General features: G+C 31.7%; 5 protein-coding genes across 6 annotated transcripts; 4 read left to right on the top strand and 1 right to left on the bottom strand.

Annotated features, from left to right (window-relative positions):
- The first annotated feature begins 22,880 nt into the window (after positions 1-22,880).
- On the top strand, positions 22,881-23,483 carry LOC108486591 (zinc finger protein 11-like). Its single transcript, XM_017790725.2, has one exon. The coding sequence runs from the start codon at positions 22,881-22,883 to the stop codon at positions 23,481-23,483; it is 603 nt and encodes a 200-aa protein (XP_017646214.1).
- Positions 23,484-36,320: 12,837 nt separating this feature from the next.
- On the top strand, positions 36,321-37,222 carry LOC128295502 (zinc finger protein KNUCKLES-like). Its single transcript, XM_053031129.1, has one exon. It carries the CDS (start codon positions 36,622-36,624, stop codon positions 37,189-37,191), a length of 570 nt encoding a protein of 189 aa, XP_052887089.1. The 5' UTR covers positions 36,321-36,621; the 3' UTR covers positions 37,192-37,222.
- Positions 37,223-39,663: 2,441 nt separating this feature from the next.
- Positions 39,664-41,694, bottom strand: LOC108481636 (bet1-like SNARE 1-1). The gene is made up of 5 exons (XM_017784749.2): positions 41,463-41,694; positions 40,834-40,981; positions 40,203-40,259; positions 40,050-40,109; positions 39,664-39,893 (listed from the first exon to the last, which is right to left on the bottom strand). Exons 1-5 carry the CDS (start codon positions 41,474-41,476, stop codon positions 39,804-39,806), a joined length of 369 nt encoding a protein of 122 aa, XP_017640238.1. The 5' UTR covers positions 41,477-41,694; the 3' UTR covers positions 39,664-39,803.
- Positions 41,695-54,930: 13,236 nt separating this feature from the next.
- Positions 54,931-58,580, top strand: LOC108451839 (deoxyhypusine hydroxylase). Of its 2 annotated transcripts, XR_008286092.1 has the most exons (8): positions 55,033-55,337; positions 55,745-55,878; positions 55,981-56,216; positions 56,301-56,439; positions 56,545-56,671; positions 56,925-57,043; positions 57,139-57,296; positions 58,308-58,580. XR_008286092.1 is itself a non-coding variant. In XM_017749565.2 (7 exons), exons 1-7 carry the CDS (start codon positions 55,181-55,183, stop codon positions 57,169-57,171), a joined length of 945 nt encoding a protein of 314 aa, XP_017605054.1. In that variant the 5' UTR covers positions 54,931-55,180; the 3' UTR covers positions 57,172-57,761. The 2 variants fall into 2 exon arrangements, 1 of the variants encoding a protein (XP_017605054.1); XM_017749565.2 differs by lacking the exon at positions 58,308-58,580 and having other exon boundaries at positions 54,931-55,337; positions 57,139-57,761.
- A 934-nt stretch (positions 58,581-59,514) lies between these two features.
- On the top strand, positions 59,515-60,222 carry LOC108487165 (LOB domain-containing protein 16-like). Its single transcript, XM_017791434.2, has 2 exons — positions 59,515-59,814; positions 59,887-60,222. The coding sequence occupies exons 1-2, from the start codon at positions 59,515-59,517 to the stop codon at positions 60,220-60,222; spliced, it is 636 nt and encodes a 211-aa protein (XP_017646923.1).
- The last annotated feature ends 11,867 nt before the right edge of the window (positions 60,223-72,089 follow it).

Genomic DNA, 72,089 nt, shown 5'->3' with positions numbered 1-72,089 from the left:
ACACGTCACATAATAAAAATAAACCGATATTGTTTAATGTTACATAAGTGGTAAAATTGTAATGATGTTAAAATTTTAGATTGAATTTGTAATAGTTTTTAGTTGAGAGTTTCGTTTAATTTCACACCTTATAATTGGTTTTTTATTGATATGGGATGGGATTGCTTCAAGTTAAACTCAAGTTCTCATGCTTTGTAGTACAATGCTCGAGCTATTAGGTCAAAAGATTATAACGGGCTCTTGGCATACTTCATGAGATTATGAGGAGCAAGTAACTTATGTAAGAAGTATTATGTTGTCAAAAGTCATCGTGAGGAATAGCTTTTGTTAGCTATTAGAGGAGGAGAGAATCTCAAGTAGAGCCGCCTAAGGGTTAGACTAATGCTTTAAGCCTAAAGGTATGTTTGAAATATAAAAGGGCTTGAACAAATAGACAAAGCCCAAAAATTGAATTTGGATAAAATTTTAGACTTGAACAATTTTTTTAATGTTTGACTTAATCCAACTATACGTATTTTAAATATATATTTATGTATTATAGTTATAAAATTTAAGATATAAAACTAACTCAAACTCAAATTCTAAGCCAAACATTTTTAAACAACAATTTGGTTAAACTATATTTCTTCACTGTTTTAATTTGTTTTAACCTTAGAATGTTTTGCTTTGGTTTTCATTAGCTTTGCTTTCAATTTCCTAAAACCTAAACTAGACGTGCATCAAGAAAATTAGTTTGGTTATATTTTGAAATAACTTAACTGTTTGCTGGGAATCAAACAGTTTAGGTGAAATGGTGTCTAAGGTAATGGGCACTCTTTCAACCACCAAATGTAAAACAGTAAACACACATAATACAAAGAGTTGTTTACATAGGTTCACAGAATACAAAGAATCACGATCCAATTCAAAGTCCATGATCCAAGGGATTGTCTTAGGTAATTTCAAACTAATCCAATCACTAATAGAAAATTCCCAAGTAATACGATCTTCCATAGTGGACTAAATATCAACCATATAATTAGCATACCCCAAATAATTGGTTTAATAAATTTCTAGCACTTTAAATATGAAAACTGTCTCCATACAAATTTGTGCACATGTATGACTTGTATACTTTGATATTCATCATTCGTAAAGCAAATTATTACAATTTGTTAATTTTGTGAGTGCCTCTAGGATGAAGCTTGGTGTTGCCATGGTTTTTTGCTTTGAATAACTACAGCTTTGTATGTTGTTTTGGTGATTTTTTGGGTTGCATTTTCTGTATTGACTATTTTTGTTATCTAACGTTTTGGTTAGCTTCAATATTGTTGGGCTTTTATTTAAATTTATTTTGACTAACTAAAATAAAACTTTGATGGACGACAGATTAAAATGTTCTTAAAGTAGTAAGTGAATATGTTGTATGTCAAGTATGACACTTATGCATGGTGTAGCTTTGCTTATAGAGAGAGAATCATAACTCTTACCAAAAGTTAATAATATCCTCTTCTTAAAGGAGTTGAATGGTTGATGTAAATGAAAATTAAGTGAAGGTCATGTTGTAATGACTTAAGTCATTAACAAGTTGAATGATTATATACATCATGGAATATATATTAAAAATTTAAGAAAAAGGTCATCAAAGTTGGTGAATGAATATAACCTAAATGTTCATTGTAGAAGCAATTTATTTCTGCAAGTTGTAAAGAAGCAGTTATAACTGGAGCATATAACAATTGAAGAACAACAACACAAAAATAATAGGTCACACAGTTTGATAATCACCTATGCCTGTGGGGTCTTACTCAGAGAGTCAATCCACTATTTTCAACGATGTACAATGAATGATTTAAGTTCTCCCACTCACTAGTGTAGTAACCTCACACTTGTACTTAAGATCTAGACACTTTCCACTAAGTTTTCCCCTAGAAAACTTAGTTTGTAAAACCATGTGAATTACTTGTTTTACTTACAAAATGCATTCACTAAAATAGGTGCCCAATGAACAAATTTAATGCTAAAAAACTCTTTTTTTTTCTAACCTATCAAGTCTCGAGTATATAAGCATTTTTGGACTTACCAATATAGAAATCAATTACAATCATAATCCCCATCAAAATAGCCACCAAAAGAAGACTACTGGCATCCTAGTAAAGTCTAGGACAATTCTCTCCAAGATATTCCTTTAAAACTTTCGTGCTAATCTCCACAAAGCAAATGATTTGATTTGCATGATCTGGATCGATCCTATAACATCCAAAAAATTCTCTGAGTACGAAACAATAGAAAATAAATGATAAATCAGTCATAGTTGAGAAAGTCAGAATTTGGAAATTTTCAGTGTTATGAGACAGTGAGGACAAGTGATGAAGGTATTTGAAAAAAAAAATTATGTATTGAGAGAAACAAATCTGGGGTATCGACTAAATTTTAAGAGAGTGAAAATTATTGGGGCTAAAGTAAGGAAATTTTGGTAAGGAAATGATTAAATTGGATTAAGAAAAGAGGAGAAAGGGACTAGAGTAAGGAAATTTTGGTAAGGAAATGATTAAATTGAATTAAGAAAAGAGGAGAAAGGGACTAGAGGTGGAAATTACCATAAGGAGAAATGAATCATCCATGTCAAGGAAAAGTTAAAGGGTAAAATGGTAATTATTAGAGAAGATAATTAAGGAAAATAATGATTAAGGACTATTGAAAATATGTGAGATCTTGATATAGTGTCCTCGTGAGTCTAGTATGTAATGGATTGTACGTATGGATGCATATGATTCTGTGAAACAACTATGTTTGTGTGTCTGAGATGTATACTGTAATACGTGATCATGTGATGTGTGTGTGAAACATGTATTGAGCATGATTTGGTTAAGAAAATGAGTATAGCCTATTTTAATGTGTACCTATGTTAGATATATGAGGTGTGATTGATAATGATGGGGAGATAGGGTGTAATTGAGTGTTGAGAGGTTTTGATATGTGAGTTTTAACACCGCGACAGTTTTCAATGTATTTCATCAGAAGAGTAAAAACGAGTTATGATATGATAAATCTAAAGAAAGTCCATGGTCATGGCACATTCTGGAAAGGGCGGATGAGCCGCATTTATCGACTAGGGTTTCTGCGTGTCCTAGGGTGATGATGGGCAAAGCTTACGTGATTGTGAGTTTAGGCAAATCCATATTGCAAACACGACAATTCATTTGGGGTGTCTAGGTGGCATTCTATTTGGCATTTGTGTCGTATTCTGTATGTTGCCTTTGTGGCATACTCTGATAGCCTTTGTGGCGTATTCTGTCTGGCCCTTGTGGTATACTCTGATGAGTTTATATATGTTAAAGATATGATCTGTTCGAAGTTATTTGGTGTGAGAAGTTCTATGATAAAATAGAATAAGTCTTAAGGGAAGTTTTTTGAAAATAAGTATCAATTAGTATGTTCAAAGAAGGTTTTCATTGTAGCTGTCTGTCAATTTAGTATATGGGCGTATTCGATATAAGAGTCCTTCAGTTTGATTTATTTGTGCCATTAAGGTGGGATCCTGAGTTATCTAATATTCATTGTATCTGAATAGTATCATGTCTTGATCTGTGATTTGATGGAATTTGAGTTGTTCGTTATCATGGCAGCTCTCTTGACCTGTAGTAAGTTGTGTGGAAATCTTCTGAATGATCTAGAGTCAACCAAGCAGTTAGATGAATGATGATATGTTAGGAATGGTAAATGACGTATAAGAATGTGATTATATAACTAATTAGGTGAAGGAATCCGCCAAAGACAGATATGGGAAAATCCAACAAGATGATGAATTTATCAAGAAATGTTAAAAGTTATGTGGTGTTCAAAACTCACTAAGTTCATCTTAACTTACTAATGTCACAATTATATTTCAAGTATGGTTGTTTATGAGAGTTTGCTAAAAGGGACAACGCTAGGAATGCACCAGAGATACGGTGTATGGGGATACTATACATACAATGGATGTTTTGGAAAATTGGCCTTTAGTAAGATTACACCTTAAGAGTCTATCTTTTGTAAGCCTATGTATTGTAATAATTTGTAACAAGTCAGATGTAATATGTATTAATTTTTAAATACGTGCTTTTGTTATTTAATATGGAGTCTTTAAATAAAATAATAAGAAAGATATTTTAAGTAAGTTATAATTGTTAATTGTTTTACAAAATTTGTTAAATGGTTTACCTGATAACACTCAAGATCTGGGCCCAGTGAATCGGGTTAGGTTAAGGCGTCACATAAATAATAAATTGATTGTGTTTATTAAATATTATGTGATGGAGAAAAGAAAGAAAAATGAGAACTAAATTAAAAATGTATGAAAGGATTAAATTGCAATTATTATAAGTAAATGATTATGTGAAGTAAATATATATATATATATATATACATATGAATGATGTGTAGAATGATATAATAGTGTTATGGAAGTGTAGGATGAAAAATGAGAAAGACGAAGACTAATATGTTGAAAGTGTAAAAGTAATATGTGAAAGAAATGATAAGGAATAGTATTGATTTATGGACATTATATCATTGGTGAGATATGTTACATGTATTAAAAGAGATGAAAAATCTATTTGTTGAATTGATGTTCTAAAGACTAATTGTAAGATAAGTAAAATAATATGTGAATATGATTGATGTGTTTTCATGTTACTAACTAAAAATATAACAAAGGCAAGTTCACCCATCGATAAGTAGTATAGCTACGGTGAGTAAAGATATCATATTCACGAGGATTAAAAGTACTAGTAATTACTATTTGCCTAATATTTAGTCGACAAATTGGAGTAAGTGGTTTAAACTAAGATTTACTAAATTAATTTAACTAAAGAACTCAACAGAGAATAAATCAGGAAAATAATTGAATAACAATCAATGAGAGAAACAGTAACTAAGAAAGAATCCACCTATATTTATCTATTATTATGAATCGACTTAAACGATTTATTCACTTAGTATCTTAATCAGAGAAATCCTAAAACACAATTTTAATAAGCATTTAATAAATAAAGATAATATTATAAATTATATCACACGTGTATGCATGTGGAAACCTAAGATTTAAAACACATATGTTTGTTTAAAAGTAGCATATAATAAACAATAAAACGTATGGTTTAAAACTAATTATACAATTGGGAGATAATTAATTGAGCATATTTAAACAAAAAATATAAAATACATCAAAATGAAGCTTTGATTGAGTGGTAAATTTAAGGTTTTAGTAATTCAATTGGTCCGGTTTAAATCTCACCATATGTATATTTTAATTGTTTTCTAAAATGAAAAAAACTAAAATACCCTCGAATAATATATTATTTTTTAATTATGAAAATATATTTCTATAATTTTCTGTCAGAGTTGGTGACTCGATTGAGGGTGACACCAATCAATCATGGGCTTAATAAATTGCATAGATAATTATAATTATAATTATAATTAAAAATTGAAACTCAATGATAGCGGGCAAAACAATCTACTCTTTATTAAATTAAAGTTCATTATAATGTTATTTTTTTGTTAGATGGATACTAAGTTTATTTTTTTCAAAATGTCACACCGATACAAAAGAATTTCAACTGTATTAATAAATGAACTTTAAATTTTAAATTAAAAAATAAAAAGATTAAATTTCTGAATATAAAATATAAATATTAAATTCCATACGAACAAGCAAATTCTAACATTTAAATTTTTAGAGTTAAAAAATAAATAATCACCCTCGCCCGCACGCATCTTTGTTCTGTCGTTAACTGATTCCCAGTACGTATGAAATTCTTTTTAGCACATTTTAGAACAGGTTGGGTTTGACAGATGTTGATCAAACTATACTCAAGAGTAATAATTGATAAAAACAAATATTTGTCCATGTTCCCACTTTTTATGACTTTTTGTGATTGAAGCTGCCTTACGTGTTGCTGAGCTGTTCTTCCTCGTTTCAACCTTCAAACCATGGCCTAGTCAAAGTAGCATACTTTGAGGCTGAGTCAAACCACAGCCGTAGAATAAACAGAGAGCCTGAACCTCGGGTGAATTTCATCCAGTTCCAGGTATCTTCTATTTTCTGCTAATGCTCTACTCAGAAAATAAATTGCAGGCAATTAGTAGCATTAGTTTGATTAAGCTTTTGCGCTTCTAAAAGGGTATTTTTGAATATTTCCAAAGGTTTTTTCTTTTTTTTTATTTTGGTAGATTCTACAGTTTACACAATCTACAATTTGAGGAGTGGATGACATTTGCTGAGTTTCAATCTGATCTTTGAAGTATCAACACTTGCTCTCTTAGCATGTTGGTAGTTTTCAAATCCTTTTTAATGATTGCTATATTGTTTCTACTACTAGACCAATTAAGCATAGCAGCTAGGAAATGTGGAACTCCATGTTGGTTGTACCAAGTTGCTCTCACATGGGGGATATTGAGTGCCATGTCAAGGTTTACTAGCCCCAAAAAGAACTAAACGAAGCAGAAACTTTTGATTTTTTCTTATTAACATTTCATTTTATTTTTATACAAAACCTATAACATTTAAATAGAACGATAAAACGTTCCTCCCAATCGAGCCGAGGCGTATTTAGTAAATTCTTTATATATTTAAATAAATACAAAAGAATGAATAAAAATAAAAGAGAACATTAATCGGCCATCCGAAATGTTCCGATTAATTTCATCGCCATGTTACTACTAACAACTAAATCAATAAAGTAGTACTCAGTTGCTAGCTAGCTGCAACAAAAAATTCATTTGAGATTAGGCTGCCGCATTAAATGGAATCATTTGGTCCGATTGGTAGCCGTGGTGGAGCCATAACTCGGCCTGCAAAGGCCTTCTGGTTGATGCAAGGCGGGCCATTACTTCCAGGAATGTTGGTGCAGCCATTGTGTTCAGAAGGAGTAGGTTCTCCCTTTTGGACAGACTGTAGGACAAGATCATACCGATTTAGAACACGGCCGGAAGCCTCGTATAGATGAGTGCTTACAAGAAAAATAACAGCTGCGGTGACAAGAAAATGTAGATTGCTCATTTTGATGTATATGGTATCTAGCCCTGGAGTTTGAGGAAATTAGATTGTAAGGTAGGCCTATTTATATGTGTTTATCACAACTTGAATGACTAGAATACATGGCTCTTGACTCATGACCTGAAGAAAACCATGGCTTACAAATTGAATCAAAGGATTCAAAGTAAAAAAAAAAAAAGGATGCAGGTCAAGTAGGAGGCGTCGTCACGTAACTATAAAATCAGATAAATCTGTTTTAATTGGCATGTGGATTGGACTATGGACTTTGGGGTTTTCTTGGTCGGCTATGCTTTCTCTTCTGAAGCTTTTTAACGTTCCCGGACTGGTGGAAATATCAGCAAAGTGACGACCATCGTTCATTGGCTTACATATAAAGATAAAAATTATTAAATGGATACGATTATATTCATAGCTGCCTCATTTTATTAAGAAATATTAATTAAGCGAAGAGAAACTTGGTTGGGATGAAGATTCTGTTTGCATGGCCCATGGTATCTGTACCGTTACTTCCTCAGCAGGCACTTTTGAAGGTGAGGAATCTTAGGGGACACGTAACTACTAAGGTTTAATTCTTTGAATATGTCTGAAATTTGAGTCACATGTTTTCAAATTACACGAAAATATTTCTTTTCTGGGGAAAATGGAAATTCAGTCAGTCACCATGAGGAAAGAGACAGTGAAGCTTCAGGAAATGGGGGATAAAAACGTCTGACTGCTTCAACATTGTTTTAGTGTCTTTAGACCGAACCTTTTGACAAACGAGTTGACCTTAGGTTTTAAGGGAAAAGAAAGAAATACAAAGTATATGGGAAGACTTGGACAAAAGAAAAGACTGCAACCTTTTACTGCTAACCAAACTAATGATAAATAAGTATTAACTATAGTAACATCAAATAAATAATAGATTTGGATAAGTAGCAAGTGGCTACAACTTTACAGATATACAGTTTCGTGCTAAGCAATTGTCAAAGCATTATGAAGTAGAATGCTAAAGTTATTTATCCCCTAGCTTCACATAACCTAATGTTGATTAGATTGTTTAAGTAAAAGTTGTAATTGATTTGTATTTCATAGATTAAGGTTAGGTATTTATACAATAAGATTATTATATGGAATAAAATTCAATAAGAAGATATATATATATATATATATATATATGGTATGAAAGTGTTGATATACGGTATCAACGGAGGTCAAAATTAGAGGTTAAGATGAAAAGGGATAGTGTTCTGGTCTAGAAAATAGAGAATAAACCCTTCTCAAATGAAGTGCTTGAGGTTACTTAAACCATGAGTAGTTTGAATAGATAATTAGGTTGAATCTTGAGTCGGATTCTTATATATATTTTGTAGTCGTATAACAGGAGTACATTCTAGCCTAATCAAATAATTATAGGAAAAAATTTCCTGACACATACAAGGTTACATATCCTTGTCACTCCCCTTCGAGTTGAGTCGGGCAAAGGTTCAACTTGCAAATGCTTCACTTTCACCAAATCATGGAAACCGTCTTTTTATTTGTCGAGTCATGCACAAAGAAACAAAGTAAAAATACATAATTCAAGCATTAAAAAAATGAAGATGTTAGTGAATGTCAGTTGCATGCAACTACATTAGTTGTTACTTGTCTATTTTTTTGACATATTTCGACCAGATTAAGAATATTAGTTTTGGGCATCTTTTTAAGAAATATTTAGCAGCAATTTTCATTATCATAATTGATTAAGATGTTTACTCAAGCAAAGGCATTTTGAAGAGTTCTAATATGGTTCACTTAACTTGTTTAAAGAGATATTGCAATAGAATAAGTTAAAGTGAAGATCTCTTTTATCCCTTACCATAATAAGAAGTCTAATTAGGGTGTAATTTAAGTAATTTATCATACTAGTTCAGTTTCACAAGTCTAAAAAAAAGTATATATATATATATATATATATATATTAAAAACTACTATTTTAGGGATGAGTTCGAGAAAGCACTAAACTATTAATTAGAAGTGCAAATTGTATTGTAAAACAATTTATTTTATTGGTTTATAACTAAGCTTTCATAACAGAAAGAATGGGTGGACAAGTTAAATTTAGATAATTGCATAGGAGTGAAGTTGTAACAAGTTTCAGTGAGTTAAAGCTTGAATCATCTTTTGTATTGTTGAATTATAGTATACTACTCTCTAGGTAAGGCCCTACAAGCATAGAAAAAGGTTTTGAATTGTGCAAAAATTTATGTTTTCATTGTTTTTCTTTTCCCGTCTTAGTTATTTCTTTAAGTTGCTTCGATCTTTTTTTAAGTTGCAACTCACAATACAATTAGACCAACAACTCAACACTAACAATCAACATTAAAGCTAGACACTAGAAGAATTTGGTGAAGATACTACTATTGAATTGCTAAGGCATTGAGTAAAGCTTGATCTCTAGACCTCCTGTGCTCGATGGCTCCAACTATGCATACTTGAAAGCACACATAAGGGTGTTTATCAAGTCCATAAATGAGAAGGCGTACAGAGAAATACTTACTAGATGGGAACCACTAGTTGTTGTAGTAGATTGTGTTAACACTCTTGAACCAAGCACCACTTGGACCACTAAGGAGAATAAGGTTGCCAATTATAACTATTTGGCTTTAAATTTCATTTTTAATAAAGTGGACCCCGAAAATTTAGGAGAATATCCAAGTGCACCACTACTTAAAAGGAATGGACCATTTTAAGACTACACATGAAGGGACTTCAATTGTGAAGTAATTCAAACTCCATATGTTAACATCTAGGTTTAAGAATATCAAAATGTTAGAAAATGAAACATTATTTGATCTTTATGCAAAATTGTATGACATCTCTTACCAACCTTTTGCTTCTGATAAGGAGTATTTAAATTCAAAGTTGGTGCAAACTGTCCTTGAATCTCTTTTAAATTAATGATTTTTAATCACAGTGACTATCATAGAGAAGGCTAAAGATATCAATACGATGAGGATTTGGAAGAAACCAAAAGGGACAAAGTCAAGACAAAAAAGAACATTCTTTACAAGTTGCTTCTTTAGTTGTAACTAATGAAGAAACTAACATTAAGAATCTGTAAGAGCAGTTAGCCATTCTCACTAACAAATTCAACAAGGTATTAGAGTAGCTATTAAAAAAAACATAGCCTTTTAAGGAGGTCAAAATGTCAATAAAGGAATAGGGAAAGCAATAGTTGATAAGAGGAACCCTAAAGAGAAAAAGAAAGACATGCAATCTTACAAATATGAAAGGTATGACCATATACAAACTAAGTGTGTCGTAGTACCTATGAGTAATATTGAGTGATGATAAGTACCTAAGTAATTATGTTACCTTCAATTCCCAAGAAGAAATTAGAGTTACAATAGATTCTAATAGCAGTATGAGTGATGCTAAGTCAATAGAAAACTTCATGGACACTTACAAGACTATTCTTTATAATCGAGACAAGGTTTGTAAAATTAATATATATTTCACCGATTGGGAAAAATATGTAGAAATAGGTGTATCAAATGCTCTTGAGAAAGCTTAAAGAAAATGACTCCTTGTTGACTAAAAATGGAATCAAACTCAATGAAACTATAAAAGAATTGAATCCAACCTAGTCTATTTTAAAAATGATAGTTTCTAAGAGCAAAAAGTTGAATAAAGTCATTGTTGTTTGAAGAAAGGAACATGGTCACGGAGGTTTGGGTATGTAGACATGAGAGATGAAAAGTGATCCCTCAATAGTTTTTTTTTTTTAAAGCGAAGGGAATTGTTGAAAGCTCCAAGATGGTTAAAGTTATTCACACTTGTGAAAAACCCCAGAAGTACAAGGAAAGAATGGTGTATCATTATTGTGGTGTTCTAAGGAATATCATTCCCAAATGTTGTAAACCGCTAAAGGATCTTAGAATAAAAAAGTAAGTTGCATCACCAATTGCAACTCGAGTTATAACTAATAGAAAGTAGAATAAGTAACTTACCTGAAAGAATAAAAGGTCAAAAGTACTTTATGGTTGCTCACAGTTCTTGAAGGCCTCTACTAATCATATTTGGTATTTTGATAGTAGTTGTTGTAGGGAAAAGACTAGAAATAGAGTGTGCTTGAAGGAATTTTGAGCAAACCATGAAGGCAAAGTAACTTTTGAAGATGGCAAAAAGGTTTGGATACTTGGAAAAGGTGTGTTAAATTTAGAATGAGTTATAAAGCTTTAGAATGTTTTCCTTTTGGAAGGTATGAAAACCAAGCTGATCAACATAAGCCAACTTTGTGACCAATATAAATGATGAATTTTACCGAGGAGAACTGCCAGGTGATTGACAAATTAGATGAGTTGATCATGGAAGGAGGGAGATAGAACATTCAAAAATTGCTATTGTAATAACCCATTTTTAGTGAAATCGACACAGTGATTTCAAGACCACAAATTCGAAGTGTAAATAATTATTTTATTATTATTTTAACGTCTACAGTTTGTTAGCAGTGTCGTATAAAAATTTCGTTAAGAAATTTTGTCGTTTGTATGCTTAATTTGGTGAAGATGACTAAATCATAAAAAGTGCAAAAGTAAAGTTCTATTAGTTAAAGGTATTAAATAGCTATGAAATTTTAAAGTTAAAAGACATAGATGGTAATTAGACCATTATTATATTTAGTGGACAAAGATTGACATAAAATTGATGTTTTAAGTAGTTTAAGTTAAAGGTTAATAAAGTAAATTAATAAATAAAGGAAGTAAAAATAATGTAAAAGAAGATATCATCTTCTTTTTTTAGAAACACCACCGAAAATTCAAGAAAAAAACACCATTTTTAAGCTTTGAACGTTCGGCTACATTTCCTTGCTTGCATGCAAGTAGTTTTTGTTTTGTTTTTAATGATTTTTATGTTTTTGAAGTTGTTATAGCTTAATCTAGCTAGCCTAGGGACTAATTTGAAAATTTTTTAAAGGATTAGGTTTTTGCCATGAATGTGTTTGTGTTATTTTTGAACTTTAATAGAAGAAAATGAATCTTTGTTGTTAAATAAACAACTTTTGTAAAGTGAATTTTGATGAAATTATCATTTAGAGACTTATGTGTAAAAGTAGTAAAATCTTATGGAAATCTTAAATAAAAACTCTAAATGAAATGCCTCCGGTTGACCTGTAGCTCGATTAAGATGCGTTCACCATACTTATCTAATTTGAAACTTAAATTAGAGAATTTTACTTTTAACGGAACCCTAAAGGATACCTAAATAATTCTAGTAAACCCTCCATTCCTAAAATTAATTCTATTTTAGAATTCTAAAAAAAAAACCTAGAAATTACCAATGAATTAAGAGAAATATCAAAATACATCTACAACTTATTCGATCTTTTATTATTATTTAAAAGATTTAATTAATAACGTTGAACCTATCAAGATCTTACAAAAGTATTTTATGTCGATTTATGATTTATCTTATTTAAAATTCTTGATCTAAGATTTAAATTAGTCAAAATCCTAAAATGATAAATCTTAAATAACATTTATTAGCTTTCTCAAAAAGTTTCTAAAATAAAATACTTAGAAAGACCTACTCATAATTTACAATTTACTTACAAAAATCTTTAGTTTTAATCTTGAATAAAGTCCTAAAAATATTTACATATTAACTTAAGATTCTAATCATATACAATATTTAAACTAATTTAAAATCCTAAAAATATCTTACATATTATTTATAATTTTCTAAGGTAAATGGTAGGTAAAATCTTAAGGACTAACTTAAATGCAAATGTAAAAACCTTATGATTTCATTAAAATATAACACCTACTTAACTAACTTCATGCCAACAATTATAGGATGAAAAATGACCTAAAGTTTCCTCTTTTAAAATGAATAGTAATAAAATAGGAAAATTAATTAAATTGGCTAAAGTTAATGAAAAGTTAAAACTCTTTTAAAATGGCAATAATAAAAGAAAAATTAAATAAACGAAATAAATAAGACCTTAATACGGTGATGATGATAATAATAACAATAATACACCTTATTCATAATACAATAAAAGAATCAAAGTAACATAAATAAATAATATTACAATGTATGTAAGGGCAATGTGTAAAAAAAATATAAATAGACATGAAATAAATAAAACAAAATAATAATAATAAATAAAAATTATAAGTGTGAATAAATATAAAACATTAAAATAAAATACATAATTAACATTAAATATATAATGTATAAATGCAATTGAAATGGAAGATATAAGTGTAAATTATTTATTAAAGATAGAAACAAAATGACCTAGCTTGATTTTAAGATTAAAAGATTAAAAAATGTGGAAGACAGAGGACTGATGTAGCAATTAATTTGCTTTTAATTTTTAAATTTTGGATTAAATCGAATGTTTAAATAAATAAAATTGTTACGTGTGTAAATAGGTAAGAGAGCGAGGGCGGTGCTGCAAAAAAGGGGTATTTTTTGTAAATTTAAAAAGTATGGGGTAGGAATAAATTACCCATTTTTGGCACCTATAAATGAAAAAATTATTCATTCTTTCATTTTAACCTCATTGTTTTTTTTAAAAAAAATACATCTTCCTCTTTCTCTTCCAACTTCTATGTTGGCTATGGCTCCACAACCGTAGAGCCAACGACTCTCTTGCCTCCGGTGGTGGAGCCGCAGCGTATGGTGGCTGGAATTTTTTTTTTTTTGCAAAATCAAAGTTTTCTTTAAAAAAAATCATTACTTTCTTAAAAATCAAAACCTTATTTTGAAATAATTAAAAAAAAATCAAAACTTTGTTTTAAAATTTTAAACTTTCCTTTAAAATGACTTAAAAACATATTTTTATTTTTCAAAATTTAAATTTTCTCCTTTTAAAAAAATATTTTTCTTAAAGATTAACGATTTTATTTTGATGTAGTTGAAAAAATTAAAATTTGTTTTAAAATTTCCTTTAAAATGACAAAAAAAGATTTTTATTTTTCAAAATCTAAATTTTTTCCTTTTTTTAAAAAAATGCTATTTTTCTTAAAGATTAAAACTTTTACTTTGAAATAGTTGAAAAAATTAAAATTTTGTTTTAAAATTTAAACTTTCCTTTAAAATAACAAAAAATTATTTGTTAAAATCTAAACTTTCTCTTTTTTAAAAAATCAAAACTTTTCTCAAAATCAAGCTTTTTTTTTTTAAAGAAACCTTTATTTTAGTAAGGGGAGGGAAAAAAAGGGGATTTTTGGGGGCTCCTAGGGCGGAGGGCTGACGGTCCGATGACGTCCCCTTCATTGGAACCCAAAATTCGATCTCTCATGACATGCCTATGGCAAAAAAAAAAAAAAGATAGAAGAAAAGAAAAAAAAAAGAAATAGAATGCTTGTAGTTATTGTGGGTTTTTAAAGCTTTTTTTTTTAAGAACAAAAAATTAATGAAAAACCTCCTCCTTTTTTTTCTTTTCCTTTCATGTTTATATATTGTTTTTTTTAATCTTGTTTATTTGTAAAAATGATAATAATAGTATTTAATAGTAGTAATAGTAGTGATGATAATAATAATAATTTGGGCCTTTGACAGGCTCAAAAAGGAAAGAAGAAAAAAAAAAGGCCCAAAAAAGAAAGAAGAAAAAAAGAAAAGAAAAATAAAGGTCACAAATAGACCAAAATCGGGTGGGCTTCGAATAGTCCAAAAGAGAACAAAATTTAAATGGCCCCCAATCGAGTTCGGACAAAAACGGGTGTCTACAATGCTATTTATCATACCATGTTACGACGAAAATCCAACGATGCTACGACGACTATCGAGTCCCGTTTGAACCATAGGAATATATGGGATACAAATGACATGTCATTAGGGTTACCATGTTTTGGGTGCTGGTCTTGAACGCCCTACCAATGGCTGAGTTCTGGCATTTATTGCAGATACTCGCCAGCTTGTGTCAGTGGCATCATGTAGCTACATTTCGACCGTCGGCTTGTGTGAGTAGACCCATTTATGGCTCGAGTGAGCATTGATGTAAAGGAAATAGAAAGGAAATGGTTTTGGTCATATGTTTAGCACATTTTGTGTGAGCTTCCCGTGAATCCTGTATTATTCTAAGTGGTTCAATGGGCATGAAAAGGGAATGAATGGTAAGTGTTCCGGTAGTTAAGTTAAGAACTATAAAAGGGTAAGAATTGTTAATGATCAAAGTATGTATAACCATGTTTATGGAAAGTATGAATTCAAATGTACTATGTTCATGAAATCTATCTTACCATGTGATGATTTTGCTAAGTTATGTGTTTAATCACTAACTTGTGTTGTTGATTGATGCTTAAGCTTGTGCCAAGCTTATGTTGCATTGATTCATGTCTATTTTATAAGATTATGCATTGAAATGGTAAGTTATGTTCATGATTTACGAGCTTACTAAGCATTATATGCTTACGTAGTTATCTTTTCTGAGTTTTATAGATTATTGGAAGCTCGACCAATTTGAAAGCTCGTCGGAGACCTATCATACTATCTAGCGATTATATCGATAGATTTTGATGTTTTAGTCATGGTTATAATGGCATGTATAGGTGGACTTGTGTTTAATGATCTAGTTGATATGTTTGGCATGTATATATGGTAATATGGTTGGTGTGCTTTGGCACTTTGATGCTTTGATGGTTGGTGTCGATATGGATAAGTGAATGTATGTTTTGAATAAGCAATTTGGTAGGTTAAGATGTGATTTGGTATGTGGCAAGTTTGGTATGGAAATAGGTTAGATATGAATGGTTGATGAATGACTAAAATATGCATATGTTTAAGTAGATTTGATAGATTATGTTGGAGGTGCCTTATTGGCATATTGGTTGAATGAATTGTTTGTATGTTGAAATGGTCATATTGTGTATGTTTTGGCATGTTTTGGTGCCTTGATCATAGGTGCATATGGCTTGTAGGTACTTGTTGGAAATGGGTGAAAGAAATGGCTTGATTTTGGTCAATTTTTTGTCTACGTGGCCTAAGACACGGGCATGTGTCTCAGTCGTGTGTGACACACGGGCTTATGGCTTCGCCGTGTGACCCAAGTTAGAGAGTTACACGATCACGGATATGGGTTGGGGCACGGCCGTGTGTCCCTATTCCAAATGTTACACGGCTTGAGACATGGACGTGTGTCTTAATTGTGTAAGTCACACGGCCTGACCATACGACCGTGTGACCCCTGCAGTGTGAATTTTTCTAACTTTTTCCTCAATGTTTCAAATGTTTTTGATTTAGTCCCAAATCATTTTTAAAGTGTTTCTAAGGCCTCAAGGGCTTGAATAAAGGACGATATGCATGTGTTTAAATAGATTATGCTATGATTTGTGAAATGTTTGGAAATGAATGATTTTAAGTTACATTTTTATGGTAATATTTCGTAACCTTATTCCGACAACAGATACGAGTTAAGGGTGTTACAACTATAGGCTAGTAAAACCACTCACTTGCAATCTAGCTAGCTCTTTTGATCTTGAGCTACAACATGAGAGACTATTGGGAAAATTTCAGTTTGAAAACGATTTTCTTGCATAGTAGAAAATTAAAATTTTGAAAACCAACCCAGTTTGTGATATTTATAACAATAAATCTTAACCAAATACGTACATGGGTTTTTGGATAAATGGATCTTTGATGTTTTTGGATTTCAACCAAACGATCTTCTTCGTTATTTTCGTACCACGAACTGCTCCGAGTGTGGGCTCGAACCAATTAAATCAAACCACATAACTAGAAAAAGTTTTCTTTTTAGTGTAAAAACTGAAATTCTCTCTTCTTTGATAGAAATCAGTAAATATTTTATTCTTAAAAAATATATTTAAAAGTTGAGAATAAATTTTCTTTATTTTTCAACAAAATAACAATCTCCCAAAAGCAGTGTTAATAGCTCTACTGATGCCATCTATTTATATGAAGAGAATGTAGAACTCGTGTAAAGTTGTAAAGGTTTATTTTAAATAGAAAAATAACATCCTACTTAGAGTAGGAGAGGGTTGAACGACTCACCCTTGTATTTCTACTAGGGTTGCCACTGTTATATGAAGGGTTTTAGGCCTTTCTCACATCAGGTCCAATTATGAGTATTTCCTGAGCCTTTTTAACCTAGTACTATGTAATGTGATCCAACCCGATTCAATTTTTCTATTTTCCAAAATAAACTTTAATATTTACATATTAAATAATTTTCTCATCTCAATTTTACTCAAGTAAAATTTTAACGATTTTACCCTTAGTAAAATTTTGAGAAAATTCATTCATTATGTCACAACTCAACATGTCCACTATGATCGAATGGTTTATTTTTATTTTCGAACTTTAAAACAGTCCAAAAACATAAATTCATTCTTCCATTATTTTTTTAAGTAATCCTATATAGGATTGCAAATTTCCATGTCCATTTTCATTTCTATTTTTGGAAACTTACATTCATTTCCAAATGATTCCATTTATCCAGTTTAGAAAAAACCATAATCATTCCTGAATGTCTCCCATTCCTCTTTTTCTATTCAATTCGTTCATTTTTATTTAAACACACAATTCATTTATGTTTTCAACGAGCTAGCGTAAGGGTCGATTGGACATATGAAGTTGAAGCTAAAATGAATTATAGTTAAGTTTAGGCTTTTCATCTATTATTTATAAACTCATTTAGTCACGAAATCATTCCACTAAAGTATCGTGATTGAGCTTTCCCCAATGGCATACCATTACTAAAGCAGCTACTTAGTGCTCATCCAATGACCTTGTCATAAGTGTGTTACCCTTATAGGATATCCTTGATCTCTTTAGGATAATATTCGTTCTCCCAATATGATCCTATTTTATCTCATGGTAACCATTACATCTTCCTTCATGAAAAGTCAATCACTATCAAATGGTGATCAAGTCATCCATCACAAAGATGGACGACTTGTGGCTACGTTTACTTTTCATCAACCGTATAATGCCAGTGAGAGGATATCATTTACCCATGTTTTGGGCTATGAATTCTTTATCTATTTGAGCTTGGGCTTTTACTTATATAAAAGTATATGAGTCACGCATACATAGTCCGTCATCCACTCAGGATTTAGGTACGTCATACTATAATGTCACAAGTGAATAAATACATAAAGGGATTCAAGATTTATTCTGCTTGGGTCCTATCCAATGTACTGTCAGTCTAGTCAATCACATCTATGTCTCTATCTTTTGGGTGTCATCTGCTCTGATGTCCAAAACAAGGCATCTTCCCAATTAGACTTGATAGACAAGATATAAGTCTTTCAATCTGCTTGCTCGTTTTCGATTAGACTAAGGACATGTTTAGGTTCGTCTACTAATACAATTTGTCTTTCTATACTACGGTCCGACCACGTAATACCTCTTAGTATCAGTTTAAACAATAGAGAATCAATGAGCAATATTTGCTTCTAGTTTGCTTTGCACGCAAAAACCATTTAAGGACAATAATACAAAGTATATTAATTTAATTCATGAATAATTTTATTAATAAATTTGTTCAAAAAAATTACAAGTGTACTTAGATGAAAATACTACACTTAGGGTACCGGATCCAACAACTAGGCCATGTACACTTTAGAGGTTTGCAAATATTGGTAAGATATAATGTCGTTTGAGGATTATCAAAGTTTGGGGGAGCAATACATAATCTATCGTAATTTGGCATGTCAAATTCAACTCTCTCAAATACTTAATGAGCTTGTTCTCAAGCAATTTACGAGTCTTTAATTTTTTTTATTGATTTTTAGATTTTAGAACTAATAATATTTTTCTTGCATTTTATTTCTTTTGAGACCTAAATTGGAAAATTTGTGTCATTGGGAGTCTAATGGTTGATTTAAGCTTGTGTAGGGAAATGACTAGTGGTGAGTAAGGTGTGGTCAAATATTGGTCAGCAAAAAGGGCATATAAAGTTTGTTATTGATCATTTATGAAAGATTTGGGCATTTTTTGTTTCATTGATATTTCCTTTCATAGGTCCTAATCCTTGAGCACAACATCACCTAAGCTAGTTCTAGTATGGTTATTTTTGGCTTGGTGATTTTGGTTGGTTTCTTAGCTATTTTGGTTGCTATTAAATGTTGCATGATGTTATGTGTTTGACCTGCACGTCATTGTTTTTTTTTTTTATGAATATTACATTCTTGGTCTATTTTGGGATTCTTTACATAATTGTTGATATGGGTAAAGCTAATGGTATGATATCATGGACGGCGTTTCATCTTTGATAGTTGACCTGTCATCAAATGTAGTTGTTAATTCGGGTCAATTCTACACTTAAGGATCTTGTTTTCTAAGCAATTTAGGATTTTAATTTATGTTTTCAATAATTAGGATTATGATTAAAAGTTAATAAAAATAAGTGTTTTTAACACATTTTGTAGGTGTTGTGACCTAATAGGCCGACATGGGCCTTAGGTTGTGCTATTTAGTCCAATTGAGTGTGTAGGATGGAGATATAAAGGTCTAATTGAGTGGAAGCAAGGGTCGAGTGAGGCTCAAGCTTTCTAGGACGTCAAATCACAGAACGAATGACACAAGGAAGTATTTAGGTGTCATGTCACACCACTCAATGGGTGTGGCGCGACACTAGGCTGACGTGTTGCCCAAGTATTTCAGGTTTATTTTCGTCCTAGCAATCAAACTTATACAAAGACCTAGAACGTGCTGAGGACCTAATTTGGGCTACCAACACCTCTATAAATAAGATTACGGGTTGAATGTAATAAAGTCGTCCTAGACACCTTCAAAAACCCTCGTAGTTTAGAAGTAGTTGTAGTTATTTTCATTTTGGCTTTTCATAACTTGTTTTTCTTCTTCAATCAATTTGGATTCAAGAACTTGTTTATTTAATTAAAGTATTTAGTTTTTGTTTTTCCTTTGCATTCATTTTATTTTTGTATTCCAATTGAGATATTTGCTACTTCATTCCCTATTCAATATTGACTCTACGATTATTCAAATCTCTTTTCTTCTTCAAATCAATTGTGTTTTTTAATTGATTTGTTTAATCGAAGTTTAGATTATGAATAGCATGAGTGGCTAAATTCCTTAGGGGAGATTAACAAGTGGATGGGAATGTGATTAACGGAGGATTTAAGATTTCTTGAGAGCGATTAGTTGTTATAAATTATGTGTTCTTAAACTGTTAGGCTTGACAACCCTAATAAGTTATCATAGGCTAGACAAGGTCGGGAGATAAGTCGAACCAAGTAAATCGTAATTTATCATGGTTGAGAAATTGAGGTCGAGAGATAAGCGAGTATCAACCAAACAATTAGTTAATTAGATGCCGGGAGGTAATAATTAGTTAATCAGTTACTAATCCACTCTAAAACTCTAATTTGAAGTTAGTTACAAACCCTGAAGCAAGCTAATCTTTCTGATTGGTTTATCGATTTAGCTCGTTTGTTTATTTCTCGTTATTTATATCTTTTTATTTATTTATTTATTTTTATTCTAATTAATCTATTTTATGGTTAATCGTAATATAAGAAATAATTACTACTACTTAGATTTGTTATTGTAAAAATATTTTCATTATTTATTCCATCCTCCCTTGGGTAATATACTCGAAATACTTCTAGTATTTCGTTGTACAACTATATTACAATTTGACTTGTGAACTTGCGAACATCGCCGTTCTTAATTCTTATATTTTTTGGTGTTATATTTAAACTATAAATGATAGTGCGTTTATAGGCGGTCAATAGTGGAAGAAGGATATCTTGAATTTGTGTTTTGCTGCAACGATTTTGACTTGTGAAAAGGCTTTTAGTTTGCAAAAGTTCCAATTTAATGTTTAAACTATTGTTGGAATAGGTGCAACTTTGAGTTGGAACAAATAATATAAGATAATATTAAAAAAAAAAAAGAGTAAGGTAAGGAGAGAATCAATAAGCAATATTTGTTAATGTAATTCAGATTTACTAATTTTACTCTACAAAGCCTTGCTTAAAGAATGATTATATTCAACAATTGCACTGGATCACCTATTAGATTAAACCTAATATCTATTGTTACAACAACAGATAATGGCAACCCTAATGTTGAACACAATCGTTAAAATCATTCTCCCCAAAATATCCTCACATAAAAATAATAGAACTCTCCAAATAATACCTATAAGAGTGTCAAACAAAAAAAACAAGAAAACTCAACAAAATACTCGACTTAGACACTTAAGAACCATGCCTTCAATGTGCAGTATTACTGCCTATTTATGGGCATCTTTAAGAGTCTTTTGAGCCGAATTTCTATAAGACTTTGTCTTCAATTTAAAAGTTAATTTTATCAAATAAATTATCTTAACTATTTATCAAATAAGGCTGTTCATAATTCGACCTTCCAATAAGTTTAAACTCTCTTGAAAGATAAGGATAGAATTCTTCACCAACTCAAACTCTACTCCTTTCTTCTCCAAGTCAATAAAAAAGATAAGAATATCATAACATACTCTTGCATGAAATTCTCTTTCATTTGTTAGTAATATTTTAGAAATAAACCATATTAATTGAATAAGTCAAATATGTCAACCAAACACGAAAACTTTCATTGTTCCAAAAACTAGTTGTTTTATCTATTATTTTAACATGAAATAGAACAAGGTAATAGTACAGGCAACCAATGTTTCAACAACTTAGATGCAAGAAAGGAAAAAAGATTATCAAAGGCTATTTATTAATGCTATCTTTCTGAATGTTTGGAGTTGTATTTGTTTTGAGTTGTCTAATTTTTCATCTAGTGTGGGTTTTTTTTTTTATGTTTTTTATTTTGAGATCTTTGGTATTGGTTTGAACATATATTTTGAGGTGATCTCATGCTTTGCAATTATGGTGTTGTTTCATACACTTTTTTTTATTTAATAAAATTCACTTGATGAGGAAATATATATGTTGTATAACCTTTACGGATTTCCATATATGCCTAGCTAGTCACTAGTTGACCAGCCACCCGTGCACTCTACTCGTTATTAGACTACTTGTTTTTTAGTGGGAACACACTTACCATTAAGAGGGGACCATTGGGACATAACAACTTCGTATTACTTCAGCTAAGGGAATGTTAGAGCAATACTACAATTGAGGGCAATTGGCCTATTACCTAGTCGACCACACGAGTGGACCACCACTCGTATTTGTTTATGATGTGGCACCACCAAGCATAGGATAAGGCATGAGACCTTCCTCTATAAATACCTAAAAGAACAATGAAAGAATGAGTTTTACCCTCTCAACAACATTAAGCATTTACATACAACACTCAATTTCCCTCACCTTCGTAGCCACCTTACTTCTCTCCTACTGCCCTTATTTTCGGAATCTTTATCTATATAGGTGAATCGATCTTTATATCACCACCACCTTCTCCTCTTTATCTCCTCTTTTATTGTAGACTTCTATCAACATATATAAATACTTTTTTTTTAAAACAATTCAAAATTAATTATAGTATAGATAACTAAAGCTATATGCATTTTCAGTACACATCGCCATAAATTGCCATTTTGGGGGTTAAAATGGGTGGGTTGATATATCAGCCAAGTAATTAATATCCAGAAGTAGAACCAACATTTGCTGGTGAGCACATTTAATTTAATAGAATAAATATGATTTGTTTGTGGCGCATAGAATTTCAGTAGCGGCTATCTATAAAGCAGATATAATACTTGCCCAATTCGTCTCACCTGCTTTAACTTAACTGTATCTCTCGCAGATCGATCATCAGTACGTTCGCTTTCTTTTTCTCTGTAAATTTTGATTCACTTTCTGTCTTCTTCTTACGGCTTTTTTCTAATCAGTTAAACCAACATTTTTGGGGGTTTTACTTTTTAATCTTACTCTCTTTTCTTTTTAAATGTTTTTAGAATACAGAAGCAAGCATGGAAAGGAGTGATTGGAGTACAAGCAAGATGGGCAATTGGGAGTTTAACAGGTTGGACTTGGTGGAGTTGGAGGGTGAGCAGTACTCATGTTGTAAGTCACCATGGCCCGCAAAATATTATACTTGTACCTTTTGCAAGAGAGAATTCAGGTCAGCTCAAGCCCTTGGAGGTCATATGAATGTTCATAGGAAGGATAGAGCCAGGTTGAGATTGTTTTCTTCATGGGTTTTAGAATCCCAGAACCCTAATAAACCCAGCTCAAACCCTAATTACCCTAACCCTAACCCTATTAATTCTTCTTCTCCATCTGATGACTTCTCTGTCTATCCCCATCATTCCTTGCTTTCTCCACTCTTCCCCACTCCTTCGTCTTCAGTTCTAACCTATGGGGAAAACCCAAAAAAGCCTCTGAACCCTCAACTTGGAGATTTGTCACAGGAGAATACCATGACACCCTTCCCAGCTGGGGTTGAAAATTTGAAGGTGCATGCACCAAATTATAAGCTTGAGGTCGGTGGGGTTACTGGTTTAGACTTGGCTACAGGGTTCGGAGATACAAAGGAGGTTTTAGATCTAGATCTTCGACTGGGGCATCTTTAAGTGCAATGGTGGTATTGTGGCTCCAATTTATGTATCTTATTTCATCATCTGGGTTGCATTATTTACTTATCTTCTGTTCCTTTTTTTCTATTTTATCTCTACAACTGCAAGATTCTCTCTTTTCCTTCCCCATCGCTTTCTCATCCATCATCCACCAGGTGTCAAAGTTCAAGGCATATTATACTGATATTAAGACTAAAATTAATGTTTTAGCAAATATATATATAACCTTACTTTTTGATTTAAACAATCTGTCATCAGCTTTTCCACGAATATTTTTTATGCGTTAACTGTCAAGACCAGGATCATCATAACAGGTAGTTTACTTGGATTGAAAATCGTAATTTATTAATCGAAAGTGAAATTGTTTGTCTGGTATGGACAGATGAGATGTTTGTTCAATTAATGAATGTTCTTTTTGCATTCTTTCTGATGCAAAATCAGAAGAAAAAAAAACAAGTACGTCATTTTTCTTTAATGGCTCTCATTAATTAATTTTATACTCACTCCTTGATCTTGGGAAAAAGAAAGGAAAATCTTAAGAAAAGAAAAGAAACGATGAGAATTCCCATCAACCTTATCTAAGCATGCGTCCAACTGTAGCCCTTTACTGCTATACTGTTTGATAGTAAGGCACCCGGAGGAGAATCTACGTGCTATACTACCATTACCAACAATAGTCAACTCTATTGTTATAACACCGAGGATAATAATTACTTAAACTCTCTATATTATAACAATAATGATATCAATTAACTAAAATCAATTTAGTTTTTAACTTTAAATTGGTTTTTTAATCCAAAATTAAAACTGAAAATTACTACTTTCGACTTTTGCAAATTCCCTTTAGGGTGGAAATTATAAATTTGCTTTTCTTTCCATTTATAGTATTAATGGCTTAAAAGGTAATTAACTTTATATTAGTTAATTAAAAAGCATTTAAAATTTTGTTTTATATATCATAAAATTAATGTCGATTGAGTCTTAATTTAGTTGGTATTGATTTTGTTTTCGATGCAAGATGACATGGGTTCGACCATGAATCACGTTTTATCTTTTTATTTAAGAGTTAAAATGAATTATGAATAATTCTAAATATTGTATCAACTTAAAACTTTCAAATACTTTCACACTAATAATGTGATGCCATCAACTTTTAGATTAAAATAAACATTTTAAATTTACAAAATCTATTTGTTTTTTTATAGAAATACTAATCACTTAGAAAATCTAAACTACACTTTATTGAACTTTTTCCTATAACACTTTTCAAAATCACTTTTTAATTGTAATATCTATGTTAAACTATGTTTTCGTTGTCCAAATTACCTTAATAGGTAGCGCTGTTAGGAAAAAAGGTTTTCTTTTATAAACAAACTATAATATTTATATGTAAACTTATAGGAGATTGTCAAAATTGTATTTTAACTAGAGTCAGCGGAAAAAAAGTCTGTAATTCGACATCTGTCGTATTGATGATCAAATATCACATAGCATTACTGAAGAAGGCATGAATGATGGTTGTAAGAGTTGAAGTAGTAGCAGGCAGTGACCAGTAAATGTAGTCCATTGGCATGTGTCCATTGATTTCTAATTTAAAGAGGCATTTTGGTATGTGTGCATACATAGGGAGGGAAGTTGTGCTTCCCAACATCTGAAACTTTTGCATGTTCCCCACAAATGTCTTTGAGCATGTCAGATGGAACATGATGGCCTTTCTTAAACAAGAAACCCAACCTTCTTTTTCCCAACCCAGCAAACAACGACCAGAAACAACAACACTTACGAACTCTGCCCTGACCTCCATATCTGTCTCTCACTGTGTCCTGAGTGACCTAGCAATTAAGAAAGGGTGAGAATGAGTGGACTGTGGGAGAAGAAACAGAGAAAAGGTAATGAGAAAGGATCAAAATGGAGTCATTCCCCAAAGGTAAATAAATAATACTAACAAGGTTAAAAGAATAGACGTTTAGGGCGGGTCAAAGACTCAAGAACAGTGCCTACCCAAGTGCATGTTTAAGTGAAAAGATGAGTGATAGGAGAGGCATGCATGGAGGGATAAAAGGAAAAGCTAGTCGGCGCACGTCACCATTTTAAGGCTGGCAGTGCCACACGACTCGTCTCGTCTCTTCTCCTCCTTGTTCGCAAAGTCAAGTCCCCTTCCCCTTTTGCACTTTTGCTTTAAATCATGGCCCGTTTTCTATGCCATACTTAACAATCTTGGCTAAACTTATAGTAGCTAAAAACCTCCCTAAAATTTTTTCTAATTATATGGTTTCTAATGTTGTTAATAGGCTGCCCACATCACCCACAATAATAATGTATCTAAGATATTATGGTCTAATAATATTTTTTGACAGATTATATTATGAGATTTCCTCCAGTAAATTTTAATCTTGAATTTTCAACAACCATGAATATAAGCCCTAAAAATGTCGATTTTGTATTGAAAGCCCGTCAAACAAATGGGCTGGAATTGTGTAATGGACCTTTCAGTCCATGTCAACTCCATAAGCACACCCATCCAATTTTTCATTTTTAGAAACTTGCAAATAAATTTTCGTTTTTCTATTTATAAGTTTTAAGTTTGCAGATGACAACTTGATATTGTTGGATATCGGTGTTGGGTTATTAATTATTTAAGTTCTGAGTTTCATAATATGTAATTGTAATGTGTAAATTTCCAGTTTCATTATGTGTATATCATGTATGGATTTTGTTTAAAAATTTTCTGATTTTGTTTAGTTCTTTTCGATACTTTGTTCATTGTACTTTGTATTAATTTGATCTTATTGTCATGGGTACATGTCAAAGCCCGTGACTATTGCGCACAAAATGCCTTATAGAGGTCAACTTATTAAATGTGACTCATTTGACCCACATGAACTAGCCCAATTCATGGAACCCGTGGAGAAGCCCATCTACTTGAAGCCTTGGTGGCCTAGTGAAACACTTCAATAAAAACTAGAGTTACCAGGGTAAACTAGCATAAATTCTAAATGGATAATATTGTATAGAGTTTAAATTCCTTAAGACTCTTAATTGTAGATGGGAGCTAATCTTAGTCGTTGATGTAAATCAATTTGTACCATTGGATTTGAGGGGAGCTCAACTATAAATTGAAAGTCTCTCCCTCATTTGTAATCATCCATTGTATCCATTATTCTTTGAGTTAAAAAATATATTGAGAGCATTTATTCAAACACCTTGTATACATTTTTTTTTTGTGGCTATTATACTCTTTTGAGCTTCTTTTGTCTTTAAGATTGTTTTCGCTATATTTTGATGCCTTAAAAGAATTCTATGATAATCTTCACTTTGCGAGAGTTAGGTTGACTTAGGTGCATTCAAAGCGAAGGAACCGCCTAAGGTCGCACGAATTGCGAGACAAAAGGTCTAGCCCCATGGCAGTTGGTATCAAAGATAAGGTTCGAAGGCACCGTTGAGATGTCGAAAGGAGCAAATGAGCAGAATGCCTCGATAGAGACCCGTGCTAGGAAAGGTAGGAAACAAAGAAGATCAAGGGATATGTTGTCGACTTTAGAAAGTCGTGTGGTCCATCTCGAGGAATCCATAGGAGAAGTAAAGGAAACACTCGAGGTAGTGGAGGCATGCACTAATGAGTTAAATCGGATGAGAAAGCAGTTCAAGGAATATATGGAAAAGGCCTTTAGTTCCAATATGGACGTATTGGAAGCGCTCTTTGATACTACTATAGGTAAGCTGACAGAAAAGAATGATGCTCTTGGAGCTTAGATGACAGCTATGAAAGAAGAAAATAAAGCCACAGTAGCAACTTTGAATGCAAAAATCGAGAAGCTTGAGTGTAACACCCTTACCCGACCTGATAGCTGAATCCTAGTGTGGAATGTCACAAATGGACCTGATTTGAACTAAAGACCAAATTATAAACTTAATAAATTTAAGATGGACTTTATTAATAAAATATATATATATATATATATATATATATATCTTACAACAGAGTCCTTAAATTCAAATAAAAGTTTACTATCTCAAGTTTCTAAACTCTAAGGTAACTACTTACTTACAATATAATCAACCCCGAGGCAAAGCCTCTAAAGTACCCTCTTCCCATATGCATGAAACATTACTAACGTTGACTCTTAATCCAACACTGTCTAGCTTGGTCCCTCCTTGAGCTCTTCAATTTCCTAATTAGTCCTGCAACCATGGACCAAAATCCTAAAAGTTCAAAGAACTTAGTGAGTTTTTTTACTAGGTTGAATATATATAAATGCATATATCTAAACCTTATCTTGTTGAGGTTTTAACGAAAAATGAATAAATGTGTTACTCCTTTTTTACTTTGAAGTTCATGTTTTATCCAGAACGGGGGACTTCGAGCCAATTTTTGTATTTCCTTCTTGGCGGATTGATCGCTTAACAACCATTACTCGGTCAAGTTTTTGATCAGCTATCACTCTGTGGTGATTCCTAGACCTTCCGTCATACTTTGGATCTTCATATTCCTACGCATTATACCTTCCTAAATACATTCCCGTTACGTGGCATTTACTTTGCTAATTCTATTATCTCATAGTATACTAGGGTATTCACTAACAAACCCCAATGAGATTGCCAGTACAATCCGTTCCATTACGGTGGACTTAACCTCATTTCTTCCTACCTACTACTACCTTTCATTCGAGTTGAAATATCACTAGATTACTTTTTGTAATCCACCTTATTTGCTTTACCTTGCTTCTAAGGTGTACCATATATGTCTGCTTTGGACCGCTTGAGCCTCCAGTTTCCAACAGACTGCTATATGAACAATCATTTGAATTTACAATTTCTTTTACATGATAGTTCCCTATGAAATTAACTCTAAGACAACTATACTCGTGATATATTTTCCTCAAAGAGGAGTAGTATTGACAGACATATCTATCACTAGGATACTTTTTTGGGGCATCTATTTCTTTCCCATCCAAGTTTCATTTAATGGCCCTAGCGATCCATAATGGTGGATCCTTAACTGTGATCCTCAGATGCATCTTATCTCGTTTGTTTTTACACTAGGCATTACCAATGTGTCCTTTCCTGTATCTTATTCTAGTTGGGTTACCACTCATATGCCTTACGGCTTCTCTGATTATTATTTTGGCGGTCGTGAGAATTGTTTATCTAAAGAATTTAATTAAATAATTTTCTTGAAAAATTAATTTGAAAAATCTTAATGATTTTTGGAAAAAATAATTTTGATTAAATTAAATTAATCAAATTAATTAAAATAAATATGATATTTTTGTAAATTAATTTTCAAGTCAGACAATTGGCCTAATGGGTAATTGAACTTGAAAATTTGACCCGAAATCGGAAATTGAACGCGAAAACAAAAACCCGAGATTGATACCCAAAATTGGTTGAATCAAGCCTTGTGTATGAAACTGGGTCGATGGTTGAACTAGTGGTTTGATCAAACTGGTCAGGCCGTTACCGGCCCAGACTAAACTGGAAACAGCTGAACTGACTAGGCCCATCCAGGCAAAATGGTGACGGTTCAAGGTGCCAGAGAAAGCAACATCGATGACGGCACCACCAGGCACGGTGGCTACGACCATGGTCATACGACTGCCAGCGGGTGGTCGGCAACGATGGTTCTTTGGCACTAAAGCAATGGAAAAAGTTGACTCCTAATGGGACTCTATTGGGTAACTTGGTTTCAAATTAACTTTTTCAAAAATAATATTGTTTTAATGAATTTAATATTTATCTTGATAGTATATTATTAATATAATATGTCATTTTAAATATTAAATATTTATCTAGATAGAATTTTATTAATATGATAAATTATAATCCTAGTTAAATTCTCTCTAAACACTCCCTATATAAAGAGAGATTGGGTCATTATTATCATACACTTAAATTCAAGAAAAAGTTATGGAGAGAAAATTTTTTGAAGAAATTATTCTAAAAATTTTGTAGAGATATTTTTTATATTTATAACTTGACCCCAAAAGTTTAGTGAAATTTCAAAATTGCCATATTGGTAGTTTTGTAAAAAAAAAAATTGAGTCGAAGCAAGTCCACCAGTAGACGTGAGCTTGAGAATAGAGGAGAAGACCACTCGGTCGAAGCATTCATCCTAGACAAATAAAAAAGGTACGAATTTTGATTAAGTGTTTATTACTTTAGATTACACAACCAAGTTCTTATTTTGGAAAAAAAATTAAAACTATGGTTTTTCCCTTAAACCTATTTTCCGCTGTGTTTTCCAAACCCAATCTTCCAACAATGTCAAGTGCAATGGTCACTATTTGAGACACTGCTCCCAAAACTTGCCTCAACAATCTCCCTCTTTAGCATTTTTGACCAAAGACCATGTAACCAATTTTCTCAAGCAAGGAATATAACACTTAACATTTGCAATCAAGTTCCATCTCCTCCTTAAAATCATGTTATTCTCCCACTTTTTAGATAAAAATCCAAAGCATTTTCAAGCAATTGTAGCTAGAAAAACACCTACATATGTTGAGGTTTCATCAACAACACAAAATAATAACATGTAGGTAATATCATGTATAAATAGAATAAATAAAAACAACGAAAAGCATAAAAAAGAAGAAAATCCTCTTTAGTAAGACCATCAATAGACTCCCCCTTAGTAATAGCATATCAACACACACCCCCTCAATATGATGTTTCAGTAGGGGGTGCAATGGATGTTAACTCATCAACAACTTTATAGTTTGGAGTTGTAACTCGTGGAACAATAAGGTTTTTTACCATAAGATCTTAAGGGAGTAGAAGTATCTTCATACTGATTTTCAACAATTTTTGCATTTTTAGTTTATGGTTGTATCTTTGTTGAGTTTCAATTGATATTGTAATAGTTCATCATCTCAAGTCATTCAACATCTTATAATAATGTGACATGATATAACCAATTATACTACAATAATGGTAGATAATCCTCCTCTTCTTATGCTCCTCTATTCCATAAGATGGTCTCTCATTTTTCCTCCATATAGATTCTTGCCTTTAACCTAGAGCAATGTCAGGTGTAGTAGGGACTAGTTCTGCCACTACATGTGTCCACCTTTGATATTTTAACATTTTGAAGCATCTAGTTCTGTTATGATCAGGAACTCCACAATAATGACAAATAGCTTGATGATTAGAGATTCCATTCTCTCCATCATAAACTAAAACACGCTTCTTGGAGCATTCAATTTAATCAATAATATTTGTGGCTTTGACAAAAATTGGCCATTTCATCACAACTTTTCCCTTATTCTTAAAATAGTAAATACCACATTTTATTGGTTCTCTTTTGGTAATATAAAGAATCTTATATGATTTCTCGCTTCTTAATCTCATCTTTTTCAAGGTAGATTTGGTTGCTGCAAGCTCCTTTAGAGCAGTATTGAGGTAGGTTCTTTTTTTTTTGCTAAAGGGTAGTATTTTTCTTTAATGTTTTTCAACAACCTTTGATTTTCTATTTAAGCACAAAAATTCTCATCAGCAACCTTGGAAGTAATTTCACATACATGATTCTATTTTTCAAGCATAGTTTTTTATGTCTCTATAAAGTCTTTTGCTAATTTAAGATCTCCACCATTGACAGTTTCAAAGTTAGTTGCAATATTGGATGCAACACCTCCAATTTTAACAATAAGAGCAACATGCTTCTAATCCTCTTCATTGATCATTACACTTTTTTGGAAATATCACACATTATTTCTTTTGGAAATCTCCTTGACAGCTTTGTTAAAGTTTTGAGTAAGCAAAGCAATATGCTCATGGAGTTATTCAATGGCAATGTTACCAACAATTGCCACTGGTGTTGTAACTTGTAGGGTTTTGCTCTTCTCATCTTTTAATTTGCTCTTCCTTGACTCATCAAGATTCATTTCTAACTTTTGAAAAGATCCAACGAGCTCATAAATTTTTATTACATCAACATCTTTAGCCTCTTCAATTGCAGTTGCTTTGATGGAAAAACACTCAAGCAAATATCTAAGGACTTTTCTCACTACATGCAAGCATGAACATTCATTACCAAGTGCGAAAGTAAGATTTGATAGATTGCATAGCTTGGCATAAAACTCATCGAGAGTCTCATTTTCATGCATTCTCAATGTCTCAAATTTGGTGGTTAGCTTTTGTAGCTTTTATTACTTTACAGTGTTGGCTCCTTTATGAACTATTTCAAGAATGGTCCAAGCCTTATAAGAAAAAATAAAATAAAACTGGAGATGTGTTTGAATCCTTGAGGTTTACACTGTTGAAGATAACATATAAAGCCTTTGAGTTCAAATTAGATGTTATGTCTTCATTTGCTGTTTGGGTGGTTTCAGGTTTGATGGTTCACTATTTAATTTTTTTGTAAGTAGCTCCCAACCTAATAAAATATCCTTCCAAGCCTTCTCATCAGTTGACTTTATAAACTCTCTCATACATGTCTTCTAATAGGAATATTTTAATCCATCGAATATAGGGGAACATGAAATTGAAGAACATTCCATTAAAAGCAATTATCGACACCAGGAAACATCAATAGCTATGTTAAATGAAAAGCTCTGATACCAATTATAAAGACTGAGAACGTCATTTGCAAGGAAATTAAACAGTGCCAAAAGTAGTCCTATGAGCATTGCCAATTGCTTTAGGCATTAATGAAGAACAAAGATGAACACAACAATATATTTATTTAGTTCAATTTCCCTACAACTGGAGGCCTTTCCTAGAGAGATAATCATCTATCTTAACAACTTCTAAAATAAGTTATTACAAGTTCTAACACTCATTGATTAGCAAACTCATCTTTGCACCTAAGATCTAGATCTCTCTCTAAGTTTTCACACTTAATGCACTAAAAACAAAATGTTCCTCAATGAATAAATAAATTCTCTCAATATTTAGTACATCACATATACTAGTCTCCCCAATATATAATGATTCGACTTGCTAACACACTAAATCAACTACATTCAACTTTCCTATCAAAGTAGCAAGATAATCAACACAGAAAAGTCAATTTGCTTGATTCAATCCGAACCAATCTTTAAGATATGATTCCATAGCAGGTTTGGATATAATAGATAGGTTCACACAAGTCCAAAATATCAATAAAGATCACAACCCAAAGATTTTTTTTTTACAAAAAAAATTCCAAATCCAAATATGGGAAGTTATGAAGCTAAAAAGTTCCAGATAGTAGTAGGTACTGCTCTCGGCATTCCTTTTATAACTCCCTCAACAATAAAACCTCTATCAAGGTTGAACAAGCCTTTCATATTTGGAGTACGAATCCAGCTTCACTAAGTAAAATTTAATCCATCACGATCTACCCAAATCTTATCAAATTAATTACCTTTCATATAAGAATACAAAGGATTGAGATAAACCTTCATAAAGTTAGCCTATATTATCTTGGATTGCATATCTCAATATATAAGGTAAGTAGATTACATAAAAATCCTTGAAAATAACTTTGTTTATTTGGTCTCTCTAAAAAAAACACAAGATTGTCTATAGAAAATTCTCAAAAAGATGCAAGTAAATAACCAAGATTTTTTGGTCATATATGTATAAAAATAAGGCAAGTTATAAAACCTATGTTGTGCCAAGTGTAGTGGCCACTACTCGAGTCATTGCTCCCAAAAATTTCTTCAATAGCATCACCCTGTCAACTACGGTTCTCATGAATGTATCCACGGTATTTTTCTTGGCCACCTCACAAAAGGAAGGTGTATGTGTCAAGTCCCTCATTACATAGAACACACGTGGAGTCTCGATTGGTCCATGTCAATCTCGTCTCCGCTTATATTATGCTGCCTAAGTGGCCAACCATGACAAGACTAGCGCAAGCCACTTGTGAAGACTTAGGTCGAGAGATGGTCACCCTTACCTATAAATGCCTATCTTTGGCCTTAAAAGGGATCCTCTTCAACTTTCCATCTATATTCTATATACCTCTTACTTCTTTTGTCTCAACAACTCTCAACAACTTACCTTTGTGTGAACCACCAGCTTTCTCTCTATCAACAATTATATTTGACTTTGACTACAAAGATATGATAATATTTATTTTTCTCCCACCCTCCTCTCCCAAATAAAGTATTCTAGTTTATATCTAACATTGATGTTCCTGACAATGAGTGGATTTGTTCTTGTAGTTAAAATGAAGCATTAAACTCTGAAATTATCTATCTCAATATCATGTAAGTTTTACAGTCACGATTTTTTTTTTTGTAATATTTTCGTGAGTTTTACACAATTCAATATTGTAATTGATTAATAGCATTATAATAATTGAAAATGATACATTATCGGAGTCGAATTTAGTAGGAAAACATTATGTTATTGTGGTCCTGGTTTTCACCATTGTCTTCATATGCCATATTTTTTGTGTAGGTTAGAATTTGCTTGGCAAACTATGTCAAATTCAAGACATGTAAATACTTAAAACCCTCTTCTTTTTAACAAATCAAATTATCAATTTCCCCCTAAAGAAATCATTATTATTAATATATTATTATTCGTTAACATCCACTAAAATTAGAGATGAAGCTAAAAATTTTATATTGATGGAGTTTAAGAAAAAATTATAGAAATTTTGGATTTTTTTAACAATCTCATTATAGGTTCTGATCATATCTATTCTTTTTTACCCAATGCCTTTGACTACCTATAGCCCCTTCTTAACCCATAAATAGGAGGATAATGCGTTTTAACGTGCTCGAACCCACATCCTCCTGCATTGATAACAATGATCATGCCAATCGAGTTAAAACTCAATCGATAATAATTAATTTTTAAAATGGGTCAAAAATCTAATTTTTATTTAATTAAAAGCTAAAAACTTAAATTAAATTAATTTTTAGAATGTCCAAAAATAAAAATTTCCACTTAATCAAGGATATCAAGTCCCATTCGCACATTGTGTTAATAAAATGAGAACTCCAATATTCTTTATGATAAGAATTCTAATTTAACAATTCAATAAAAATTTTAATTTCTATAAACAAAAATTTTTATTATAATTCGGATCGTATATGCTCTTTTTGACATAATACCTCGAACTATCCATAACCCTCTCCAATTCATAAATAGAAAAATAATGCATTTCAACAACAATATCCATACAAATTAAACTAAGAATCAATCATACTATATACAAATTTAAAGTATAACAAATGTTTTATAATATATATATATATATACCCATTTTGAAAGTATATGAAATAATTACCTTTATAACTATGATATTTTGCACAGAAAAAATGCAGGCTTCACTTTTCCTCTCTCTTACGCTTTCACCACTTTTGTTTTCTATAAATGGTTGTAATATGGACATATGGTTCCATCAAAATGCATATTTGTTTAGTGATTAAAAAATGATAAAAATGGTTGAAATTTGATAGTGGTAGCCGCCATTTTAATTCCAAACAAAACACCTGCCCTGTTTACCATTTATAACCTACTCTTCTATTTAAAATTCTCGGCCTGCAAATTGAAATTTAAGATAATCACAAACGTTGTATTTAAGATTATTCGTCATTTATTTATTTTTTTGTATTTTTGGGTTTATAATTAGCAGAGTTGTTTGCTAATTCGTGCTCCCATTAATTAAGATCGTAAATGAAGGTGATTGTGATGGCAAAATAGATGATGTGTTCCCCATTAATTATGGTGCAAAAAGCTTATACTTAACGACAAATGCAAACTACAAAACTACATTATTTTACTTATATGAGGGGGAAATTTATATATATAATGCAGGAAGGTTCCTACATATTTCCTCACCACTGTCATAAGCATACGTTGGTTTTACATACATTTATTAGAAGTGAGTAAAACTCGATTTGATTTGAAAAAAATTGAATTTCGAGTTATTCGAATTATTCGAGTCAACTCGAATAAGTAATTCAAGTTTAGAGTTTAAATTAAATTGAATTTTACAATTCGAATAACTCGAATAATTTGAATAATAAATTGATGTAAATAATTTTTAGTCCCTATCAAATTTAAAATAAACAAATTGGTCTCTCCCAATAAAATTACAAAAATTCATTAATTAATAATTACATTTAAAACTAGAATATAATCATTAATTTAATTAAAAATTTTAAAAATTTTATTTATTTATATTTAATATTGTAATAATACTAATAAATTGAAACGATATATCAAATTTATCCGATGATATAATATTAACATTTGATTTAAGTTAAAGGGCCACAATTGATGACCATGGCATGGACTAGATGGAATTATGGAACATAATTTTCTTTGGTAATTAATAAAACAAATGGAAATTGTGTTTAATTCTGATCATGCATTAAATGTACATAATACATGCTTAATTAATCAAAGGTGTATTTTATGGGATTCAATGCCATTCAAGTAACGTATTTGACTCGTAATGATAGTATAGTTGGTAAAATAAAATGGAGATTAATCTTCATGAGTCGAATGATTATTATTTTTAATTCAATCTTATAAGTAAAGAAAATAATAAAAGTTTCAAAAATATTTCAATTTAGTCCCAATAAGATGTAATTATGGATTAAAATGTATTTGAAGAGGGTAAATCTATTTATATAAAAATAAAATATAGGAATAATCAATCGAGTTACATGTAATGATAAGATACATTGTTTTAAGAGAAAATTTTAAATTCGAAAATTAGAAATGCCATTCATACGAGAGGTAACTATAAATCACAAACACTGAAAGAGTTGATATCAATAATCATAAAATGAATATGGAGTATAGCTTAGTTAAATATATATATTAGAGTAAAAAAATATATTAAAAAAAGGAAAAGAGAGACGTGACAAAGTGAAAACTGGGTTAGGGAAAAATTTAGACGAAAGTAACAAGATAGAATTTCGACAAATAATAGAAAAGAAAAAGGATAAAATATGGAAGTATTGTCTGCTAAAGATGGATTTAGCACCATAGCCGGCTGACAGAAAAGCTCTCCCAGGAAACATCAAAGACTTTCCAGAACATCTTGAGACAATTGCAATTACTATTACCCAAAGGCCTATCGATGTCTTTTATTTGTCTCTTGTCTAACTACATGTATTTTTCCTCCATATAATACCCTCTCTTTCTCTTAATCTCTGCAGCCCCAGTACCCCACCCTAATTTCTTGATGAGATTTTGGGACTCTAAGTCAACACTTTCCATGGAATCCAGCCAGCTAGAAGACTCGAAGAGCTCGAGTGAAGAAACTGATCGATCGGAGCAAAGCAACGATGATACGGGCACTGGTCGGTCCTACGAGTGTGTGTTTTGCAAGAGAGGCTTCACCACAGCACAAGCTTTAGGAGGCCACATGAATATCCATAGGAAAGATAGGGCCAAGGGCAGCAGGCCTAGTTCAGTTCCTATTGTTTCAGATAAATTTGTTGATGTTGATGATCATGACAATTACAACCCAAGAATAAGCTCCTATCCCTATCCACCAATCCAAACCTATCACTCCATGGATCCTGACCAGCTACCTGTAAGTTATAAAGCTCTTTTCCCAGATTCAGGTTGGGGTTTTAGACCCCCACACAGTTATCATGAGTTGTTTGTACACAATTCACAGAATATGAATCCTTTTGGTCTTAGCTTGGGAATGGGTCCATCCCATGTATATGAAAACAACAAGGCATATGGAAGTAGTCAACAAGATGATGGATTAGACTTGGAACTTCGATTAGGTCATCATCCATAGTATTATTATTACATTTACATATAATTAAAAACCCTTTCTCTATATATTTTCAGTTGTTTGCATATATTAATTCTTTATCAAGCACTAAATAGCTGGGATATAGGAAAGGATATAGTTCTTCATGTGGGAAAAAAAGTTGAATGAGGTACATAAAGTTGCTTCACCCACATTGATAATCATACATCAAAGACCAAGGCAAGGCAAGGTACGGTAAGGACCTCTTTTTTCCCCAATAATATATACTTCTAAGAGCAAGGGAAGGCAAGATGAATCATAAGATCTTTCTTTTCTTCTTGATTCTCTTTTTCACAATATTGTTTTCTTGATCTAAAACTTGAGTTATTTGATGAATATATCATATTATTTACTTTTTCATAGTTGTATAGTTGTGCTTGAAATATTTGTTGTATAATATGGCTTGTGAGTCTAATGCAATGTAACCATTTAACACATATATTAAATAAGCTTCTTCTGTTATTATACTAATAACCAAACGTAGCATAAATTATTTATATCTTTTGTTATCAACCGGTATATTTACCCGAGGCTAACAAGTATTCTATACAATTAAGTCCTTTACTGAATACTATAACTTTAATGTAAATTACACTAAATCCTGTTGCAATTGATATATAGTGATCCCTTGTTCATGCATCTAGGTGTTCTTAGGATGTATATATTAAGTTTATTTCTGGCTTCAATGAATTAAAAACCCAGCTGATGGAAACATACTTTTTCATTTTCAAAATCTTTTACTGTATAATTACATGTATATATAAAGTTGCTTTAAAAAGCCTTAAAGGATTGGAAAGTGATAAAATGGGTAGTGTTATCAAAATTCTGAGTGGGGTTAGTAAATCAAATCCAGTGGACTGTAAAAGTAAAGACTTTTTTGGTTGCGTGAACTAAGGCATTTATCACAAATATTCCTAGACAAATTCTTTCAGACACTGCTTTCCCGTCACAAGCTTGTCATATTGTGAAGCTGGTATCCAACAAAAATCACCATTTCTTGTCACCTTACGATCAATACATACAATGAGAATGTCCGCTTAAGTTGTTTGGTTATGAAACAAGATTTTCGCTTTCAGTGATTTATCGGATGACTGCGTCTGTTTGGGCAGTGAACAAGAAGTTTCTAACAGCATGATATGATGTGATATAATTGGAAGTGCTTTGTGTGATAGAACAACGTCATTAGCTGACAACTGCAAGTCATTTCCGTTTCTATATCATTTACATGCATGTATCATGACAATGATAAAAGAAAATTCAGAAAAACTTTAACCTGATTCGTCTTGATACGGTGAATATCAATGGCTCAACACTGAATAGGACTGATAATAGAGTAGGGACGGAAATTGTTAAATTTACTACACTTTATAGTTGGCACATTCTGTTCTATCATCTGTCTCGTTTTATGGACGTTGGATGCATCCATTTCCACCCCATCTTGTTCCATTTCAATTGAATTTTTATTATTTATCTTTAATATTTTTATTTTTTTAGGTTAAGTAAATATTTAAACATAATTCTTTTAAAAAATTAACATAAAATATATAAATTTTTCTATAGTTAATTGTTATATTTTTACTCTTTTAATAATTCATATTTACAAAGATAAATTAATAACTTCATTTGGTGAAACGGGTCAAAACAGAGCAGGCGATTATCATAACCATTCCAAATCCATTATTCGAAAGAAAATAGCTACCCCACCCAGCATCTACTTTTTAAAAAAATTCACTCCATTTAAAATGGATCAATTTGTTAAAGTATATATATATATATATATATATATATATATATATATATATATATATATATATATATATATATATATATATATATATCATATTATCACTTAATAACAAATTAAGCATACACATTCTAACAATCCAAACTTAGTGCATGCAGCAGACTCAATCAAAGCATTAAGCCAGATTTGGTTTTGTTCATCTCTATCAAATTTGGGAACCCAAGTAGACATATGGGACTAAAACTATGGATAAAGTATACATGACTAAAATTAGAAAATAGAAATTTCCGGGAAGGTCCATTATATTTGTAGGAAGATCCTGTTTAATCATAAATACAAGTGGCTGCTTAACTTAATGGAATCTAGTATTTCGTATATAATATAATAGCCCAAAGCACAACCTTCCAGCATATATATGCAGTCCTGTAATGCACTTCTTTGTTGCAATTTCGCTGCTTCTTCCAATAGTTAAACTCTTGAAAAACCATGTTGTATAACTTAAAAAAATGTCAACCTTGGTGAACTTTTAGTCGCCAATCATTAGCCCAGATCCAAGTCAGAGTTTGGAACTTAAAAGACAGTTACAGACAGCCGGAAATTCGGATCTTAGGCCATAGACAGGAGAGGAAGAAGATATATGCAAATTATTTATGTTGGAGGATGCTAAAGAGACATTAGCTCCTAACTATAGTCCATGCCCACCAAGGCCTGTGTTTGATATACCAAGAAATCTTCATATAAACATACGAAAATATCTTACATGTCGGAAGCACATTTCAGTAACCATATATAAAAACGGTCTTACAAATTGTCACATAAAGTTCTCAGCTGTATCAAAAACACCGTAGACCAGTTACTTAGTAAGATAGTATATGATAAGGAAAACAACCACAAAAGATGCCACCAGTGTAAACATTCTTCTGCTTGATTTGGTCTCAAATACCTGAGAGACAGATTGAATTTCATTGTTATGGCATGAAACAGTTGATGTACTAGTTATTGACAACATCCATGCTCAAATATCAGTAAGAAATTAAAGCTGAAAGCAAAAGAAGTTGCACAAAAATCACAAAGGGAAAAATTTATCTAGTTTACATACCATCTTAAACTTGTCCATAGTTCCTGAGAGTATTCCCCTAGATGCATCCATATCATTTCCCTACATGCAAACCATGTGCCATATACTAACATCAGCTCTGACAAAACCAATAATATTCAGAAAAAGACAGTTTTACTGCTGCTGCATACTTACCATCCGATCCAGCATGCGATTGTGGCTATCGACCTCCTCATGTATATCACCTGACAGCTATTGAAGTGGCATTTTTGAGAAATGTTTGCATAAAATTCGTGTTTACAGAAAAAAACAGAAGTTTCAGGACATAAATGTATATATTCTGAGTTTCTGTCATCAGTTCCGTTACCTTGTAAGATATCATCATGTCATTTAACAAGCCACAGAATCAGGATTCAAGATTGAAATATACCCCTAACCATGACAAATCCTTAACACTTGAATAATAGGGAAAAAAAACCTTCACCCAAAATAAAACACAGATTTCTCCAGAAGACTGCTATACTTGTAGGAGCTTATCACCTTTAATGTTCTTTAAAAATAGACTTACAGGATCACCTCCCCCAAGCCCCTCCTTTGCTTTGTCAAGGATACAACAGGAAGGAATAGGAACTAAAGAATATAAAAGAAACGTTCTGTCGCAATGAATAAAAGGAGTCTAACATCCCAAGACAAGGCTAAAATGCTAAAAGAACTCTAATTCGTTAAGTGGCTATATATGGTATCAATAGAAACAAACAATGAAACAATTGAACTAGTAATGGCATAAGATAGACGGGCTCCATTCGGCAGCCACGATCAGACTTACTCTCTTCAGTAGATTGACTCTATCTTGCAATCCTTCCATTGCTCTTTCATTTTCATGTTCATCGATTTCATGTGAGTAAGAAGATGAGGCCCTTATGCCACCTTCCTCGATGCCATCAAAGAGTGCAACTCTGCTGTTACGCATGTCCCTGCATCCAAAGCGGACTTTTATACTAATTAGACAGCCAGAATAATTTCCTTCATATGAAGGATAGAATCCATAAACCAAGGTCATAACGAAAATTAACAATCAAAGTGCAGTCGTCTCGTTCTAGTTGTATGATTAGATAGGAAATTCCAGCTTTTAGAAAGATGGATGATTGAAAATTATGATCTATGAATGTAGCTATAATGGCAATACCTGCTTCAATCACAAGCCCTGAGAGTTGATAAACATAAACAAGAAACTGATCCTTTCTCAAATACAAAGCAAAATTTGATATAAATCGTGCGGAATATCAGAGTAATTGAAAAATCATATGGAATGGGGCAAGGTAAATAAGACAAGGATTTCAAAAACAAAAAACTGATCAGATGCGAATAAATCAGGAACAGATCTAAGCAAGCAATTTTAGACGACCAAAGCATTGATTACATTAAAAAAAATGGCAGAATAAAGATTGAACTGACCTTCGAGGATTCATGGTTCTTCAGAATAGGAGAATCAAATCCCTTTTTTCTGTGTTTGAAAAGGAAGATGGACTGGATTTCTTTCTTTCCCGGCTATACTAGCAAAAGAGTAAGATATAAATAAATAAATAAATAAGTATACTGATTTGATGATTTACATTTTACGTTGCTGAATACTAAATAGGATGGTAAAACCCAGCCAGATGGATTTTGGAAAGTGGATAGCTGCTTGTCTTATCTCCACTCCTTTTTACTTTTCTTATTTTTTAATTATAATAATAAAATAAAGTCCGAACAACAAAAATTAATAACTTAATTCAAATCTAAGTCACATCTAAAATGATAAACACTTTTAATCATTAGGCCATCAGATGATATTTTGACTCCTTTTATTATATGAAATAATCATTTTATTTTTATTAAAATGCAATAATATAATATGAAAAAATTCATATATTTTATATTTAAATGTTTTTAGAATTATGTTTAAATATTTATTTAACTTTTAAAAATTAAAAATATTAAAGATAAAGTAAAAATAAATAAATTGAAATGAAATGAGGCGAGGATGGATGGATGTATTGTATATTCATGAAAAGGGTAGTAGTGATAGATTTAATAATATTTGCCTCATCTAACTTTGTTGCCATCGTTAACACTTAAACCTCATATATGTATTTTCTTGGTAAATTACAAAAATAGTCTTTTTGTTTTGTTTCAGGTTACATTTTAGTCACTTATGTCTGAAACGTTATGTTTTAGTCACTTACGTTATCGTGTTATAACATTTTAGTCACTGAACCGTTAATTGTTGTTAACGGTGTAACAGTAAGCTGACATGGCACGTAAAATCATCATTTCAAACAAAAAATTTAGGTTAAATTCTAGAATTTGTCTCCATATTTTTTTGAGCAATTTAATTTTTTTCTTTTATGTTCTTTTAACTTTCTTTTTTTTTAAACATAATCTAGGTACTTATGCCTTTCTTAATTGACATAATCTTAAAATAACACCAGAAAAATATGTGTATCAAAGTAGACATCATTGTCAAATTTGGGGGCCAAAAATTACATTAGTCCTAAAACAAATTAATAAAGGATGAAACGTAAAGTTCATAATGTTATTATGCCTCAGTAGGCATCACAAATATATAAATAACTTACACGACAACATTGACAAAGTATACACTTCAAATTATGCACTTTTTAGAATTATTTTCTTCAAAGTTTATGGGCTTAAGCATCAAAGGTTGTCTTGGAAGATCAACTCTGATACCTTCTAATTTGTTTTTCTATCTTACAAATATCTTAAAGCACCAAATTCATCACCCAAATCATTTTCCTCAAAAATTGACCTCAATAATTGCTATTGTCTATAGGAATCCCTTTTAACAAAAGTCAAGGATTCTCTCACCAATCAAACTAGTCTAACCATCACAAATACTCAAAATCTTGAACCTAGATCATCACTCCAAACAACTACCTTTCAATCACCTTTAGTAACTTTGAGCACTAACCTTCCACTTGATTGACAGTTGTTCGAAATATTAAGGCAATTTCAATTTCTCATCTTTCTCGGTTCATTATGTTTATTCAAAAAATCTCAATAATGTCTTTCATTAATGACCAAGTCACGGTTACAATATCATAATTGTCGATTCATATCTTCAAGCTAATTTACTACTCGCAACAACTAAGCTCCCTTATTTGCATGTCCTAAGTGTTTCATTGTACACTTATAAGTATTACAAATGACCTGTCACATTCGCAGAGTACCACACTTCACGTTTATTTATTTTCAATTTTCTCTGCTCGGTATACATACATGTGGCACGCAGTCAAGTTGTTGGTGCCATTGTCAAGAAGATTTTAATGTGTGTGATAAGTTGAATTGTGTTGATTTCTACATGCTTTGTTAGGGAGATAATTAGTGAAAGCTAGATTTATAGATAACGCTTTACTTTCTTTTGTGCATTGCATTATTCTTTTTTGTTATATTACTGTTTATTTCTTTGTTTTAATTGTTTGAGTTCCTTGTGGCTAAAATTACAAAGTGTATGAATCAGAGCAACAACAAGCTGGTCTTATTTAATCCCAAGCTAGAGAGGACGCTAAACAACGTTAAACGAGGATTATTTCTAAAAGAGGATAGGCCATAAATCGATCCATCGAAACATAGTCCAATTTTTGAGGACCCACTCTTGTGAGTTCAGCGCTTAAAAGAGCCCAATCCTCTATTCTGCTCGAGACAAATGACACATCTCATATTGAAGGATTACACCATGCTAAACTTAGATGTTGTGCGAGGTAGTATTTGTTGGATTTGATGCCCTAAGTGTAGTATATTCATCTTTAAACTTGTAATTTTTTTAACAGATTGGTTGAAAAAATTATTCATGAGAAGACCAATGTTATGCCGAGGCAAAAGAAGTTGAATTGGCTAAGCAAAAGATCCAATAAGTTGACAAAACTGGAAGAACAAACAATCTTGATCAAACAAAAAGGTAAATAGAACACACTTTCTACTTTTAAGATCGATTTTTTATGAAGTGTGTTCTGTTTACCTTTTAACTAAATGAGTTGACAAAAGATCCATTTTTTATTATTATTGATAACATTTAGTTAATCTTTGTAGACTTGTATTTTGATCATGTCACACCCTAAAAATGACAGATCCAAAAAGGTGAGTAAAGTATGTATGTAAATTGTTTTGGCACTATGGGAGTATAATCTGCCACCCTGCTGACTTGCTGGTGAGTTAGAGTATTGACGCATACTAGCGTTAAAGTATCCGCCCATTAGCGGTATCTAAGGATTTATTTATAGGGCATCTTCAAGTGACAAAAAAATACACCCAAGAAAAAGTAAGCCTAGGGAAGAGCATGTCCTAGAGTTTTAGATGTGCACAAAGAGCTTACCAAGTGTATGAGAAAGTTGTAGGAGACATAATTGTCTTTAAGATCATGCCATACGCTCCAAAATATAGTACGCTTGGTTTGCATAAGCACTGTTCAAGTTGGTTTTTGTAATGGGATTAGTTGGGAGTCAATTTGATTTATTTGACCCTCTTTATGATTGATCAACAGTAAAGTAAATCTTTGCCAAATTTTCTTTTACCTACACCTAGATTTGGTAGGGAAAATCAAGGGGACCAAGGGTATATATATTTATTAAAGGAAGGGGGACATTCCAAATGGTTTTTCTTTCTACTCAATGTTTAGGTTCTTCTTTCTAACCTAAATGTTCTCTTCTTCTTCGTTAAAATAGAGTTAAGACCTTATTTAATCAGTGGATGATTCAACTTCCTAGTAAGTCTTATAGCCCTGAATGTTATAATTGTTGATTGTTGAAGAGTAAGGATGTTAAAAGGTGTAAAAACAGTAGGGTGTGAATGGAAAGCCCTGTATGGGGGTCGTATGTAGTTGAAACATTAGTAAACTATCTATAAATGAGATTCTAATGGAAATTTCATAATCTTTTAAGCAATTGCAGCTATTGAATTAGGAAGGACAATTGAAACAGAAGCTCCAGGCCGAGGTAAAAGTAGGTCTCTAGTGAATCCCTAGACCCGTCTCCTACACGTCATCTTCTTGAGGAGTTGCAGTGCACATGTATGTTTGTGTGTTATTATGAAGCATCTGTATGTACGTATTGAAATGATGATGTGTAGTAAGCATGCATAGAAAATTATGTGTTGGGATATAAGATTCTGTTAAGGCTATTGTTGGAAAATCGGGTTTTGAAAATGTGACGAAAAATAAATTTATGGAAAAACTAGAGTTTTAAAATTTATTTCCCAAAACAAGAACTTGGTGTGATATCTAAAGTAATAAATACTTAATCAAAATTTTACCTTTTTTATTTGTCTAGGATGAATGCTTCAAATAAGTAGTCTTCTCTACTATCATCAAGCTCAAATCTGTTGAGTGTAGGCTCGCTTCGAATCAGAAAATTTTTCACAAAGGTTACAAGTTGGGTAATTTCTTAAATTCTCTAAACTTTTGGGCCAAGTTGTAAATAAGAAAAATATCTCTATAAATTTTCTAAAATAATTTCTTCAAGGAATTTTCTCTTTACAATTTTTTAAGTGTGTGTAAATAATGACCCAATACTCTCTTTATATAGGGAGAGTTTAGATAGTTCAACTATGATTAAACTTAATCACTTTAATATTAAATTAATAAAAAACTAATAAAATAAGTATTAAATTTAATTTAATATTAAATCTATTAAAAATATTACTTTTAGAATAGTTAATCTAAAATCAAATTCTCTTGTATAATCCCGGTAGGAGTGTAATTCTTCCCACTTGAGCACGAGAGTCGTAGATCATTTGGTAACCATTGGAATTGTAACGGCCCAAATTCCAGTGGTGTCGGAACAGTAATTCGAGATCACTAAATCTAAGAAATGAGTAAAAAATATTATTAATTTAATGAAAATAAGTTAGATGTGAAGTTAGGAAAATGATTGAAATAGTGAATAATATTTTATAATAAATACTAAATAATTTGGAAGTGAAAACGAGGTATCAAGACCTCGGAATATTAAACCGATCCATAAATATTTTTATAAATATTTATGGAGTGTTATTAAGTTAGTATTAATGTTTCTTCAAGAAATTTTAAGGTTTCGGTAGTCAATTGGGTAAAAAGGACTAAATTGAATTAAGTGTAAAAATTGTGAAATGTAATTAAATAGATCTAGTAATAATTAAAGGAAGACTAAATAGGCAATTAAACACCTATTATTGGGCTGGACGCCATGTGTGTGCAAGAAATATTGAAATTAGGTGTGAACAATGGGTAAAATTGGAAAAGAAGTAAAAACTGAATGGTTAAAAATGGGATGTAATTGGAAATCTAGAGATTTCTTCAATTTTCTTCACCCTCTTCAGCTAAAAACAGCCATTGAAGAAACCTTAGAGCTGGTTTTTCATATTTTTACTGCAAATAAGTTCAAATCTTGATTATTTCTTGAATTTTTTTGTGTTTTCAGGACTTTTACAACTAGGTCCTATCATCTAATTCATTAGTTTTTGATTTCATGGTTGATTTTAAAAGTTACCATGAATAAGTACTGGAATTTTATGATGATTTAGCATGGAATTAAAGCTTTAATTTGTTTATATGCTAATTTTGTTGAAAGAATTATATAGAAAGTGAATATTGACCTAATTGTAAAAGAGCTTGAAATTAGGGATTTATGTGGAAATTCTAAATTTCAATGGTCGTGAAGTAATTTAAAATGTCTAAGGAAAGTGTTAATTGAGAAGAAAAGGTTCTATTGATAAGTTAATTAGTCAGGGACCAAATTGTGAAAATTGTAAATTTTGGGGTAAAAGTATAATTTAAAGAATTAAAGGGTATAAATTGTGAGATAAAATAAAATTTAAATGAATGCTAATTAATGAATGATTTTGCAATTACAGATCAAGAAATTGAAGTGATTCGTGGAAAAGAGAAAATAGTCAAATAATTTTCTCGAACTTCTACAACTATTGCGAATTAGCCCAGGTAAGTTCATGTGGCTAAATTTTAGTGACCATTGTTATTCTTATGAATTTTATAATGAGTTATACTATATGATTATGATAAAACCATGAACAATGTAAAAATATAAAATTGAAGAAATAATCAAATTGAATGAAACATAGGATTGAGTACTTCTGTCCAGTGACAAACGATGAATTGACGGAAAAAGACCATGGTTGGACCATGGAAACAAGTGATAAGCGATATCCGTATAAGACCATAGTTGGGCTATGGCATCGGAAAACAAGTGATAACTGATTTCCGTATAAGACCATAGCTGGGCTATGGCTTTGGATTAAAGTGACACAAGTGATCTGTATAGACCATAGTTGGGCTATGACATTGGAGAAAAGTGATAAGTCCTCCCGTGTAAGACCATATCTAGGATATGGCATCGGTATGATATATGATTCATGTAAGACCATGGTTGGGCCATGGCTTCGGAAAGTGAAACATGATCATGTGCAAGACCATAGTTTTACTATAGCAAAGTGAAGACGAAGTATTCAATTCCGTATAGTTTCTTAATTTGAAAAGAGATGGTAAACGATAAAGGGGCCCAAAAGAATGAAGTTTAGATGTGAATAATACTAAGTGAAATTGACTTGGTTTGTGAATGACAGGAGAAATTAGTGAATTGTATAATATACGGATGCTTTACCATATTTGGTAAGTTTACGTTCTAAGCCTATGAACTTATTAAGCTTTCACAAGCTTACTTGAATGTGATTGTCATGTATTGTAGATTAACATGGAGTCGAAGGATCGGATCATCACCAAGAATCACACTATCCAGACATTTTCCGGTAGTTTTTGGGTTATTATCTTTTGATTTATATGGCATGTATAAGTATTTGGTTGGATAAAGTTATAGATGGTTAAAGTATGTAAAAGGGATGACATATGTGTATGAAACTTAGTTTAATGGTTAAGTAGTAGAGTGTTAATATTAAATGCATATTATGGGCATAAATTGGTTGTTTGGTTGGTTGTAATTTGTGTATAATTGTGTTTAAGTGCAGGTAATGGATGAAAAGGGTGAGAAAAGTGGCCTAAAATGGCCTATTTTCGTCCACATGGTTAGACACACGGGCTTGTGTCTAGGCCGTGTGTGACACACGGTAAGCCCACGGGCGTGTGATATGGCTGTGTGTCCCCTGCATCCTTAAATGTGAAGTCAGGATAGTACACAAGCAAAAGGCACAGCCATGTGTCATGGTCGTGTGAAGGACACAGGTTTCAAGCATGGTCGTGTGTTAAAATCGTGTGAAAATGGCTTAAAAATAGTGAAAAATCAGTTTACTACACGGCTTAACCACATAGGCGTGTGCCCAGGCCATGTGCCCCTTTTGATGCTTAAGAATTGCAAGTTAGAATTGCCCACGGGCTGACCACACGGGCATGTGCCCTTAACTTCAAGAATTTTTTTTTAAAGTTTTCCAAAGTTACCGATTTAGTTCCAAATCACTTCTAAAGTATGTATTGGGCCACGTAGGCCCACATTAGGGACTTTATGGTAAAATTAGAAAAGTTTTGATTTGAAATGCAAAGTTATGACTCGGTTTTGTACAAATGCCAATGTATAAGTTCGACAATGCCTCGTAACTTTATTTCGGTGACGGATACGAGTTAGGGGTGTTACAGGAATGCCGCCAGCACCTCGAGCTGGTTTGGTTTCAATCAGTTTTGTTTTAGCCAGTGACGGCTTGATCGGTCCGGTCTAACCACCGGTTAGACTGTCGGCCCGATTTCACATGCCAGACTTGGTTCGACTGGTTTTTGGGTATTGGTCTCAGTTTTGGGCTCTTGTGCCCAATTTATAATCTCAGATCCAATTTTCAAATTCAATTACCCATTAGGCCAATTGTTTGGCTTGAAAATTAATTTCCAAAAATATCATATTAATTTTAATTATTTTGATTTATTTAATTTTACTTGATCAAAATTAACTTTTCCAAAAATCACTTAGATTTTTCAAATTAATTTTTTTTCTTTTATCAAATTTTCTAGTTGAATAATTCTTACGACCTCCCAATTTAATTCCACGTCGAATAAATTGACTAAATTAAATTATTTCCAAAGTTGTAGAATTTTCTTCTGATTCAAATGCAGTCTGATCAAGCTTTTGTTAAGCTAGCGGAGGGACCAATCGGGTATGTACAATTAGGCTCTAATAATTGCAATTATGTCCAGAAGCATCATTTCGATAATTTACAATTACTTAATCATAGAGTCAGTTCACAAGAAGTACCATGATTGAAGTGCATGAGTTATATATGCATGGTTAGTGACTAACTCAAGAGTTAGGTAAATCACACCATGAATGTCACAAGTGAATTAATTCACAAACGGATTCAAAATTAATTCATCTTGGGTCCAGTCCAGTGTATCATTCTGCCAATGAATACATCTATGTCTTTGCCCGTAGAGCCAACTGCTCCGATAGCCAAGACTAGCCATCTCCTTAATTGGAATTATAAACAACATAATAATCCTTCTCAATATTTGAATCAAATGCTCACTTTGATTCTTTTACGAGATTACATACTCCTTTAGATTATCTTCTGAAGTATGTTATCTTTCTCGTAGTGTAAACATTCCTATAGTGTCACTTATCATTAGTTTGAACTTAGACAATCAATGAGCTAATATTTTCTTGTCACAATTTTGCTATGCATGCAAAACATGAAAGACAGAAATATAAAAGACATAACAATGAAATATGAAATTTATCTATTCATTGTTCAAATATATAGAAAATAATTACATGTTTACTACAATAAGGGCATATTTCCCAATAGGTATGAGTGAAATCTATGTAAATGTGTAAATTATGTTAACTGACTGATGCATGACAAAGTATGGTTGGCGATAAGGGGGGTCGGATGGCGTGTTGGGATAATATGTGATATGATAATGGACCCCACGGTGGTACTTTGATGATGTCTATTGGGATAGTAAATACGAAGGCTAGTATGGAAAAATATAGTCCGTCGAGACCGTAAACACGAGGTCCACTGGGACAGTAAACACCAAAAAAGGCCAGTGTGATAGTTATATAGAAAGACCATGGCCATGACACATTCTAGAAATGGCAGATGAGCTCCTTTTGTTTACTAGGGTCTCTACGTGTCCTAGGGGCGATTATGAGTAAAACTCATGCGATACCGAGTTTAGGCAAATTCATACCGCCAAACACGAGATTTGGTATGGTGCTTTGATGGCAAACCAAACCAAGACTTTATGACAAGTTATTTGTAAAGCCTTTGTAGCAAGTTACCTAAATAGCCTATGTGGCGTATTATTTGGAAAGCCTTAGTGGAGAGGTTATTTAGGAAACCTTTGTGGCGAGTTATCTGAAAAGCTTATGTGGCTTATTATTTGGAAAACCTTAGTAGTGAGGTCATTTGGAAAGCCTGTAAAATGAATTATGTAATGCCTAAGTGACGAGTTATTAGTCTACCCTTGTGACTAGATTTGGGTATGCCTTTGCGGAATTTTCTGAAAAAGTTCTCAACAATGTGTCCAACTGACAAATCCGCCATAGTAACCCTTCAGGCCATGGAGCTTGGCATATCCGGAATTATGGGTAAAGTAAGTGTCTGCCAAACCTAAGAATTCTCATGCTATATCGATGTCATCTAAGATTCTAATGGATGTTTTAAAATATTGCATTCATTGTAATAAGTTCATTGTCTTGATCGACTTGATGACACATGGTGACTGGCCTTCTGATATTGGCCAAAGCCAATCTAAGAATTTGTATGTATATCATTCTAAGAAGTGTATCCAATTTCTATCTTCAAAGAGATTATGAAGAAGACCTGCAATGAGGTGTGAAGTCTGTGATCTACCAATCGAAGAAATGTGTATAAGGGAGGCAAGTGTAGAGGTTGGTGTCTAATGATCCCCCAAGAATTAGAAAAGTATCCGCCAAGTTTTGAAAGAAAGCCCAAAATCCTCGAGTCAAAGAATTCAACAACGTCGTTTAAAGGTAAAATTGGCTGAGACTCACCAAGTTCCATTGAACTTACAGGTGTCCATTTGTTATGCAGGTTTTTGGAATTGAACCAGTGCGCCAATAGGGACCAAGCCAGGAATGCACTAAGATGGTAGTTCGAAGAGCGATATTATGCATACAAAGGAGCATTTTTGGATATATGGCAAATAGTACTCTACTCCATGATTAAGTGGGTTTTAATAAGGTTTTAAATTATAATGTATTAAGCTACTTTCGAGAATCTGTTGTATTTAATGAACGTCTCTTTTATAATATTTTGACTTAGAAAGAATACAAATAAATAAGAAGTATTTTTAGTATGGTTTTTATCATTGTAAAATTTTTGCTAAGCATTTTGTATTGTGACATCCTATATTTGAGTTCGATAAATCAAATCGGGTATAGAACATGACAGATCATATCTCTTCTTCACTTGTTACTTTTACTTGCAAATAAAGTGATAATGCATAATTAAGTCTTTATTGTATTTTATTCCATATCACAACTAAGTCTTTATTGTTTTTTATTCCACATCACATTATATGGGTCATAATTGCATATTTTGTTGACAATAAAAAATTATTATATAATGTATAACCTATAAGTTAAAATAATTAATAATTTTGTTTTTAGTGATATTTTTATTAATTTTTAAATATATTTTATGGTATAATGAGTAATTTTTTTTTGGATTCATAACTACCCATCTAATATATATTTAATTTAAATTTATCTCACTTTAAGTTACTTATTTAAGTAATTTTTATTAGTTTAATATTTGTTAAACTAACTTTATTTGATAAATTGTTTTGATATAACAAATAAAAATATTTTTGATAAAATTTGTTTTTGAGCAAAGAAATTATTAAGTTCAAAACATAAAAATCATTTCAAGACTTCCAAACATCTCAGAAATGTTTTGAATACTTAGAAAATTTTGGACAAAGTTCAAAAACCGTTTTAAACTCTTGAAATCAATTGAAACAATTTTAAATTGATTAAAAAACTACTCCCAACAAGAAGAACCAATATTTTCCAAAAAGTATTCATATCCATACAATTTTTATCGATACCAAAGTTGCTTACGATTTTGAAATAAAAATTGAACAAATGCAGAAAGTATCGATACTTTTCAAAATATATTGATACCTATTGAATTTTATTGATACCATCTTTTTATATCGATACCACTTTTGCATTCTGACTTGATGATTTTTCAAACATTTACAAAAAATATCGATACCATTTTACCTGATATTGATAAACGGTCTTTGGTATCATTGAAAACTAACTTTAACGGTCACTAAATCAGACATTAAATGCTGCTAGTATTGATACTTGTAGAAAAAATATTGATACTTTTTGTTGCAAGTAAATTTAATGATTTAGTATTTTCATCCCTAACGGTTCTATAATTGGAAATGAATTAGAGGGTATAAATATCTGCTTCCTAAAGCCTTATAATAACAAAAAGGAATATTCAAGCAAAAAGATCAATCAAACAACCTTTGTGCCAAATATTTCCATATTTTTCTTTCATTAACTTGTGAGTTTCATTGCTATTCTATTAGCTCAAGTGTTTCTTTTTGTAAGTGAGCTTAATTTACAAACACTTTGATCTTGTAAGAATTATTTATTTATTTACTTTTTTGCATCTCTTTGAGAAAGTTTGTGTCTTAACGTTTGAGTAGAAATCTTAAGGGAATTTGTAAGATTAAACCTTATCCTCAAAAGTTATCAAATTAGTGAATTTGGGAAAATCTTTAGTTATGGAAATCTAAGGTAGTAAAATAGGCAATTGGGACCAAACCATTCTAAATTTTTGTGTCAAATTTTTATATCATTCTCTAGCATCCACAAAATTTTTAAAAGCCAACAAATTCCTTTTGACAATTTCGGTTTGATTATTTAAGTTAACAATATTGAATTTTAAATTGGACAAATTTAGATTATTAACTTTTATTATCATATCGAATTTGATCGGATTTTAATTTGAAAGGATGGAATCTATTTTTTAATTTTGGATAAAATTTAAAAGGACTATTGGTCCTTTACACATATTAGATATTAAAATCCTAATCGTATTTTGTTTCTTGTATTTAGTATGAAAGTTAATAACCTCTTGAGTATATTACATCGATAGTGATCTAACTATTAGTAAATTCTTTTTAAATACTTGACTATTAAAATTTATAAAATCGTCACTTAATTATTTATATTTTTTTTACCACCGGTCGTTAAATAGTCAATGTGAAGATAGCATGGAAACTTTTAAATTCGGCATAAAAATAAATTTAGCCCTCAACGTTTACAAATTGTGTTAATCTAGTCTTAATTATTAAAAATTTAGCCCTTAATATTTATATATTACCTTAATTTATTATATTCTTTACATGCCAACTCACAATGTGTAAATTATAAATTAGAACAAAAATATTTTTCGATTTTTTTTATATTTTATTAAATTAAATAATCTTCAACTATATTGTTTTGTCTTTTAGGTTAAATTAACGGAGTGAATAGTTTTTACTTTTGAGTAACTGAATTGGGTATTTTTTAAAAAAAATTGGGTATTTTATTTGTTGATTTTCTAATTTTTCACGGAGTCAAACGCAGGACAACATCGTAAAGGGATGGAGTGACAACACTTTAATCTCTCTTATTTATTGATGAAATCCATGATTTGATGTTAGCTCCAACAACTAATAATGTGAGTTTATTCATAACTTTATTTGAACTAGAGGTGTTCATGGTTTGAGTCGAGTTTGGTCCAAGTCCAATAAAAAATTTTAGGCCCGTTTTTTAGGCCCAAGTCTTGCCTGAAAATTGGGTCTAAAATTTTGCTCAAGCCCAGTCCGAATAAAAATAATAAAACTCGGGTTCGACCTGCCCGTATTTATTTTTATATTATTTTATATAATTTTAAAAAATATAATATATTAAAAATACTAAAAATATTAAAATAAATATTTCCCAACAAATTAAAAATAAATTAAAAAATATGTATACTTAAATAATAATAATAAAATAAGTGCAACTTGACAAACAAATGTCTCTAAAATAGTAATAAAGTTAACAATAAAAAAGAGTTATACAATATCCAAACAATAACAATAAAATAATAACAACATAATAATGAAATAGTAGCAAAATAGTGAAAAAAAGAGAAAAAAATTGCAAGAAACAATAAAAAATAGCAAGAAAATAATAATAAACAACAGTTTTTTTTTTTTACAAATTTGGGCTGGGCCGAGCTCAGTTAAAAACAATCTTACCCAAGGCCCGATCTATTTTTTAAACGAGTCTTATTTTTTGGTCAAGCCTATTTTTCGGACATATACTTTTACTCAAACATTCTCACTTTCGGGACAAGTCTTCGTTCTGGGTGGTCTAGCTCATAGATAAGTCTAATCTAAACTCTTGCTTCCCAATATGTTAAACTTATTCATTTGTCAAACTCAACTAAACGTATTGCATCTTCGGGTCCAAACATTGATGATTTCAAATATGGGTTTCATTTTTCCTTCTAATATTACGTTAAGATTCTTTATACTTGTCGAAGAGGGTAACAATAATGACAACAAAAAAAGCAACTCGCATGAATTGATGTTGAACAATTCAAGCTTAAATCTTACAAAATTGGAGAAGAATAATCTCAATCATTAAATTTTTATCTAATGGTGAAAACCAGAGCCATTAAGAGAAAAGAATAAAAAGGTAAAAATTATGATATTGGGTGTTTCTATTTTTTGATTTTTTCTATCAAATTTAGTTAATAAATTGTTTTTTTAAGCTTTTTCAATGAAAGAATCATAAAAATAATGCAATAATGGACAAAAATACATAATGTTTAAACATAGAGAGCTAATTTTTTGAGAATTAAAATTAGACCAACATAATAAATGAAAATTGAGGGTCAAAACTTTTAGTATATCAATTTTAAAAGTTGTCAAAAAAAAAAAAAAAAAGAAGAAGAAGAAGATAAAATAGAACAACGGAGTGATCTTTTGTAATTTTTCATAGTTAAATGACTAAAAAGTAAATTTACTAATAGTTGGTGACTATCAATTTAGTTTGCCCAAATCTTTTTCCCTCTTAACAAAGAATCCTAGTCCCCGGACCTCGATTCGCGTCGTTTCCAAGCCACTTCTCAAGGGTCCGCCAACTGATCTGCATCGCCCGCTCATGTGTTCCTTGGTCGACGGCGTATCAGCATCCTACATGGAGAAATTTCTATGCGACCGGTTGCTTGACCCGACACAACCCATATCCGAGCGCTTCCGAGCTCTCTTCTCCCTTCGCAACCTCAAAGGCCCTGCCCCTCGCAACGCTCTCATTCAAGGTCCATGCGCTTCCTAATTTTACATATCTCTATTCGTCTTTTTCTTTTGTTTAGTTTCTGCCTGAGGATATGTGTGTCTTTTAAGTATATATATAATTAAGTAATGCTAAACAGAAGAGTAATTACTTCAATTTTTTTAGTACTTTTTTCTGATTCCATTTGCATCATTTTATTTGGAGCCAAACTAATGTAGAAAATGCATAGATAGATGGGAATTAGTGTGACTTGATCTGGGATAAATTCTATGGTTTTGTTGCAATAATTGATTATATATTTGGAAAATCCCACAAAATAAAACGAGTAAATGGTAACTTTATCAATGAATTAATAATAGTAAAATATTCTGCTCTGTTAAGTGTTAACCATACTGAATAGTCTAATCTTTGTCGCAATCTATGTTCTTGCAGCGACAAGGGATTCATCAAATTTGTTGGCTCATGAAGCTGCATTTGCATTGGGTCAAATGCAAGATGCTGAAGCTATTCCTGCTTTGGAAGTAGTTCTAAATGATCTTTCTTTGCATCCCATCGTTCGTCATGAGGTTGGTTCATGTTACACTGTTGTTCTACGGTTATGTATTGTGTTTATATCTGTTATACAATGGCTGTTTTCCTTAAATTGTTCATATGTTATTCTGCTACAGGCAGCTGAAGCACTTGGTGCCATTGGTTTGGAGAGTAACATTCCTCTTTTGAAGAATAGTTTGGTTCTAGATCCTGCTCCAGAAGTCCGTGAAACATGCGAACTGGCTCTCCAGCGAATTGAGGAGTTAAAATCCAATGGTAGTAATGACAAATCATCCATGACAGAAAAGTCACCCTTCTTGTCAGTTGATCCTGCTGCACCAGCTTCATCTCATTCATCTGTTGATAAACTTAGGTACTCTCATTATTGGTGATGGATGCAACTTTAAATTTTCCATGTCATTGTTTAGGCTATTTAACAATGTTGTCTAATATTAAGGGAGGTGCTGTTGGATGAAGCAAGAGGCATGTATGAGAGGTATTCAGCTCTCTTTGCTCTTCGGAACCATGGTGGAGAGGAAGCTGTTTCTGCCATTATTGATTCTTTGGGGGCCAAAAGTGCTTTGTTGAAGCATGAGGTTTGACAGTGTTATTTTAATCAATGTCTTAGTCTTTATGCAACCTTAATGTGTTTCCTTTACAACCAGAGGGATCTTTATGTTTGTCAACTTGCTACAATGCAGGTTGCTTATGTCTTGGGTCAATTGCAAAATAAAGCTGCTTCAGCTGCACTTAGCAGTATACTCAGGAATGAGACTGAGCATCCAATGGTTAGACATGAAGCTGCTGAAGCTCTCGGTTCCATTGCAGGTAATGACTATGTGATGCCAATAGTCCAACATAAACTGCTTTTTCTGTGAGGGTTGATAATGCGACTTTTTTGGGCCAATTTTTGTTGTTGTCATTTGTCATAAGGGATAGGCAATAAGTACTGCTGAGCAATGAGATCTGCTCTCTTTTTTCACTTTCTTGGATTACTACTGTGGCTTATGAATATTTCATCTTTGCTGTTCTGACTTCTTGGGTTAGTCTAATTGAATTCCACATTGTGCCCATGTTGTAGATGATCAAAGTGTAGCACTTCTTGAGGAATTTGCTAGGGATCCTGAGCCCATTGTCTCACAGAGCTGTGAAGTCGCTCTTAGGATGCTGGAATTTGAGAGAGCAGGAAAATCATTTGAGGCATGTAACTTACAGTTCTAACTTAAATCAAGCATGATTGTTATTTCAAGTCTTTTATTTCTGATGATGACAATCCTAATCATTTTTGTATGCAGTTCCTCTTCATGCAAACTCCTGTGGTGCATTAGATCTGGTTAAAACATGAGCTAGGGAAAAGACAGAAGCTGAAACTCTAAAGTACAACAACATATAATCATCTTATTTGGGCAAAATTTTCTCCATTTTGCCGCAAATTACAAAATTTTCACCACAGGTAATGATTATATTGTCAGAAAAGCCAGAAGACAAATACCGAAAGAAATGAAGTTGCAAAGTTATTGTAGATGTCCCTTTTGTTTAGAACTTGAAAGAAAGGGAACAACTCAAAGCATTTGTTTCTGCTTTAGACTTTTGAAAACCAGTTTGTTGAAAAATGAAGTCAAAACTGTGATGTGGTGACAGAGGCTTAGCTAGCGAGTGAGGAAGATGAAGTCAGAACTATGATATTTTGTTTGCAAAACTCCATTTTCCTGTGTTAGGGAATGATGAACCTTCTATCTTAGTTTTGCTTTGTGTTTTCTTGGCTGACATTGAGTCTTTGGGGGTGTTTTTCTTTGCATGTTGTCATGTTGATGTAGCTGCATGGTTGTTCTTAGGCCATTTTTTCTTATGGTTCCAGCTGTTTTGGTTGGCTTTAGACTTTTTGGGTTGATTGATATAATTCCATGTTTGCAGTTAATGGCTGATGCATACATACATTTATCTATATATTATATCGCATATCTGTGAACTCTAGCTTATGAATGGTATATATAATATAAATTGTTGTGTGGTGTGGAAAGCTTTTCATATGCGTAAAATTCGCAAGGAAATAACGTGTATTGGTGACAATAAACATTGAATCAGACCCTTTTACCGACCAAAAAAAAGACCCCAAAGAGAATGAAATAAATCTGGTAATCATATAACTTGGAAGTGAATAATTATATAAACAAAGATAAAGATTGTTATTAATAGAGTAATTTTATAGACAGGAGTTTAGGCAGAAGAGCACTAAGCAGGTAAATCAAAGTCAAATTTACAGGTTCCAAACACGAACAAAAGCTAAAGAATCTCCTGCTGCTTCATCTTCTCTCAACGAGAAAAGCAGCCACTAGTATTTCATTACTTGATTTTCTTTTGACCCTCACTTTAGCTTTAAAATTTTCTGTTCATAGATCATACTCTCTCTTCAGATAGATATTATATAAAATTACTCATAATGAATCTTCAAAAATGTTGATAGGTCGTGTGGCAATTAGAGGAGCGCCCACAAAGCGACAAAGTCAAAGGGCAGCATTTCCAAGGTGCGGCGATCGGCGGACTATTTTAGATAAGAAAAATGAAAAGCTTTGTACTAAAAATCATCTAAAACGCTACCAGATACCTAACTTCTTGTATGAAATAAATGAGAAGGGCTAGTCTAATGTAAACTTGCATGCAAACACTTGGTGTCATAAAATAGCACTTCATTGATATTCAGTTTGAATCAAATTGGATAGAGAATCGATTTAGAAAATGGTATTGAATCGATTAGATTAAGAATTAATATGAATCAGTTAAATAAATTTTCTTTTAAATATTTTTTATTTTTATTTTTTAATTAAACTAGTTGGACGGCAAACTGATAACTTAAATAGTTCATCAACAATTCAATTTTAAAAACATTGATTTAATCTTTTAAAAAGATGTATTTAATAATCCTTATGGAACTCTATTCTTTTTCGATAAAAGTATCATGGAGGCCTTTATACTGAGAGTCAGATTGTATTTTGCTCTCTCTACTCAAAAAATGGACAAATTAGTCCCTATACGTTAGATCAAACAACAAACTAGTCTTTCTGTTAAAAATTCATTCATTTTTATTGTTAAGAATGAGGTACATGTGACATGCTATGTATAATTGTTTAGTTATTTTGTCAGTCACGTCAATTTTTAATAGTATAAATGAATGAAATTTTCAACAAAAAAAATCAATTTGCTCTTTTGATCTAACGTATAAGGATTAATTTACCTATTTTTTGAATAAATGAGATAAAATACAATTTAACTCCTAATACAAGGACTCCATTAAATATTTACCTTTTTTATTATTTTTTTCAAATAAATATAAAGCAGTCTAAATAATATAGTAAATTGGTCTAACCCATTAAAATAATAAACCCTTATTGCATAAACCATTATTAAATGTCTCCATTGACACCCCACATGATGACCATCAATGTCCCCCCATTCACACTTCTTATAAGACTACCCCCTTTTGTTGTGCCCCTTAAGGATCTCCTCTCCCCCTACCCTAAACCCCAAAACCCGATTTTTTTTGGCACTATTTCCTAGTGTACTCGTGTGGTTTGGCAAATTTTTAACATATTTATATCACTTGTCCCTGATCTCCAGCTATTTCTCTACATTTTGTTTTCTTTTCTGTTTTATCCCAAACTTGTTCACTTGCCATGGCATCATCTGGTAGTACTGCCACAGGACCTGGTTCCCCTTGCGGTGCATGCAAGTTTCTGAGACGAAAATGTGCCACAGACTGTATATTTGCACCTTACTTTAGTTCAGAACATGGCCCTGCAAGGTTTGCAGCCATTCACAAAGTGTTTGGTGCTAGCAATGTCTCCAAATTATTGTCGCACATCCCAGCTCATGATCGTTGTGAGGCGGTTGTCACCATTGCTTATGAAGCTCAAGCAAGGATTAGAGACCCTGTTTATGGTTGTGTTGCTCATATTTTCGCCTTGCAACAACAGGTAAAATTATGGAAGCTCCCATTTGATCATCTCTTAACAGTTTAACAAACATATGCAACCATTTTTTTATAGGTGGAATTCCTGCAAGCTCAATTAATGCAAGTCAAGGCTCAACTAGCTCAAAATGCCATGAATTCAAATCACATCAACGGTACTCAGTACTGGCAAGGACACCTTTCTGGTTTATTCCCTTCATTTCTGTCTTATCCAAGCAGCTCCAACAATCCAATTTCCCCACAAAGCTCTCTTGATTCGGTTGAAGTTGAACTCCACACAGCTGACAACATGAATATGCAAGAAATACAAAGCTTACAAGACTTTTCTTTCCATGGTTATCCTAATAAGACACCATGTGATAGTGATTTGGGTGAGCTTCAAGCAATTGCCCTTAGAATGATGAGAAACTGATCATGGAGTTTCATGCTGATGTTCTTTTTTTTTTTTCCCCAAAACAACTATGTATATAAAATTTAAGCCTCACCCAAATCTTGATTTCCAATAAAAAATAAACTAGAACAAAAAAGTTAAGCCCCAACACAGGGTTGATCTTCAGGTTTACAACCTGTCCACCATTGTAGACATTAATCAAAGAATCATGTTTGCAAGCTCATCACATCCCATTTATAATTTTGCAAAACAAAGAACATGTAAGCTAAGCTAAGTTGGCATAGAGATCACTTTTGTTTCTATTTCTTGCATTACAACAACTATAAACAGGAAAAAAAAAAAACTAAGCTGAAAATTGCATTTGTTGGACTCCATTACTTCCACTTAAAAAAAGAAGAAAAAAAATGGTATAGTAATTATTCCAATGATGATTATTTAAATTGGAGGTGATTGATGATTAGTTGAAAGTGAGCTCAATGAAAGGGGAAAAGAATAGCTGTGACATTAAAGAAACAAAAGAAAGGACAGAACTTAACTGAACTGGATGTATAAAATATGATTAAAAACTTTGAAAAGAAGCAAAAAAAAAAGATAGTATGGTCTGTTTCTTTGACAGTCTTGTTCTTAAAGAACAAAACCCCATGTTATAAATATATTTTTATATTTTTCTTTGTTGAGAGTTAGACAGTGACAAACACTTCCAACTCTGATCTTTGTCAAAAGATCAGTGAAAAAGAGTTTTGATTATTGAGGTTAATTTGTTTTTTTTTCCTAATTATTATTATGATGGAATTAAGTATTAATTAAAAGAATTAATGAACAGTATATGGTGGATACTACTGCCTTTATTTTTATTTAGTTCCCATACAAAATTTGAGCTTTTAACATTAATCTCATTATAAGTTGTTTTTTTATACAATGTTTAAAATTATTTATAGTCTCTCCACAATCTTTAAATAAGAGGATAATGCGCTTTAACACATTCGAACCCACGTCCTTCTATATTGACAACAATATTAATACCAATCAAAGAAAAATATTGTTGTATGAAGTTCGTGGGTTTGATTTAATAGGATAAATTTTAAAAGTATGAAGTTCGTTTTAATATTATACATGAATTATTATGTTTGTTTATTTTATATATAAAATTTTGGTTTAATTTAATTTTCATAAATCAATAACATAATTATTGATATAATAATATTTGACCAAAATTCATATGTAATTTTGAGATTTATATTTATTAATTATGTTATAATCACAATTATAATTAATATATTTGCATAGTTGTAAGCGAATTAATTAGCATAAAGCACAAATGGAATCATAATTACGATCAGTATAATTATGACCAGATTAGAATTAGTCATTATAATGCGAAACAAATGTATTGGTAATTGAAATATATTTGAATTTAGACTAAACTATAAATTGATAAATGAAATATATTAGAATCTAGACTAGACCCACACGTGTTAGGATTTAAACCAAAATATATATAGACTAAGAATTCAGTCATGATATTTACACATAATGTAACTTGAACTTAAAATTTCAAAATTCCCAAGACTCTGTAGTATTTAGAGGTGTGCATGGTCGGGCTGGGCCGGGCTCAATTAAAAATTTAGGCCTGGACCTGAAAAATGGACCTAAAATTTTGCCCAAGCCCAATTCGGATAAAAATGTTAAAACCCGAGCCCAGACCAGCCCGCCCATATTAATTTTATATAATTTAAAATATATATAATACATCAAAATACTAAAAACATCAAAATAAATATTTCTCAACAAATTGAAAATAAATTTTAAAAAATATGTATACTTAAATAACACTAAGATAGATGCAACTTAACGAGCAAATGACTCTAAAATAGAAACAAAATTAACAAATATCTTTAAAATAATAACAAAATTAACAATAAAATAAGTTTTATACAATATCCAAACAATAACAACAAAATAGTAGCAACATAATAGTAAAATGGTAGCAAAATGGGGAGAAAAAAATAAGAAAATAATGTTAAAAAACAAAAAAATAGATTTTTTTGTCATTTAGTGAATTCGGATCGGGCCCGAGCCAAAAATGCCTTACCCGAGGCCTGGCCCGTCTTTTTTTTTGTCCAAGCCCATTTTTTGGGCATATATTTTTGCCCAAACCCTCCCACATTTCGGGCGGGCCTTTGGGCCGGGCCGGGTGGCTCAACCTATGAACAGGTCTAGTAGCATTTTAGGTTACAATGTTGAAGAAATAAATAAGGCTTTGGGTTGAAAATAAACAATGTCAAAAGAGTTAAGTCGGGAAGTCTTGAGTATGACTCCTATTTCAGTCAAATTTGAGAAATAATCTTTGAGTTAAACTTTATTTATTTGTTTCAATCAAACCCTAATTAGTCTAGATTATTTTATTATTATTTGACCTATGAATTTAGCCTATAAATAGGCTCTTTTACAACCTTAGAAAATACACCCATTAGAGATTAGAACTCATAACACATTTAGAGAATTTTGTGTTTATGTTTTGACGGTTCTTTGTTTTCGGGTTTTAGTTTTTATCTCCATCTTTTGTACTCTTCGTTCTTTTGCCATTATAGTAAAATTATTTTTGCCTGTGGTTTTTTATCCTCTTTGGAGGGGTTTTTTCATGTTAAATTTGTGTGTTGAATTTCCCAATTTATTTTGCTATTTTTTTACTTGTTGCGTAATCAGGTCGATCCTAACAAGTTGTATTAAAGCTAGTTCAATTTTCATAGATCAACCCATTCAGAGATGACAACAACAAGGTCTGAAATTGAGAAGTTTGATGGTGAGACAAATTTCAATGTGTGGCAAGTTCGGATGATGGCAATTCTAGTTCAAACTGGCTTGAAAAAGATTGTTACCAGGAAAAAGCTTGAGAATCTAAATCAAACAGAATGGGAAGAGCTTGATGAAAAGGCCTTGTCTGCAATCCAGTTGTGCCTCGTAAATACGGTATTGCATGAGGTATTGATAGAGAAGACCTCACCCGCCTTGTGGAAAAGGTTAGAAACTCTTTATGCGACTAAGTCTTTGGCTAACCGTTTAGTGTTGAAACAATGTCTATTTACGTTTTGCATGAACGAAGATGAGCTTCTTAGAGATCACATCAGTTAATTCATTACTCTTTTAAATAATTTAAAGAATGTTGAGGTTCATATTGACGATGAATATCAGGCTATGCTATTATTGTGCTCTTTACCCCCTTCATACAAGTCTTTCAGTGAGACCCTGATTTATGGCAGAGACAAACTCTCGTTCGAAGATGTGAAGGCTCATTTGTTGAGTAGAGACAAACTCGACAATAAGTTTGGTTTGGATAGCAAGACAGATAGGCAAGCTTCAGCATCAAAAAAATGAGACAAAAGGTGTTGCTATTGTAAAAAGTTATGTCACGTCAAAGCAGATTGTTATAAACTGCAAAATAAAAGAGCTGTTGAGAGTAACGAGAAAGATGCAGCTGGTGCTAATTTGGCCAATTAAACCAGTGATGATTTCTTGTTAGTGTCAACGAGCGATAACTCTAATAAGGTAATTGGTACTGGTACTATTAAAATTAGGATACACGATGAGATGATTAGGAGACTCTCAGATGTCAGGTATATGCATGATTTACGAAAGAATCCCATGTCCTTGAGTATATTAGACTTGAAAGGATGCAAAATCAACATCGAGTAGAGCGACATTAAAGTATCTCGCGGAGTTTTTATTTTGTTAAAAGGTAAAAGAACCGGCAGTCTTTATATTCTGGAAGGTTCTATAGTGACCGGTGAAATCGGACGTCCCTCATCCGTTACGAAGTCAAAGTCAACTCATTTGGAGCGGAGGCAACTTGGTCATAGGAGGGAAAAAGGTATGACCGTTTCATTTAAGAGAGGTTCTCTTTTGGATGCAGGTTTTGAAAAGTTAGGGCACTGTGTTCGTGAAAATCAGACTCAAGTTAGTTTTAATTTGGTAGTGTACAAGTCAAAGGCTAAAAGTCTTCCAATTTTTAAGCACATATTCGAATCAATTAATTTTCTGCATAGTTCAAGATACACCCATGACGAGCTTTGGCAAAGATGGCATTGTGGAAATATGAGTCAATGTGGAGATTTGTTGAGTATGACTCATATTTTAGTCAAATTTGAGAAATAACCTTTCAGTTACATTCTGTTTATTTGTTTCAATCAAACTCTGATTAGTGTAGATTATTTTATTATTATTTGACCTATGAATTTAGCCTATAAATAGGCTCTTTTACAACCTTAGAAAATGCACCCATTAGAGATTAGAACTCATAACACATTTAGAGAATTTTGTGTTTATGTTTTGAGGGTTCTTTGTTTTCGAGTTTTCGGGGTTTAGTTTTTATCTCCATCTTTTATACTCTTCGTTCTTTTGCCATTATAGTAAAATTATCTTTGCTCGTGGTTTTTTATCCTCTTTGAAGGGGTTTTTCCACGTTAAATTTGTGTGTTCAATTTCGCAATTTATTCCGCTATTTTTTTTTTACTTGTTGCTTAATCGGGTCGATCCCAACAAGAAGAAAAGGAAAAAAAATTATAAGACTAAACAAAATACCTTTAACATGTAGGTGAATTTAATAATATTTTTGGTGCATCTTGTTTTAATAGGAAACAAAAAAAAAATAGGAAAGATATTAAGGAACTAGTTGTTGGTGAAAGGGGCTTTCAATTATCTATCTTTGATTTGGGTATTATTAATAGGATTCAAAAAATTATTAAATAAGCTAAAGACACTTAGAGAGATGAGTAAGGCTTTGGGCATCCACTTTAATGTTACTAGAAATGGCATCATTAGTTGCTTTAGAATGATGGAAGAGGAAGACTTGTGTAACAACCCGTTTCTAGTGGTGTTGGAAACGATAGTTTCGAAACCTTATTTCTGATGTTCGAGTCCATAAATATTGAATAGTATAAAGGTTAATTAAAGTTTGGTCCATTAATTTTGCCAAATAGATAGTTAATTAAGGTACAATGACTAAATTGTAAAAATAGTAAAAGTTAATCGCTATAACTTTTTAACTAACTGAAGGACCAATTGAGCAATTGGACCCTTTTTAAGTCGCCAAACGGTGGTGGATAAAAATAAGCATCCACCAATTTTTCTAATTATGCTTATAGAAGATTAATTAAGTTTTAATAAAAATATAATAAAAAAAGCCAAAACATTTCTCTTCTTTATCTTCTTCAACCGTAACAAAAAGAAGAAACTTTGGGGTACAAAGCTTCAAACTTTCGGTTAAAGATTGGTGAGTTCAATTTACTCTTTTTCTTGTGATTTTTATGTTTTTGAGGTCGTGGAAACTTGATTTAGCTCATCCGTGTACCAATTTGTAAAACTATTAAAGTTTCTAAAAGTTTTCATGTAACGACCCATAAGACAGAGGTGTTGAAAAGTGTGGTTTCTGGACCATATTTTCGTAAACCAAATTTGTAAATATTTTTATTAAATATTTACGAAATTATGTTGGAAGTGAATTGAATTTTAGATAGTTAATTTTGCTGAATTGGTGCTTAATTTTATTATGGGAGCTAAATTGTGTAGATGATAAAAGTGGGAAGTATTATTAAAATATAAAGTAAAACAAAGCTAAGGGATTTATAATGCAATTATACATATGTCTTTATAGTAGTGGACGGTCATGAGTAAAGTTATTATGTATGTATGTTATATATATTATAATTAACATTATTATAAGTTATAAAATTTTATCATAATAAAAAAAAGGGAAACGATGAAATGAAAATGAGATGGGAATAAAATGAAAACAAAAAATATAGTGGGAGAGAAAGAGAAACAAATTTTAGATTTTCGTTTCTTGCTTGTGTAAGGTGGAGAAGAAAAACAATAGGGTGAACGAATTAGGGTTTTTTATTTTTCAAGGTTCAATTGATTAGTCAATTTAGTTTATTTTTTTGTAATTTTTATATTTTTGGAATCCTGATACCATAAGCTAGTCAACCCATGTATTATTTTTTAGTACTGCTTAAGATTTTAGATGATACCATTGTTGAGTAGCTTCTTGTTCAATTGAGCTTAATTGAATCAATGAAGATTATAAAAACTCAATTGTGTATATTTGAGAAATATATGTATTTTTAAATGCATGAATTGAATATAAATATATATTAGGATACTATGGTTGTTATTCATTTGAATAAATTTGTATATATATATGTTAAGAATAAATGTGGATTGGAAACATTGGTTGGTATTAAAATATGAAACGAAAACCATATTAACTGTTCAGACTAAGTCGGAGGCATGCCATAGTATAGGAAGAGTTCAGGGTTATTTCGATTACAAGTCGATGAGACATTGAATGCCAATGTACTTTGATTAAATCAATGAGACACTGGGTGTAGGGGTGAGTAAAATCCGATTCGATTCGAAAAACTCGATAAAAAATTCAAATTTTGAATTAAATAGTTCGAGTTATTTGAGTTAATCAAGTTATTCGGATCAACTCGAATAAAAAATTAAGTTTTTCGGTTTAACTCGAATATGAATTACACAATTCGAGTTATCCGAAAATCTGAATAAGAAAAGACAAAACTACGTAGTTTTGATAAATGTTTACTTTATTAAAAGTTAAAATTCAAAATAATTAAGTTAAAAGGTAAAACTAAGTCGTTTTGATAAATGTTTACTCATTAAGTTAAAAAGACTAAATCATTATATTATTCATGTAGTTAAATAATCTTGTACTTCATCTACTAGTTAAAAATCGGTCCATCTAAACACAACATTAAGTATAAATAATAGGATTCGTTAACTCGACTCGATTTGACTCGAAATTTTTTGACTCAATTCGATTCGATTCGAAAAAATTTCAAATTGAGTTCGGTTGCTAAAATAGGATTTGTCAACTCGACTAACTCAAAAATTTTTGACTCGATTCGACTCGACTCGATCGAATACTCACCCCTAACTAGGTGTCAACTCATTATAGCACTGGGCGCAACTATTTGCTTTGGATTTATCTAATGAGGCACTGGATGCCAAATTGGTGTGTTGGTTGGGTCCATCTATCCGTTCGAGTTCAAGTCGTGTTAATAGAGAAAATAAATGGTAATTTGAATTATTAAATTAATATGGAAAATATTATTAAAGTGAAAATGCTATTAAAATAGAAAGTGATGGGAATTAAATGTGTTTTTGGAAATCAAATGGGAAATGGATATGCATGAGTTGAGTTTGCCATGTAATGGTATTTGTAAAATATTTAAAGTAAAATAATGTTTGTATGGGTTTGTAGATATTAATATAAGTTTATCAAATTTTTTTTTGAGTATGTAAATGTATTTATATTTTGCTTTAATGTTCGGATTATAGAAAAATCACTGAGTTACTCAGCGTACGGTTTTATTTTATGTACGCAGGTTAGGTACTATCCGGTTCACTCGTCAACTTGGTATCTAGCGAAAATACCGTACTTGAGTGTTGGTGATGTTTTGTTTTGATTTTTGGCATGTACCTAGGAAGTCTTTTAAGACTTTAAAACTCATTTTGTATTTAATGGTCATTTAGTGATTTGGTTGGAATTATATAAGAGTTATGTGTTCATATATGTAGTAGAAATATATTTATATATATATATATATATATATTAGATATGGTATGTTTTGAACAATGATTTTATGTGATGCAACTTTAGATAGTATGAAGTTAGACAAGATACTTATATATGATATTAGGGTTTGGTCTGAACATGTCTTGGTTTGGTGAACTATTCATTGGATATTTGATAGAAGTCTTATTGTGGCATTTGAAATATGGTAAGTTAGAGATATGCATGGTGTTTGAATATGTGAATTTTGAATGCTATTAGTTAATGTGAAATGTGAGATTGATTTGAATATTGAATTATGGTGTCAATAAGGGCACATTGGTTAGACATTAAGTGTTTAAATAGATGATATTATTGTTTTTTGCTTGCTAGGTAAATATGGCATGGTATAAACTCTTTAAAGATGAAATTTTACCATTTGGATATTAGGTATCGATATTTTGGCATCTGGTATCGGTACGTAAACATATAAGCAGTTGTATCGATTTTTATTTAAGTATCGAAACTTTTTCATAAAATATCAATACCCTAAAATAATTACCGATACCATTTCTTTACAAAAAAAACAAAATCAAATTTTGGTATCGATTTTTAGTGAGGTATCGATTTGGTATCAGTACCACCTATGAATTTTAAATATTGACCTTTAACTTTCATAATTTTTCAATTCTAACTTTCTATATGATTGTATTGTGTAATTAGGTCCATGTAGAATTCTAGATTATAATATGTTTGAATATATATGTATATATAGACTAATGATAATTAATTGGATTTTCTTTTAATAAGTTAAGTTTTGGTTGATTGTTAAATTATGTTGTAACATCTTATTACTCGGGTTCGGTGACTGGGTTGAGTAAGGGTGTTACATTCCATTGATGATTTCTTGATGAAATTGGTGTTGAATGGCTAGGTTTTAAGCTTAGATATGAAAAAAGATTAGTTTGTACAGTGAAAATTGTTAGTTTTGAATCTAAGGATTAAAGTGTATAAATTTCAAAATTGGTGTAAAATTTCTATATTTATAGATAGTAGAGGGCGTTAGAAGGATGTTATTGAGATCTGTTTCAAAATCGAAGCTCAAATTTGAAAGTTATGACAATTTTGATTTTAAGGATTAAATTGAATAAAATTCAAAACTTTAGGGGAATGCAAATAATGAAGTTGAACTGACATATGCTTATAATAGGATGATATAAGATGTGTGAAATAGATAAATTGATTGAATTATTATTTAGATTAGGATTTGAGCTAAACCGAGGATAATTGAGGAAAAGAAAAAAATATCGATTAGTCCTTTCAAGTCAACTCGTTTGCTGATTTAATCAAGTAAGTTCATATGGTGTGATTGTGTTTAAATTTTTATGTATTTGAAAATTATGAATGTATGTATGTTTAATTAAAATTTGGAATGTTTACAATTTAGTACAAAAGGTGAGATTTGGATTAAATTGTAAAGAAATATATATGAGCTTATATTGAAATTTCCTTGATGAACTTAGTAAAGGTCTTGTACACATGGGTATGGATTGATTATCGATGATTATCGAGATCCAACATTTTTTGCGGACTCGAAGATACATCTGACATAGGTTTAGCTCGGACGAGTAACTTGATGTCGTTTTAAAGGTTTAGCCCGAAAGGGTAACCTGAGACAAATATATATTCAGCTTGGATGAGCAACAGATGTGATGAGTACTAGCGTATTTGAGTTTGTTTACTAAGTTTCATCGGGCGATAAAAATGAAACGAAATGAGGAATCGAGATGACATGTAATATGTTTAATGCTCAAATGAAGTATTGATGAATGATTTGAATATAAAGCTTTCGTATACATATATGAATACCCTATTCATGATTGAAATAAGATTGAATTGGTGATTTAAAATATATGAATTGGTACGTTACATACTTGACATATTACATGATTGATTATGTACTAAAGCTCACCTTGTTGTTGTGGTTGCTGTGTTAGGCAAACTTTGCCAAATTAATTAGTTTGATATGCTAAATTGTAAATTAAGGTAAGTGTTGGGAAAATCTCTGTCTAAAAATGATTTTCTTGCACAACGGAAAATTTAAAATTTGAAAACTGGCATGATTTGTGATATTTATAGCAATAAACTTTAACCAAATTTGTACATGTGTTTTTGACTTAGCGGACATTCATTGTTCCCAAACGATCTTATCCGCTATTTTCGTACCATGAATTGCTTCGAGTGTGGACTTAACCAATTGAATCAAAATATAGAACTAAAAAAAGTTCTCTCATTTTGGGGTGAAAACGAAAATTCTCTCTTCTTAATAGAAACCGGTAGAATTGTTATTATAGAAAAATATATTTAATAGTTGAAAATAAGTTCTCTCTACTTTTCAGTAGAATAACAATCTGTCAAAATTGTGTTAATAGTTGAAAACCAATGCCATTATTTATAGGAAGAGAAGGTAGAACCCTTGTTGAGTCGTAGCGATTTATTTCAAATAGAAAAACAACATCCTAATTAGAATAGGACTAGAGTGGATGGCACACCCTAGTATTCCTACTAGGATTGCTATCCCCTTCATGTCCATAGGGGTTTTTTTGGCCTCTCTCACATCGGGTCCAAGTACGAGTACTTCTTAAGCCTTTTTGGCCCAATACTCTATAATGTGATTCAACCCAATTCAATTTTTCTAGTTCCCAAAATAAAATTTAATATTTATATATAAAACATTTTTGTCATCTCTATTTTAACCTCAGAAAAATTTTGATGATTTTACCCTTGGTAATTTTTTGATGATTTTGCCCTTGGTAAAATTTCGAGAAAATATGTTTAATATTTAACAACTCAACATGTTTGCTATGACCAAATGGTTTTTTTAAATAATCCATATAGGATTGCAAACGGATCATTTTCATTTTCATTTTCATTTCCATTTCCATTTTTGAAAACCTACATTCATTTCTAAATGATTCCATTTTTCCATTTTAGAGAAAACCATTTTCATTCTTGAATATTTTCCATTTTTATTTTTCTATTCATTTCGTTCATTTCTATTCAAACACACAATTCATTTTTGCTTTCAAAGAGCTAGCGGAGGGACCGATTGGACATATGTAGTTGAGGCTCAAATGATTTATAATTACGTTCTGGATTTTCGCCTATTAATTATAAACTCATTTAGTCATAAGGTCATTCCACTATAGTATCATGACTGAGCTTTCCCCAACGACATACCATTACGAAAGCAACTACTCAGTGCTCGTTAATGATCTTGTCATAAGTGTGTTACCCTTATAGGATATCATCGATCTCTTTGGGATAATATATGTTCTCCCAATATGATCATATTTTATCTCATGTTAACCATTACATCTTTCTTAATGAAAAGTCAATCACTATCAAATGGTGAACAAGTGATCTATCATAAAGACGGACGACCCGTGGCCACGTTTACTTTTCATCAACCATGTAATGCCACTGAGAGGATATCATTTACCCATGTTTTGGGCTATGAATTCCACTATTATGAATGACACCGTATACTACAGAAGTCATACACCCAACGCACCAACTTATAGTTCCGTATCTATTTGAACTCGATCTTTTACTTACATCAAAGTGTACGAGTCACGCATACATAGTCAGTCATCCACTTAGGATTTAGGTATACCGCACTATGAACATCACAAGTGAATAAACTCATAAAGTGTGGAACATTTAACTCTCTGTGATCGTGTGGACCAAATTGCACTTAAAATTTAAAATGACACACAGTTGTGTGGTGTGGTCGTGTGTGGCACACGACCGTGTGACAGTCTGTGTTCCAGGCTATGTACTACCAAAATAACACCAAAATAACCCTCAATGTAAGCCAATTTAATAACCCTTACGTACACACCAAGACAAATCATTTCCAAACACTTCCACACATTAAAACACAATCAAACACACCTAAAACATGCCAAAATCAATCAATCTAGGTGTCTAACAAATATACCATCACTTGGCACCGCAATTCATACACCAAATCAATCCAAACTCAAAGCCACAAGTCAATATCATAATCATGTATAAAACTTTACCAACTAACCAATTGATGGTCGTGAAACTAACTAGAAATTCGACTTAAGGCAAGCGCACCTATCGAACAGTAGTATAGTTATGGTGAGACTGGAAATATCGTATCTACGAGGACTAAAAGTACTAGTAGTTATTATCTTTTTATTATCTAGCCTAAAATTTAAGAGAATGTTTTATCTAAACTAATTATCTAATTAACTAAAGTAACGACATGGATTAAAGTTGGAAAATA

This window comes from Gossypium arboreum, chromosome 7 (assembly GCF_025698485.1).
Source record: "Gossypium arboreum isolate Shixiya-1 chromosome 7, ASM2569848v2, whole genome shotgun sequence".
Lineage (NCBI taxonomy): Eukaryota > Viridiplantae > Streptophyta > Magnoliopsida > Malvales > Malvaceae > Gossypium > Gossypium arboreum.
Note: the sequence above shows the minus strand (reverse complement) of the source record. Positions and strands in the feature narration are given on the sequence as shown.

Bases quoted from the DNA above. Each gene is read 5' to 3' on its own strand.
- LOC108486591 (XM_017790725.2), top strand. From the start codon at position 22,881: ATGGAAAGGAGTGATTGGAGTACAAGCAAGATGGGCAATTGGGAGTTT.
- LOC128295502 (XM_053031129.1), top strand. From the start codon at position 36,622: ATGAGATTTTGGGACTCTAAGTCAACACTTTCCATGGAATCCAGCCAG.
- LOC108481636 (XM_017784749.2), bottom strand. The intron at 40,260-40,833 runs GTAAGTCTGATC...CCACTTCAATAG, and splicing joins GAGTCAATCTACTGAAGAGA to CTGTCAGGTGATATACATGA. The intron at 40,110-40,202 runs GTAAGTATGCAG...GTTTGCATGTAG, and splicing joins ATCGCATGCTGGATCGGATG to GGAAATGATATGGATGCATC.
- LOC108451839 (XM_017749565.2), top strand. From the start codon at position 55,181: ATGTGTTCCTTGGTCGACGGCGTATCAGCATCCTACATGGAGAAATTT. The intron at 56,217-56,300 runs GTACTCTCATTA...TCTAATATTAAG, and splicing joins TCATCTGTTGATAAACTTAG to GGAGGTGCTGTTGGATGAAG. The intron at 56,440-56,544 runs GTTTGACAGTGT...GCTACAATGCAG, and splicing joins GTGCTTTGTTGAAGCATGAG to GTTGCTTATGTCTTGGGTCA.
- LOC108487165 (XM_017791434.2), top strand. From the start codon at position 59,515: ATGGCATCATCTGGTAGTACTGCCACAGGACCTGGTTCCCCTTGCGGT. The intron at 59,815-59,886 runs GTAAAATTATGG...ATTTTTTTATAG, and splicing joins TTTTCGCCTTGCAACAACAG to GTGGAATTCCTGCAAGCTCA.